The sequence below is a fragment of the Dipteris shenzhenensis genome, chromosome 31 (assembly GCF_047967505.1).
Source record: "Dipteris shenzhenensis isolate YYH24624 ecotype China chromosome 31, Dip_SZ_1.0, whole genome shotgun sequence".
NCBI lineage: Eukaryota > Viridiplantae > Streptophyta > Polypodiopsida > Gleicheniales > Dipteridaceae > Dipteris > Dipteris shenzhenensis.
Genome location: NC_141626.1, coordinates 14,406,587 through 14,478,675, shown reverse-complemented (window position 1 = coordinate 14,478,675; position 72,089 = coordinate 14,406,587).

The window sequence follows — 72,089 nt, the reverse complement described above, 5'->3', positions numbered from 1 at the left end:
TACCAACTGTCTTGCACTCAGCCATGCCAAATGCCTTCAGTATCTCTCCAGCTTACTTCAGCTGTGAAATGAAGATCTGTTTCGGCTCCTGCCAAACTTCAATCCCCAAACAGAGATGCATCAATTCGAGGTCTATCATTTCAAACTCTCTTCCTAGCAGATGCTTTGTCTACGAGATCTTCTCTTCATGGTTCCCTGTTATGACAAGGTCGTCCACGTAAAGGACCACGATCATACACCTGCCTCCTTCTCTGAAGATATACAAATTTGCATCAGATGGGATCCTGAACCTGTTTTGCAGAAAGTAGGCATCAATTCGCTGGTACCACGCTCATGGGGCCTGTTTCAGCCTGTAAAGTGCCTTCTTCAGTTTGCAGACTTTACCTTCTGAACCAAGGATCTCAAAACCTGGTGGTTGTTCCACGTATACCTCCTCCTTGAAATCTCCATTTAGAAAGGCGGATTTCACATCCATCTGAAACACGGGCCAACTTCCCTTGGTAGCTAAAGCCAAAACACTGCGAATTGTGGTTGGTCGAGCTGTGGGAGTAAAAGTATCTTGATAATCAAAACCATATACCTGTGCAAATTCTTTTGCCATGAGTCGAGCCTTGTACTTATCCAACGTGCCGTCAGACTTGTACTTGGTCTTGTACACCGACTTGGTTCCGATTACCTTGCATTTTGGTGGTCGATCCACAAGGTCCCAAGTGTTGTTCTTCATTATGGAGCCATACTCCGACTGCATAGCCTCCATCTACCTATCATCGCCCTGTGTCTCTTCAAGACACTTGGGTTCATCAGCATGGATCACTTCTGTCATCAAAGCATAGTTGACCAAGTGTTCCTGCACCCTTCTTTGCTTCTCTAATCTCTTGGACCGGCAGTGTTCGGATGGTTCCTCCTCAATGGCTGTAGGTTCTCTGTTGTCCAAAAGCTGCTTTACCCACTTTGGGAATGGCCGTTGCCGTTGTGGTTCTGCAGGCTCTTCTTTATCTTCATTGTCTTGAATCCTCCCAAGCACCGTTGGGGGAGTTCGGTGTGCTATTGGTGGCGGTACTGGACGGATATCCTAGTCCTAGTTGTCTAGGAAGGAAGCATCCTCCTCCAATCGATGCGGCTGTTCTGAGAAGACCACATCGTGACTTACAATTACCTTCTTGGTAACAGGGTTATAGAGACGGTAACCCTTCACCTCTTCACTGTAGCCCAAGAAAATACACTTCCGGCTCTTCGGTTCCCATTTGGTTCTGGTAGCATCAGGGACATGCACAAAACAATCACATCCAAAAACTCTGAAATGTGCAGCTGAAGTTTTCTTAGCAAAAAAGGCTTGCAGTGGAGTCATCCCGTTCACAGCCTTCACGTAGCTATGATTCAGGATGTAAACTACAGTGTTACATGCTTCAGCCCAGAAAGTCTTTGGCAAATCTTTCCCTTTCATCATACTCCGGCCATTTCGCAGATGACACACATCTTGTGTTCTGCTACTCCATTTTGCTATGATGTATGTGGCGGGGGTTTCTGCCTCTTGATTCCGTGAATTTTGCAGTAACTTTCGAATTCAATTGATGTGAACTCTCCACCTCTGTCTGATCTCAACTTCTTCACCTTCCTCCCCATTTCTTTCTCGACCATTACATGCCATTCCTTGAACCTACTAAAAGCCTCGTCTTTAGTCTTTAGGAAGTATATCCATATCCTTCTACTGTAGTCGTCGATCAGTGTCATGAAGCAGTAGGAACCACCCAAAGCTTCCGTCTCCATCTTTCTGCAGAGGTCCATGTGAATGAGCTCTAGAGGAGCCTTTGCCCTGCTGGCCTCTTTAGGAAAGGGATGCCGATGCTGCTTGCCCATCATGCAAGCTTCACATACATCGGGTAGATCTGAAATTTCTGGTAGGTCTGCAATCATTCCACTTTTATGCATCTCCTTCAAAGAACTAAGGTTTAGATGAACAAACCTCTCATGCCACAGCTTAGTGTTCTTCACATCCGCTCGAGCACTGAAAGATGAGAGTTCGTAAATGTTGTTGCGCCATGTACCTTTACCAATGACCTTCCCTTGAAGATCCAAAATCTGTGCACCATTCTTATCGCATTGAACTTTGAGGTCCTGATCCGTGATCGTGGAAACGGACAAGTTCCTCTTGATATCTGGCACATAAAGAACATCGGACAACTGTTTTACAACTCCATCTGACTTGAGAGCAATCATAGCTTTTCCTTTTGCTGGACATTTTGCATCATTGCGAACTGCTACCAGGATGTCATTCCCTACCGGCTGTAGAGAGGTAGACCAATCCTTCCGACTGGTCATGTGGCACGATGCACCACTGTCAATGATCCACGATTCATCGGCAGGTACATGAACTGCCTTCATGCAAATCTCCTCAATTGCGATGAACAGCTCTACTGGTACTGCCTGCGCGCTGTTGCTGGACTCTTTCTTTACTCTGTTCTTCTCATCTGCAATCTTCTGTCGGCACTCATTCTGCTTGTGCCCTGCCTTGTTGCAATAGAAGCAATTGATCTTCTTCTTTCTCTTTTTATCATCAGAAGATGGGTTACCAGAGTCCTTACCCTTACCTTTCTTTGATCCGGTCCAAAAAGCCAAATCTTCTCTAGTCCTCGTCTTTTGATGCATCTCCTCCTCCAGGAGCATCGCGTTGCAATCCTCAAAGTTGAGGGGCAGATTTTTGTTCTGTGTATTCAGCACCGTAATAAGACCGTCGTACTTTGGTGGGAGAATCCGTATGCACCTTCATGCTAGATTCTTGCTGGTGATGGTGATGCCAATCGTAGTCATCTGATCGTGCAGATTCTTCACCCTAGTGATGAACTTCTTTGTCGCTTCAGACTCAGACAACTTCTCGTTCGCGAGTTGAGTCTCCAGATTCTGAATCCGTGTCCTTTTCGTGGACTCGTACTGATTTTTCAAGACCGTCCATGTCTCCTCCACTATGGTGACATGTTGAATTAATGCCATGATGGAATCACTAACACTGCATACAATAGAACACAGCGCATCTGCATTTCTTCTTGTCCATGCGAGAATCTCATCCACAATTGGTACTATCTGTTGTCCTGCATTGGCTGGATCCGGTCTCGCAACCGGCCTCACGTCCACCCTAGTAGCACTGTCCTAAAGCTCGTATGCGCTTAGGATGGTCTTCATCTTGAACTTCTAGAGTGGATAATTAGAGCCGTCCAACTTTTTGCTTTCGCCGAACGGTGGGATTCGCAGTCTTGCGGGCTGGGCCATCTCTCAAAATCTGCTCACAAACGGAAACACACTACCAAATCTTCTTGCTAGAGTCAAAGTTCTAATACCATGTAAGAAAATAATACAACGTCTATGCTCAACAGATAATAGGATCTCGTACGCAAGAGCGAAAAAAAGATAGTATGGAGAATAAAAAATTTGATTACTATAGAACTGATACAATAGATGGTGCTGCTTCCCAACCGTGCGCTCCTGTGAAACAAGCTTCGATAGCATGCTAGAAATAGTAGAAGACGGAGGTTGGATGCTAAGGAATCAAGGTTGCTGTAGCCAGTGATGAAATGGGCTTCACGGGCTTGCTCTTATATAGCCACCAGTCGTAGTCGGTTAGGCTCAATTGGGTGACCGACCTAGTCCACCCAAAATGGCTGACTGGGGGTCGGCAAAATAGGCCACCGACCATATGATAGAACCGGTGCGCAAAACAGAGCAACTACAACCGTAGGTTTGCATTCGGCCTGGAGCCATCCGGGATCATCTGAGGCTCCAAACGGGCCCCGCAACCCGAGAGTGGGCTGCCCCGGGAAATGCTTCATCTACCCTCAGTGTGGTCAATCAAGGGTTGCCTTCCCGCACTTGCATGTAGCCTAGTTAGTGGTGTGCCAACTCTATCTGAAGCCATCCAACCATCAGGCGACACATGGCCCCCATCTGGTGTCCAAACCAGGACCTACCAGATAACCGAGCTACTCAAATGCCTTCTCCTCATATGGGGGGCTTACAAGTAGAGTTAGCTAGTTCCCACGTAGTTACACGAGAGTGGAGCATTGATATCTAACACCCTCGAGGCGAAGGTATCAAGAATATTCCTTGAATATTCCATGGACGACTAGTCGGCTCCACCGACTAGGTTGATTGGTCGGCTCCACCAACTATGTTGATCTGACTACCACCCTCATAGCTTTAAAGAGGTGACCTTCCCAGTCCACCATTGTATCAAATCAGACTAGATTAGATCTTCCAGCAGAGAGAATCTTCCAGCTAGTAGCTCTTCACCAGCTAGTATCTGTGTAGATCACCATCTAAGCTCCGCAGTGGGAGCACACGGATGGATGGAGCCATCATCTATACTACATCAGTATTGAAGGAAAATTTTGTTCCTCTCCAATTTGTTGTGTACTCTCTATTCTTTGTTTAGTTTTTGTTTTGCTGCGCCGTGTAATTTAACATGGTATCAGAGCCCAGCAGCTCTAAGGATCGAAGAGTAGGAGAGAGGCAAGGACTCCAACAACATACGGAGTGATTGCATCAGAAAGCAGCTCGAGTTCAACAGCTGCACCAACAATCCAGGCGTTGAGGATTCGCTCACCAGCCTTCACTTAAGGCAAGCTAGATGGTATGAACTACACTCTGTGGAAGTTTAAAATTACTGCTATTTTGGATTCGTATGAGCTTCTGGAGACAGTATTGGGGACTGGACCTAGAACCACAAGAAACCCCTGACCCAGCAAATCTGGGGAGTACAATAACTCCTAATGCCAACATTCTACGAGCTTGGAAATGCGGGAACGCAGATGATCTGTGTGCCCTAGTTACAAGTACTATTGATAGTGTTTTGACCTTGATTCAACATTCATCTAAGGCATCTATGGCCTGGAACATATTGAAGAGTCAGTATGAGATGCGAAATCAGACAAGGATCCAGATTCTGTAGAATGAGTTCGCAGCTCTGAGAAGTTTAATGAATGAGAGATAGCGGAGGTGTTCATCACTCGAATCGAGAATTTGCGTGACCAGATGGCTAGTGCTAGGATACAAAAGACTAGCGAAGAGCTAGCTCGGCGGTGTCTCTGGATATGTCCACCAAGGTTTGATGGATTGATAACAGCGCTTAACACTCAGGTGAGACCCCAACCATTAACATTTGAGGAGTCTTGTGCTTTACTTATGGAGGAGGAATTGAGGCTTAAAGCTCGAGATGGAGGTGGCAAAATGGTGATGCTACATTCCCTACCACTGCAAAAGGCAAAGGTGGTTCCTCCACCAAAGGTGAGTCCTCTACTAGTGGTGACAAAAAAGAAGAAGGGTGGTAAGAAGAAGTTTCAGTGAGAATCCTTCTACTGCAAGAAGAAGTGTCATGTGATTGCAGATTGCCGGGTCAAGAACGTAGATGAAAAGAATGGTACCCTGAAGAAGACAGATAAGGGGCAAGAGACAGCTAACATAGTGGAAGCAGAGTTGGATCTATTTTTGGCCATTGAGGAAGAGTGTTCCTCAGTTTAAGAAGCTTCAACCATTGATTCATGGGTGTTGGATAGTGGTGCCTCCTATCACATGACCTATAAGAAGGGTCTATATTGTTCCATGCAGCCTCTACATGAACCCATCATTGTGACAGTTCAAAATAACGGAAGATGCCCTGTTAAGGGTACAGGTATGGTTTCATTTATTTTTGTAAATGGAGATGTTAAGAAACTATCTAATGTGCTGTATGTTCCACAAATCAAGAGAAATATTCTATCAGTTACTTGCATAAATAACCTTGACCATGAGGTGAGGTTCAACAAGGCAGGAGCAAAAATTCTAGATAGTGTTGGCAATCTTGTTGGCAAAAGAGTAAGGAGGAATAGCCTGTATGAGCTAAGTGCTCTTACAGCCACCACTAAAGTGGGCACAAGCAGACCTTAGCACAAAAGATTTGGCCACATCGGATTTGCAGTGCTGAAGGAGATGCACAAGCAAGGTATGGTTGCTCACTTACCTACAGTAGAAGAAATCAAACAACCGTGTGAAGCTTGCATGATGGGCAAGCAACAGAGAAAGGCATTCCTACAAGAAAGCAAGAATAGAGCAAACACTCCTCTAGAGTTGGTGCATGTTGACTTGTACGGTAAGATTCCTACACAGGCCTTGGGGGATCTTCCTATTTTTTATTGATCATCGACCACTATAGTAGGAAGATGCGGGTGTACTTTCTTCGCGAAAAGACTCAAGCTTTTGGTAAATTGAAAGAATGGATATAGCTTGTTGAAAATGAAACAGGGAGAAAAGTGAAGAAAATCAGATTGGATGGTGATGGTGAGTTTGTTTCTATAGAGTTTGGAGATGTTTGCAAGAGCAAAGGGATCAAGCGACAAGAAAGAAAGCAGATGAAAAGAATGGTACCCTAAAGAAGACAGATAAGGGGAAAGAGATAGCTAACATAGCGGAAGCAGAGTTGGATCTATTTTTGGCCATTGAGGAAGAGTATTCCTCAGTTCAAAAAGCTTCAACCATTGATTCATGGGTGTTAGATAGTGGTGCCTCCCATCACATGACCTGCAAGAAGGGTGTATATTGTTCCATGCAGCCTCTATAGGAACCCATCATCGTGATGGTTGGAAATAATGCAAAATGCCCTGTTGAGGGTACAAGTACAGTTTCATTTGTTTCTGTAAATGGAAATGTTAAGAAACTATCTAATGTGTTGTATGTTCCACAAATCAAGATAAATATTCTATCAGTTGCTTCCATAACTGACCTTGGCCATGAGGTGAGGTTCAACAGACAGGAGCAAAAATTCTAGATAGTGTTGGCAATCTTGTTGGCACAGGAGTAAGGAGGAACAACCTGTATGAGCTAAGTGCTCTTATAGCCACCGATGAAGTGGGAACAAGCAGACTTTGGCACAAAAGATTCGGCCACATCGGATTTGCAGTGCTGAAGGAGATGCAGAAGCAAGGTATGGTAGCTCGCTTACCTACAGTAGCATAAATCAAAGAACCGTGTGAAGCTTGCATGATGGGCAAGCAACAGAGAAAGGCATTCCTACAAGAAAGCAAGAATAGAGCAAACACTCCTCTAGAGTTGGTGCATGTTGACTTGTTCAGTAAGATGCCTACACAGGCCTTAGGGGGATCTTCCTATTTTTTATTGATTGTCGACGAGTATAGCAGGAAGATGCGGGTGCACTTTCTTTGCAAAAAGGCTCAAGCTTTTGGTAACTTGAAAGAATGGCTATAGCTTGTTGAAAATGAAACATGGAGAAAAGTGAAGAAGATCAGATCGGATGGTGGTGGTGAGTTTGTTTCTACAAAGTTTGGAGATTTTTGCAAGAGCAAAGGGATCAAGTGACAACGACGACATCACATATGCCTAAGCCAAATTCTATTGTTGAATGCCAAATGCAGACCTTCGTGGAGATGGGGAGGTGTATGCTGAAAGGTGCTGGACTGCCAAACCACTTTTGCGCTAAGGTTATCAATACTGCAGTTTACATCCTTAATCAGAGCTATACAAAGGCACTCAAAGGTAAAGCACCACATGAGGCTTACAGCAGTAAGAAGCCATCTGTCACCCACTTCAAAACGTTTGGGTGTGAATGCTATGCGCATGTACCAGACAAAGAGAGAAAGAAGCTACAACAAATGTATCTTCTTAGGCTATTGTGATGAGAAGAAAGCATATAAGTTGTATGACCGAGAGGCAAAGAAGATCATAGCGAGCCGTGATGTGGTGTTCAGGGAGGAGCCACATGCAATGGAGGTAGAGAAGAGCTCTTCCACTTTATCATCAAGCAAAGAGGTAATTCACTATGGACCTATCCCAGGAGCTATAAAGGAGGTGGAAATATCAGATGATGAAGGTATAAGTCACCAACCTGTTGTTACACCACTGGAAAAGCCATTTCCGCAATGGGTAAGGTAACTCTACGACCATGATAACCAGATGCCTATGTCTATTGAGTAGCATGCAGATGGACCAAGGCGGTCTTAGAGAATCGAGGAGCAAAGGAGGGCTTCTGCTCACATAGTCAAAGTACAAGGCTGATGGGACTTTGGAAAAGTACAAAGCCAGATTGGTTGCACAAGGATTTTTGCAGGTTGAAGGGGTTGATTTTCAAGAATCTTTTGCTCCAACTACCAGAATGAACAAAATTCGCATAGTACTATCGGTGGCTGCTCATAAAAAATGGATAGTTTATCAAATGGATGTTAAATCAGCATTCTTGAATGGTGACCTCAAGGAGGAGGTGTACATGGCTCAGTCACCAGGGTTTGAGGCCCCCCATTTTGAGAACAAGGTATGCAACATTAGGGGAGAATTGGGGTCTCAAAAGGGCCTCATAAGGAATGGATTAGTCCTAATGAAAGGGCCAAGGTAGGTCCCAAAAAGTCCTAACCCCCCCTCACCTAGGTGGGTTAAGCCCACAAGTGACCCCACCTCTTACACAACTCTTACTCCTAGGTGGGAACCAAAATTTTCAAAATTCAAAAATTCAAATTTTGAATTCCCTCCCTCCTTCTCTCTCCTCCCTCCCTCCCTCCCCCTCCTCCCTCCCCCTCCTCACTCCCTCCTCCCCCTCCCTCCTCCCCCTCCCTCCCTCCTCCCCCTCCCCTCTCCTCCCCTCCCCCTCCTCACTCCCTCCTCCCCCTTCCTCCTCCTCCCCCTCCCTCCCTCCCTCCTCCACGCCTGCTCCTTTTGCCCTCCCCCTCCCTCCCTCCCCCATGCTTGCTCCTCCTGCCCTCCACCTCCCTCCTCCTCCACTGCTATTCCTCCTCCCCCCTCGCTCTTGCTCCTCCCTCCTCGCTCCTTCCTCCTCCATGCCTACTCCTCCTCACCCTCCACACCTGTTGGTTTGCCCCCCTTTCCTCCTCTTCAACTACTGGTCCTCCCTCCCCCATCCCTCCTCCTCCTCGCTCTCCCTCTTCTTCCATGCTACTCCTTCAAGCCTGCATCTCCACACCTTCTCCTTCTCTACACTCCTTTAGTCATGGCACCATTCGAGGACATCTCCAACAGGTACCAGGTTCACTTAGAGTTGGAGGCTAAATATGCAAGTACACATAGTCTAGGATTGAGGGGAGCTTCCAAAATCCATAGTCTTCGTTTGCAAGGAAAGAAGCATCTCAACCTTCGGGTAGAAGGATCCTTGTATCCTTTAGATCCTGCCAACCAAAAGAGCCCTCGTTTCCATACAATGCATGAGCTATTTTGGTTTGTTGGAAATGGACATGCGGGGTTGCTTGTTTATTGCAATCGGTTAAACAATGATCAGTCAATGGCTATAACCCTATGCAGGATCTTCAAAGGGAGAACCAGGATCTTTATGATAAAGCCAAAGCATTGGACTTGGAGCGAAATGCATTGGACTTGGAGCGACATAAATTAGAAGAGTCAATCTGTAAGCTAGCTGAGCCCAAAAAAGGCTTGGAAAGATCTATATACAATCAAGTACGATGAGCCAGAGAGAAGGAACAAGAGAAGGCAGAAGAACGAGTGCAAAAGATGAAAGAAACACCTTTGGGATTGAAGGAGAGGAAAAGAAGGTACTTACATAACATGGATGCATTAGCACCCAATGGTGGTGCTAGAAAGAGGAGAGTCTGGGCTACAAGGTTGGTTATCAAATGTTCCAATGAGATTACACTCTTTTGTGCTACACTGTTTGTGACTAAGTTTTTATTGTGTTCTTCTTTAGGAACTTCATGGAAGATGTGATGGGAAGAACAAACGGGGATGATATTGACTGTTCATATGCTTTAGCTAGTTTATTGAAGTCAAGCGTTGTCATTGGGATTCTAAGGGACCCAAGACACACGCGCCTATGTGTGCAAGTTGTTGAGGAGGTGATGAAGGACTTCAAGGATATTTTGGATGTAAAGGATGTAAGTCATGAAGCTTACACATCTATTTTCAAAATTTTCAAGTCTTCTATTATGGGAAAGTATAAGAAGTCTACAGTGCCCCTACCCACACCTTGGTCTGTGAGATGTGCACGGCAAGACACAAACCAATGTGTAAGAGAAATGCTTGGAGGGTACCATTGCATAAGGGGCACAATGACTTGGAAGAGTAAAAATAAATCTAGCTTGCAAACCTTTGAGATGAATGCTTTCAATAATGTCTACTTAGATGTTGAGAAACTGCAACAAGCAATGGTCAAATTCTATGGCATGAGAGAAGATGGTAAGAGGAAATCCATTATAGCATTGTACTTTACTTAGTTCATTTCCTATATCATGTTTATCCTAGCAATTTTTCTCTTTTGTTGTACAAATTGCAATGGAAAGCTCATATTTGTCATCAGAATGGATGAAGCTCAATTGGTGAAAGAACACAAGTTGGAGAGAGTCAGCATCTGCATTATGAATAAAGCCTTAGCCTTTGTTCAAGGGGATGAAGAAGTAGAGAAAGATTTCTCAGTGCAATCAGAGAAAGATATATGGTGGCTTGCAACATTTGAGACTCCAAAAGAGTGCCATGAGACATTGAAGTGGGTTCTAGATAGAACAGGAATCCCATCTACCATCCGAAGACAAGAGGAAGGGCAAACATTGACAGTCGATGGCCATGGAATCTTTCAAGTTGAATGGCATCTTGCTGGTGATTTGAAAACCCTCAACTGCTTGCATGGTTGTGATATAGGGAAAAATGCAATGAACACATGCCTTTATTACATGTGTTCGCAACGTAAGCAAAAGGCTGGCTTACAATGGGAGAATGGCATTCTATCTTGTAGCCAAAGGCAAGCTCTGAATCATGACAAGAAGGATCCAAAGTGGGATCCCATCTTGCCCATCCCACTTGAGAGAGTACACATATGTACTTTACATGCAAAATTACGCGTACTTGATTAGTTGTTGTATTTGCATCTTGTTTATGCTTGGAATTTAATTCCGCAAGAAGTATCTGCACAGTGCATTGCAAAAGCTGAGAAGAAGTTGTCAGAGATGGGATTCCATGGAGGACATGTCAAACTTAAGGAGGATAAGAAAATGTTTAGGGCAACATAGAATCTTCCTGCAAAAGTGTCCATGGGTGGAGGGAAGGCAAGGAGATTCCTATCAAACCACAATCTTGACAAAGACAAACATACATTGTCTCAAAGTAGTTTGGGTTGGGAATACTGGAAAGCATTGTGTGAATGCACGACCAATAAGGCTTTTCATCCTCATGTAGCAACTTTGAGAGCTAAAGTATGGACAAAGGTAGATGCATTGATAAAATTGCTTCACCAGGTTCAAATCGATGAGATGTATCATGAAAGATTTAGGATGGCTGTGAAAGAGTTTATGCAATTAATGGTGAAAGCATGGGGGGGTCGCACATTTATTGAGATATCGAGCTCCACTCGCGATATGCCAGGGTGACCGTTGTGCATTTATGTCACCAACTTGTTAGCTACAGATGCGGTTGGTACACCACCCACGAATTATAGCTGGATGATAGCTATCCTTATCTACACTAGTTCGTGGCTCAGTTAGTATGCCACCTTAGTTAGTTGAGTTTGGTTTGAGACCCACATATAGGGTTCTTCTATTTCTTTGTACTTGAGTTCTTTTGGCTTTCACAACTAAGAAGAGGAAAACTGTTTTTAGCCTCCACCTTTGTGTGTATTCCCCCATTGTGTATGTGAGAAAGCTGCAAGTGAGACTCCTTCCCTCTCTCCCACTATCTTCACATGGTATCAGAGCCTTGTTCGTGGTAAGGAGCTCAAGAAAGCAAACCAAGTTCGCAGTGTCCTGGTCAGAGGACCAGTGTTGCTTTCCTTTTTCGAGTTTGGGAGCAAATCTCTGCAGGTAGCACAACCGGAAGTGCAAGAGTGCACTGTGAGATGCCCTTCACGGTGTGGCGAGAGGGCATTATATGCTGCGGGGCCCGTTTTGGAGGCGGAAGTTCTCCGCAGGCACTCAGAAAAAGGCCCTGTTTTTGCTGTGCGACCACTGCTCGGCTAGTCGGTGAAAAGTTGCCACAGAAATTGCATCGTATGCCTGTGTGTAGAGATATTGGGAGTTGCAGATTCATGCTTGTTGCCTGTTGATGCAAAATCGTCACTAGGAAGTGACTGTGTGGTGAAATACCACTTTCGTCAGTTTTGCAGATCTACCCGTGTGAGGCAAAAGCTATGTTTTTGCAGTGACAGAATATTTTGCAGTGTTCTGTAATGGCATCTGATTCTCTTTCACAGATTGTCACTGAAAAGCTTGACAAGAACAACTTCCAAGCATGGAAGTTTAGAATGACGAATTTCTTGATGGGAAAAGGCTACTGGGAGTTCATTATAGGAAATGAAGAAGAACCAGTTCTTCCTAATGTGCCCAATCAACAGGAAATGCAGGCATTTAAAGGATGGCATGAGAGAGCCAGAAAAGTTATGTACTGGCTGTCTATCAGTATTTCAGATTCAATGATTGTGCATATTCAGGATACAAGTACGCCAAAGGTGGCATGGGATACTTTGGCTAAAATGTACAGCACAAATACGCAGGCCAGGAAAATGCAGCGCTCAAGCAGGAGCTGCACAATGTGCAGAGAGAAAATATGAGCATCAATGACTACCACATGAAGGTGAAGAAAATTGCGGATGCACTTGCCTCCATTGGGTCGCCAGTGGATGATGACGATTTAGTTTCTGTGACCTTGAATGGTCTAGGAAAGGATTATGCACAGTTCTGGACATCCATTGCCGTCCGTGAAAAATTTCCTGATTTTGAGGAGTTGATTGCTCTTCTAATTTCTGAAGAGCAGAGAAATGGTGGTGCATCTTCTTCAGGAGGAACCTCAAAAGAAACTGTCTTCTACTCAAATGCTGGAAGGGGTAGAGGCAGAGGTAGAGGAGGCCGATCTGGAGGCCATGGTAGAAATCAGAATATGCAGCAAACTCAAGAAAACCAGTCCTATGCAGGAGGACGTGGTAACTCTAGAGGCAGGGGGAGCCAAAGAGGTCGTGGTGGATGGCAGAGAGGCCAAAATGCAAACAGCAATGTTGAATGCTACTACTGTGGTAAAATGGGGCATATGGCTAAAGACTGCTACAAAAAGCAGAATGACAGTATGAATGGAAAATTGCAGCAAGGCAATTATGCATCCTCTAGTAGACAGGGTGATGACAAAAATGAACATTTGTTTATGGTACAGCATATGACAAATTCTGTGACAAGTGCAGAAGAAAGCAATGGTGTGTGGTATGTTGACTCAGGTGCATCAAACCACATGACATGTCATGCTGAATGGATGCAGGATGTAAGGAAAATGGAAAAACCAGGATTTGTGGAGACTGGTGATGATACTGCACATCCTATTGTGCAGATTGGCAAAATTCCTTTGTCTATGCAAGATGGGAAAAAGAAATACTTGTCTGATGTATTTCATGTCCCGAAAATCACCAAGAACCTGGTTTCTGTTGGTCAAATGGTTGAGCAGGGCTTGTAGGTCAGATTCAATCCTCATGGATGCTTTGTTGAGGATATGAAAAATAATGGTCGCTTGATAGCAAAAGGAAAGAAGAAAGGCAGGATGTTTACGCTGGATGAAGACATGCCTGAATTGAGTGCAACAATGTTTGCACATGGGACCGGTGTAGTTGCAGATATTGATATCTTGCATAAACGCATTGGTCATGTTAATGTACAGCGACTTAAATCAATGCAGACCCAAAATATTGTTGCAGGATTTCCTAAATTCAAGGTTGCAGAAATGCATAAGGTGTGTGAAGCCTGTCAATTTGGAAAATAGGCAAGGAAACCATTTCCTAAGCATGTCCAAGAGAGTAAAAAGCCATTGGAATTAATCCACTTTGATGTGTGGACTACTAAAGCTGCATCTATTGAAGGCTGTCACTATTTTGTCACATTTATTGATGACTTCAGCAGAAAACTTTGGGTGTATTTTATGAAAAAGAAAAGTGAAGTATTTGGGCACTTCAAAGCTTTTAAAGCTATGGTTGAAAAAGAAACAGGCCTGCAAATAAAATGCCTAAGGTCAGATGGAGGGGGAGAGTACCTCTCAAATGAGTTTGCAAGGTTCCTGCAGGAGCATGGCATAAAGCAACAATATTCATGCAGTCATACCCCACAGCAAAATGGAATTGCAGAAAGGAAAAACAGGCATATTGGAGAGGTATCTCGGGCCATGCTAAATGAAAAAGATCTACCAGATTATTATTGGGCTAAAGCAGTTGCTATAGCAGTTTATATAATGAACAGGACTCCCACTGCAGCAATACATGGCATGACGCCAAAGGAGATGTATACTGGTAGGAAACCAGACATTTCTCATTTGAAAATTTTTGGTTGCATTGCCTATGTTCATGTGCCAGATGAGTTGAGGTCCAAGTTGCATCCAAAGGCTGAGAAGTGCATCTTTATTGGTTATTCTCTGCAGCAGAAAGGGTATAGATGTTATAAACCTTCTACACGTAAGTTCATAGTGAGCAGAGATGTTGTTTTTGATGAGATGAGCAGCTGGTATAAACCAGTAAATGTGATGATTGATGTAGATGCACAAAATTCACAGCAGCAATCACAAAATATCAGTGGACCTGCAGTGTCCTCTAGCAGTGGTTCACATACTTTGCCATGGATAGGTAGATTGAGATCAGGAGAATCTCCTCAAAGCAATGCAGATAGTGGTATGCAGGTATCACGAAAAGGAAAAGAGAAGGTAGATCAGCCCATGTTTGATGTGAATGCAGGTCACTCTTATGTGGATGGTGAATCCAGTGGCTCAGAGCAGAGCATTGATGATGAGTTGGGTATTCCTTCTGTTGTTACACCTGGAGTAAGGAAGACCAGGGATGTTTTGAGAGCACCTAGAAGTGAGCCTATTTTGTGCAGGTCTACGAGAGCTAGGTATCCTGTGGATAGGCTAAAATATGATGGATTTACAGCTATTCACTATGCCTATATGGTCAAAGTGATATAGGAACCAGAACCCATTTCTTTTGAGCAAGACATGGGAAAAGAAAAATGGGAGAAAGCCATGGATGAAGAAATGGATGCCTTAAATGCAAATGCAACATGGGAATTGGTGCCTTTGCCTAAAGACAAGAATGCAATTAGCTGTAAATGGGTTTATAAGGTGAAGCACAATGCAGATGGTTCTGTGAACAGATACAAGGCAAGATTAGTTGTCAAGGGGTATGCACAGACATATGGCATTGATTATGAAGAAACATTCAGTCCAGTTGCAAGGATGGTGACTGTAAGAGCAGTCACTACTATGGCTGCATCAAAGGGATGGTCTTTACATCAGATGGATGTAAAGAATGCCTTCTTGCATGGTGATTTGCAAGAAGAGGTCTATATGGAGCAGCCACCAGGTTATGTGCATGCTATTCATCCTGAGTTTGTTTGCAGGTTGAAGAAAGCCTTGTATGGCTTGAAGCAAGCACCTAGAGCATGGTCTGACAAGATAGGACAATATCTTGTCACTATTGGCTTTCAGATTTCCAAGGTAGATTTCTCACTCTATGTGAGAAAAACAGAGAAAGGGATTGTGCTGCTTGTCATTTATGTTGATGATTTGATCATCACAGGTGATAGTGATGAAGATATCCTTCATGTGAATATGCTATTGAGGCAGAAGTTTGAGATGAAGGATTTGGGAGAGCTGCGTTATTTCTTGGGCATTGAGGTGATTAGATCACCAAGTGGGATACAGCTCTTGCAGAGGCAGTATGGACTGGACATGCTGTCCAAATATGGGATGACAGGCTGTAAGCCTATTTTAATTCCTTTGGAGCAGAATGTGAAGCTGAGAGCAGATGCAGTGAGCTTCTGGAAGACCCTACTATGTACAGACGCATAGTAGGAAGTTTGATTTACATGACTATTACCAGGCCAGATTTGAGCTATGCTGTTGGGTTGGTAAGTCAGTTTATGCAGGCTCCAAGGAAACTGCATTTGGATGCGGCTAGATGCATACTCAGGTATGTGAAGTCCACATTGTAGTATGGACTATTCTATGAGGCTGGGGTTCAGATACAATTGCATGGATATACTGATGCTGATTGGGCTGGTAGTATTTCTGATAGACGATCTACCAGTGGATATGTGTTCTCTTTTGGGAGTGTTGCAGTCACTTGGAGCAGTAAGAAACAGCCTACAAATGCCTTGTCGAGCACAAAGGCTGAGTACAGGGGTGCAGTTATGGCTGCATGTGAGGTAGCTTGGTTGCATAAGCTACTCTATGATATGCATCAGTCTACAGATGGGCCAGTTGTCATTTATTATGACAACATGAGCAGTATACACTTGGCAAATAACCCAGTCTATCATGCTAGAACAAAGCACATTGAGGTGCATTATCACTATGTGCGGGAGAAGGTTTTACTAGGTCTTATTGATCTAGTTTATGTCAGCACAGAGGATCAGGTAGCTGACATATTCAGGAAGGCATTGGGCGCAGAGAAGCTGCGCAATTTCAGAGACCTGCTTGGTGTGCAAGAATTGGGATTGAGCTCGAGGGGGAGTGTTGAGATATCGAGCTCCACTTGCGATATGCCAGGGTGACCGTTGTGCATTTATGTCACCAACTTGTTAGCTACAGATGCGGTTGGTACACCGCCCACGAATAATAGCTGGATGACAGCTATCCTTATCTACACTAGTTCGTGGCTCAGTTAGTATGCCACCTTAGTTAGTTGAGTTTGGTTTGAGACCCACATATAGGGTTCTTCTATTTCTTTGTACTTGAGTTCTTTTGGCTTTCACAACTAAGAAGAGGAAAACTGTTTTCAGCCTCCACCTTTGTGTGTATTCCCCCATTGTGTATGTGAGAAAGCCACAAGTGAGACTCCTTCCCTCTCTCCCACTATCTTCACAACATTATGATCACATGGTAATCTTGGCACCATCGTAATATTTAGCACTTGCTTTATAAACAGTTTTTGTTACTGATTTGATTCTCATCCTTGATTCTCATCCTATTTGTAGCATATTCTCTATGCACACATACCATGGTTTGTACAAAATTGGGGTCCTTTGTCAATTTGGAATACACAAGGCATGGAGAAGTCGCCCTATAGAGCCAAGGCAACCTACTTCAAGAACTCAAGGCATGGTGGTGGTGTCACTGATCGTAGTAATGCATTGCATGAGATGATCAACTGGTTTTTTAGATGTTTACTAGGAAGGACTTTGAAGTCTGAAAAGGAAAAGGCATCAGAACTTGCAAAAGCAGTTCAAATTGTATCAAAGAATAGAAGGCATAGTGCTTGGAAAGCATCCATAGGGAGTCAAGGAGTTGCACGTTGGTTGCAAGCTAGAATGAGAGAAGGGAGCAAATGGGTCCAACCACCAATAGAAGCTATGGTGTAGTTGTATACAAATATGAAATAAATATATTGCTTATTTTGACCACAATTTGTGTACTCACTCTTTAATATCTTGCTTATTTTGACCACAATTTGTGTACTCACATGATGTTGGGGAAAGTGGGGACATGGTGAAGGAGGGGGGAGAGAAGGGACGGGCGTGGGGCGGGGCAAGGGGAGGGGTGGAGTGGTAGCAAGGGTGGGGGGAGGGGGGGATGGGGGTATGGGGGAGGGCGATGGGTGTGGGCAGGGCAAGTAGGGGGAGGGCAAGGGGGCGAGGGCAACAAGGGTGGGGGGGGTTGGAGGGGTTAGGGCGGGGACATGGGGCATGATGAAACCCTAAATGTAATTAAAAGGGATGTCAAAACATGATGGGCCCTTATAAAAAGTTAAAAAAAACACTAACTCTCATTATTCAATGGCAAGAGTGAAGAACACTGCTAGACCCACCGGACGCCGCCTCCACCCTTCCTCCTCTAGCTCCATCACCTCCATGGCATCCGTGCACATGAACCTATCTAGGTCCGGCGGTGCCTCCCTCGACTCTCGTGAGCCCTCCCCCAACTCCCCCAAGTCCCGTGAGCCCACTCCCCAGTCTCGTGAGCCTTCTTCGCCTCCCAAGTCTTGTGAGCCCACTCCCCAACCCCAAGAAGAAGTGACCACCACTCTTGAAGTAGGCTCAATGCTTGAGCTGCTTCCATCTCCTCTGTTGGATCATCAAGACTCTCTTCCATGCAGATGTCCGAGTCTTAGTCTAGGGACAACCAGATCAGCAGCTCTAATAGAGGGGGTGCTAGACGATGAGGCTTCTTCCTCTAAATTTCCTTCATGGAGAAGGAAGATGAATGTCATCTCCCATGAAAGGAATTTGGTGCCTGTGTTTCCTGTGATCCCTGCATCTAGGATGTCTTGAACTTCGACTGTCCTAAACCCTTCATCTGTAAGGTTGTCACAAAAATGGGCCAAGCACTTTACAAACTTGGGTTCCTCTACGAACAGATACTTTATGTAATCTATGGGAACCCATCTCTTTGAAGTGTGGTCAAGTGTATAGGCAAAATTTGAGAAATTATCTTGCATGTAAAGGATGAGATCTGAGAAGTCATCCTTGGCTCACATATATGTGCCTAGGACATCTAAAGTCCTATCAAACACTAAAAATAGCTCTTCCTCATGATCTACAAATGCAGTTCGTGAGATGAAGTCATGGAATGCAGTTCTAGCTGAATCCATGGCAAATAGCAGTTGATGTAGGGAGCAACTTCTGAGGACGGGAGTTTCTATGGCTCTCTAAATGTGAAAGTGAGAATGTGATGTAAAAAGGGCTCTTACCCCTTAATATATATCAAAACCCTAAAAATTAAAATTAATCATAAAATCCCCAAATTTTTTGAAAAACATTTACCACCATGAACTGAAAGGAGAAAACATTAAAAGAAATAACATTTTAATTTAATTGTCCATCATTTGATAGACAAAAAATTAAATGCTACACTAGTCAAGCACATTGTTAGCAATCTTCAAAGTTGCAAAAGGAATGAAATGGGTACTATGCATGCACTTCTCCACACAGCGGCTGATCTTACCACCATTTAAGGTAAAGTAGAAGGACTCTGACATGCCATCCTCCATGACCAATAGGTGTTCTCACACATCCCTTAGAGTCCATTGCGATGTGAGATTCACATTCTTGACATCTCCCTCTTCAACATCAATAGACAAACTTTGTCTTCATCATTGGAGTCTAGGGGAAGCCACCGGCCATTTGTTTTCTTCCAGCGCCTGTACTAAAAAGCTAAATACAACATTTGGTGTGACAAATGGTATCTAATAACCACATTGTCTTTACATGCATGACATTGAAACACATCACCCTTTTGGTCACCTGACCTGGTTCCCCAATTCATCTTAAGTAAATCTTCAAGAGCATTTTCATCTACACGCTTGCAGGACCACATAGTTTTTGTTCTATGCATATGTATATTCTGAAATAAAGAAGCAAAAATGTGCAGAGGTATAAATCAAGATAACCTTGCCCATTTGGATCCAAATGTAAACTTCATGGCCATGCCCACATCCTTTGCAATCTTATCCTTGTATGATTGCAATGTCCTCGAGTCCACATTGCTGCAATCCATGTCTTGAAGTTGTGGTGGTGCAATGGTTTGCAGACGGCCATAGCTTGATGATGTCGTTGGAGTGATGTATGTTGCATTATACCAATACACATTCTTTATTCGCAAGGAGGCCAACTTCTCCCCAGCATGCATTTGCTTACCTAAATCCTCATGAATCGCAGTGAACTTGCCTATGAATGATTCAACTGGTTCCCACTCCTTGAGGTCCGAAGGGAAGACATCTGCCACTATGAATAAGAGCTCTTAGAAACCAAACACAAAATTTCCAAATGGACTCATTACACTTACAGGTGAAAAAGGTACATAGATAGAAAGGCTCATAGTGTGATGGTATCCTAGATTGATTGAATGATGGAGGAAGCTGCATATCTTTTCCCGTGTAAACATGTTGCACTTTTGCAAGCCATCCTTTCTTCCCAAACTTGAACTTCAAGATGCGCCCCGATGTCACCTCTCTTGCTCTTGGGAATCTTATGTGGACCTTTGGCTGATCCTTTCATCACTATCCAATAATTTAAGCTGTAGCTACAAGGGATCCACTCATCCAATGCATTTTTGGTGTTGTGGAAGACACAAGAGGTCACAGCATTGCGTGATCTTGTATCCTTTCTCCTCACCATGCTTGCAGAGGTTGCAACAGCAAGAATGGGACTCCTACACAAGGCAATGCAGCTCCAACAGAGGCACAAAAGAGGGAGAAGGAGAGGGACAGAGCAGTAGCAACATAGGCATAGGAGAGGGAGAAGGAGAGGGACAGAGCAGCAGCAACAGAGGCACAGGAGAGGGACAGAGCAACAGCAACAGAGGCACAAGAGAGGGAGAAGAAGAGGGACAGAGCAGCTCCAACAGAGGCATAGGAGAGGGAGAGGGGAGAGAGAGAGAGAGAGAGAGAGAGAGAGAGAGAGAGAGAGAGAGGAGCTACCAGCAAGCAGGCCAGAGTAGGAGGGAGCAAAGAAAGAGGGGGGAGAGGGAAAATGCATGGGATTTGGTTCAAATCTGAGTGATTTGGTAGGCTGGACCAGAACAGTGGGGGGCAGAGATCCTAGAAAGAGGGAGGGGAGAAGAAAAATTCGCCACAAGGGCCCTACCATCCCATTGAAGGCAGTTTTGGGCTCATGTGGGGGAGTTGCACCTGGTAGGAGGGTCAAACATGGGTTAAGGAGGGGCGGGGATGGTTTGGGTGGTCCCTAGTGTAAGGGGAGCAACCAATAGGGGCTCTCTATAGGCCTGCCCACCCTCCACCTCAACATACCATCGCCCCACACCTTCTAGCACTCTCATTGGTATACCTCAAATCACTCTCTAATCCCTTGGAATTAGGAAACACTAATTGGAGGCCCTTTTGAGACCCCAATTCTCCCCTAATGTAAAGGTCGGTATATACGGACTCTATAAGCAAATAATACTTGGTTTATACCAACCTTTAACAGAACACACAAAAAATTTGTGGGGAAAAACAGGGCTTGCTATAGCCCCATTTCAACCCCACTAATGTTTTTTTTTAACATTACAAAAGAATGTTTACAACCAAACATGCGAGATAAAACTCTCAAACCTTGTTTGTTACAAAATTAAAAAGGGTGATACAAAATTGCTCAAATGAGTTGACAGACAAAATCATATACATGCCGAAGTATATATAAACTACTACTACTATTGCTCATCTGACTCATCGTCGTCTTCATCATCATTGTCCTTGCCCTCCCTATATACAAGTGTGTCTAATCCCTAGCCCTTGTGACCTTTTCTTGATCCCTGTCCCTCATCGACATCTATGCCAAATCCCCTGAGAACTGCCTCCTCGTCACCGCTCGCCTCCACTGATGGGATGTTCGATATTACACACTAAGAATGAAACCATTTTAATTTGAAATTAGATTGGAACTTAAAGAATAAAACAATTTAAAAAGTGAGATTACAAGCTAGAGTAGAGTTATACCCCACAAGCAGCAACCACAGCCCAATTGACTGCCACTCCCTACACGTCCATCTCAGAGAACCAAGCCCTCGCTCCTATGTGGAATGCGTGTTTGTTCTCTTCGTCTGTGGAAAGGTGACCAATCACAGATTCTTGTGGAGCCAAATTATGAGAGTTACATAAAGTGCATGCAATATGTAATAAAACAAATAGAACAATAAATTAAATGAGAAGTAGACTTACCACCCATGCCTCGAGCCCTGGCCCGTCCATTGATGGGCTTTTTTTGTGTGACTGGTATCTTTTTGTATCAAATAAAATATGCTATGTAAATCACATATAAGAGCACTCATGTGTAGGAGGCAGTAGTACGGATAGGCGCACATGTAGATAGTAGGGATAGGATAGAAGAGAGTAGCTAGAGAATATGATGACATTGGCCCCCTCTATTTTTTTGGGTGATTTTTGTATTGAACATATATTTTGAAAATAACTATGCACTTGTATGAAGAACCCTGATTACAGGAAATGATGATAAGAACTTTGCAACCAAATTGTTGATTGGATGACCCATGGAGTTTGAATGTGGACCTTGGATTTTGCACTAGCACTTGCAATGGATGATGGAGGGAGTGGTCACTAAGGCATTGAAGAAGGATTAATGCTTTCCTAAAAGACTACAAGTAAGGAGCGCTTTCCACGACCACAGACCGAAAGAGTGGGCCACAAGGAAAGAGAATTAAAGGGATGGCTCCCATTGGTGGTAGAAAAAGATCCAATCAATGAACAAAGATTTGCATGGAAAAGGAGGGGACATGAGCTAGGAAGCATGAAAAGAAACTGCCAGTTTGTGCATCATTAAGAAGGGTGGTGGGACTAATTCATAGTCATCTTCTTGCTCGTCTCATGAGGTAGAGGGTAGTTGATCATGCTTTCATGAGCTTTTGGCTCATCTCAGCTACAGTGGGAGGTGGCCATCTAGTTTCATGAGTATTGTGTTGCCTTACAGATCATTGATGTAGACCAGAGAAAGTTGCTGATCTAGTTTGTAGCCTTGTTCTTGTTCCAGTGATTGTGAGGATACCGTGAAGCTCCTAGTTGTGCCATCAGTTTTGTGGGTGGCCAATATTATTGAGAAAACTTTGTTTTTGGTTTATAGTTGTGTGCGCACCAACCTGCCAGGTTGATGGTTGAGAGGTTTATTGCTGTGGTTCGTGAAAGTTTGGCTTTGAATTAGTTGATTGTGGATCAGGGCAGAGAAGTCTTGAAGTGTTCGAGGCTTCCCGATTGACGACCAGTAGAAGCAGCATTATGCAAATTCAGAGGTCATGGAGGTGACTGATTTACACTTGCAGTTTTTGCTTTCTAGAGGATTCGTGGATGTTGAGGGAGCTTGTGGAAGCTCATGACGGCCTATTAGCATCGCAGTTGATTGAGGGAGCCTTGCTCTAGTCTTGTCTTTAGCACGAGTAGATTGGCCAGCTTTGGCGCAAAATACATCACGTAGTAGGTTGCAGCCATTGCGCAGCTGGTAAAGGTAATTCTCGAATGTCATAGGATAATCCTTGGAGGACGATTCACTATTGATTTGCACAGGTAGAAGGTTCACTCGACAGCAAAGGAAGTGTTGCACTATTATTCAGTGAAAGTGGCTTGTCATCAGTTGCAGTTTTTGTTCGTTCTAAAGTCCTTGGTCATTTGAGAGGAGGCTATTGCTATTGTAGTTGATAGAGGGAGCTCCGTTGGGTGCCCTACGTGTTTTAAAGACCATAGATCTTTGGCATGTCAAGAGGCAGTAGATCATCAGTTGTTGTTTTTACTGGTTCCAATAGTTCTTGGTCGGTTGGAGGAGTTCGTAGATGTTTGAAGGGCTCGTGGATGCTCACAACGGGCTAGCGGGTGCTGTAGTCAATCATGGAAGTTTTTCTCTTCAGTGTTATCTAAAGTTCGAGGAGACTAGTAGAGCTCTAAACGGGGTCCGTTGACAGATAGTAGTTGCTTCAAGGAGTCAGCATAGTGGAGACTCATGTAGTGCACTCTTGTTTTTCTACCTTTTTGTGTCTATGTCACAAGAGATCACGTGTTTGAGGTTATTGCCCCCTCTGGGAAATACAAGGTGGCAAAGTCAATAGAGAAGGTTCCATTTGAAAGCAATAGCTGATCGTGTGGGATTTGTGCTTGAGAAGCCATGGGAAGCCACCGGCATAAACCTTGTGAAGATGAACAGTACATGAAATTCCACAATGATAACTAGAACTCGACAGATCAAAAAGGAGGTAGCATAGGTAAAGGTTCGACGGTGCTGCTGCAACCTGTGAGAAGCACTTGTAGGGGTTGTCGGATGATTTACCAAGGGAGCGGATAGTTTTGTTCAAGATTACAAGGAGTGCAAAGTTGCTGTAGAAGCAGAGCATCAACAACTGGCTCAGAGTATTTAATGAGGCAAGCTGGTCGAAGTTCCTGCGAGGTCACAAAAAGAGCATGAAGTTCAAAGGTCACTGATCATGTCACAACCACTCACTTTCACGATTGACAATTAGGCTGGTGAGGTGTCCGGGTGGTAATTAAGAGAATTGGAAGGGCGTTGAGGTTTAGTGCATTTGTGGGTGGGAGTTGTGACACTGAATACAAAAGTCCAAGGTCCCATCCAAGTTCCAAGGCATCTATCCAATCGGTCATTTTGGCAAGCAAAGTCTATCTGATCTTACAGGGGGTTCTATCTACTAGTTCATGGTTGCTTGGAGGTTGTGATCCCTACACATTTCATCTTTGTATTTTCTACAATTATTGGTGGCTATCAGTATAAGGTATTTCTTAGTGTTTTCTAGTTCATGGTGTTTTGAGTTCATCTTGGGATTGTATTTCCGCTCGATGTGTTTGCAAACATGACTGTTCATCCAGCTATAAACGCATTTCATTGTAGCTCTGCTAGTCTCATCACGTTTTTGGTGCCTCCACAGAGGATCAGCAGTCTCCGGCCGGACCTTCAGTTTACAAGACTGGGATCATTGGTGGTTGATCATCAGAAATCATGGCTCAGGACTTCATGTTGTTTCATGGGATGCTAGGTGAGGATGCCGAGAAATTCATGGAACAGTTGGAAATTACTTGTTTCATCAAGAATCGGCAAGATGCAGCCTTCATGTTATGGATCTTTACTTATTGTGTGCAAGATGAAGCAAGGAGATGGTTTCATGCTTATGAGGCCACTCAGGCAGCAAATAATCCACTGATAGAGGTAACTTTTGAATTGGCAAGGGAGGCTTTTTTACAACATTATAGGAGGGTAGAGGATCCGAATAAGTTTTGGCATGAAATACAAAATTTTTTGCAAAAGGGTCCCCTTGGCATGTATATTCAAAATTTCAGCCGCTTGTGGGATGTTGGTGCGTGTCACTGGGAAATGAGCAGCCATCTGCCATGTTGAAAAAGGAGAAATTCATTTCAAGACTTAGAGGCCCTTTGAGGATGAAGCTGGAACTGAAACCTGTAGCCAATTTCCAGGAAGCTGTGGATCTAGAAAAAGCAAAAGAGTGGAAGATGATCAGAATGGAGCAGTTGACCATGGGAGTACATCAAATTCCAAGGAGGGAGGAACAACCTTCTTTGGACGCTTTGCTTGCACCAGGAGAAACAAAGAATACCGAGAATGATAGTTTGCATAAAGAAATGCATGAGGTGGTTGACATGTACAAAAATCTCAGTCTCAAATCTCTTGGGAGGTGCAGGAAGAGGACAAGGAAGAGGGCCCAGGCCACCGTATCAAAATCCAAGGAACAAACAGGATCTAGGCATAGGTAGAGGAGCTAATTAGAGAAGGTTTGAACCCTATAATTGTTACAATTGTGGGGATTGGGGCCATACAAGTCCAAATTGTGATAAGCCTCCACATAGAGGAGGAGATATGTTCCCTTTGTCGAGCAACTTGAATAATCGTGCAAATGATTATGGAATAGAGATAAAGGGAATGCCTGGAACAAGTGGGTTGACACCAGAGGAAAAAGGGAAAGGACAGACAGATGAAAGGTAGCCTGATGTGTCACCGATACACTTAGAGGATCCTGAAGTGATGCCGGTTAAAAGAGCAAGAGAAAAAGAGCCTGAAAATGGACATGGTAATGCAAAGAAGGGAAAACAAAAGGAAGGGGAGTCTGCTTCAAGCAAGAAGAAATAAAGATCACGAAGGCATTTTCAAATAGGGGATTTACCACTTGGGGGAACTCAAGAAAATTACTCTCTTTATAAGGATTTGATAGGTAAGGTGGATATTCTGTATGGTCAGTTGATGGAGCTTTGCCCTCGGCTAAGAAGAGAATGGAAGCGGCTAGTCAACCTACCTAAGCCGGAGAAGAAGAAGATGGTAAGGGTTCAATCCTTGGAAGAATTGCCTGATATATGTCATGTGATCGATGCTTGGCATAAGGGAAAATCTATAGGAGAAGCGTATATTGATGGTGGAGCTCAAGTATGCATAATTACACAGTCTTGTGTTGAAAGGCTAGGCCTTAAACTAAATGGAGTATCAAGGTACAAGATCAGACTGGCAAATCATTCCAAGGTGAATTGCTTAGGGATCTTGAATGCCATGGACGTGAGGGTCTTTGGGATTGATATAAAATTCGATTGTCATGTTATGTCAGCCGGCAGGATGGGAGCCTTTCCACTAATCTTGGGTAGGCTATGGTTGAGAGACTAGTAAAAGTTGTACATGATTGGGGGACGGGCACGCTTACTCTCTTGGATAAAAAAGGGCTAAGAAAAAAATTCAGCATGGTGGACAAGAAGATCCTAGAGGAAGAGGAGGAAGAAAGAGAAGACAGTGAAGCCAGCTCAAGTGGGACTGAAGAAGAGAGTGAGAGTGAAAGTGAGATCACCGATTCAAGTGGAGATGAAGTAGGCATGTTGTTGCTAGATGTTGAAGTTGAAGCTGAGGATGGTGAGGATGAATTGGAGGGTAAATATGATTCATGGTTTGTTTTTATGAAGTTAGTGGAGGAAATAGAAGTGGAGCATATGCAAGATGTTCAAGAATGCAATAATCTCTCACAAGATGCCATTAAGGAAGACAATATAGCAGATAAAGAAAGATATCTTGATGTTGTTGAGACGGAAGATACAAGTGGTTACTCAGTGCAGGAACATATTGAAGATGAAATGAAGCATGGCAAAATATGGCATCACGAAGACGAGAACTAGAAGCATGAAGGTGTTAAGGTAACTGAACAGGTCTTTGATCCTGGAGGATCCATCTCTTCTATCAAGTTAAAGCAATGGTCAATTTCATCTTTTCCTTTTGATCTAGGATGACTTAGAAAGACAGGACATGTATTGCTAAGCATGTACATGCTCTAGCAGTTGGGGGGAGGGCAAAATGTGATGGGATTTTTTTGTGCGACTGGTATCTTTTTGTATCAGATAAAATATGCTATAAATCACATATAAGAGCACTCATGTGTAGGAGGTAGTAGTACTGATAGGCGCACATACAGATAGTAGGGATAGGATAGAAGATAGTAGCTAGAGAATATCATGACATTGGCCCCGTCTATTTTTTTGGGATGATTTCTGTATTGAACATATATTTTGAAAATAACTATGCGCTTGTATGAAGAACCCTGATTGCAAGAAATGATGACAAGAACTTTGCGACCAAATTGTTGATTGGATGACCCATGGAGTTTGGATGTGGACCTTGGATTTTGCACTGGCACTTGGAATGGATGATGGAGGGAGTGGTCACTAAGGCACTGAAGAAGGACTAATGCTTAGAAAGAGCCTCCACATGCATGTAAGGAGTGCTAGCTCTACTGACCTAGCATGTGTGAAATACCAACTTTTACGTTTAGAGCATGATGTCATGAAAGATCATAGTGCAGATAGATGCTTACTCGAGAAAGAGCAAGATGTGGGAAAAGGCAATTTGCCATCTAGAGTCCCTAGGTAGATTACCACGTTTATAACAATCCAATTATGTGGGAAGGGGGCAAGACGATTGGATGGTTTCTCCGTCTCGAGATCTAGCGCACTTGCTAATCATTGTCAGTGAAGTCTACATGCACATCCAGCATGAACTTTGCATATAACATCTTTGCAAAGTAAAGTGGAATTGCCCCACTATGAGGCTTATCAGATTTGATCATGCAATGAATGTAGTATGCATTCTCCCTCATAATGAGGTGGCAATAATTCTTGATGGGCCACCATCCATGTGTGGCTTCGGTGCAATCCCATACTACTGCAATGTCATCATTGGAGACCACTATGTTGCTGTGTTCGTACTTCCAACCATTCGGATCATGGAAGACACTTGCATTGGCAATTGTGCACACCTCATCTCGTTGTTTCGGTAGGAGGGTAGTATCAACCACGTCCATTATGTGCTTTATGTCTTGCTTTCCCATCATGTTTGGATCCTGGGATGCGTATGCAACTTGCGTTGATCATTGTGACGTGGATGCCATGGTGGGTGAGAGAGCAAGAGAAGATCTCACAACCATGTGAAATTGAGTGAACGATGTGTTATTGAAACATTTAATTATAACATGCTCATGCAAATCACACCATCTAAGAATTTATCCAACTAGAAAGATTGTGGATTGACCACGATCGATTAAATTGTAAAATAAAAAGGGCAAACTCTAACAAGTTGTTACATTTGTTTCAAAGATACATGTGGTCCTATTTTTTAAGCCCACATTTACATTTTTCAAAGACATTACAACTTTGGCAATCATAGTACGATCATATGGGTCAAGCTCAAAAAAGATGTAGCTTATATTCAACAACATGTCTTCATTTCCTCAATGGGTCGCATTGCCACATCCTCGTTTACATTGAAATTATGCATTTTTTTTAAAATTGCCTCCATGGAAGGTCTCTCCTTTGGATCAATCTTGCATATTGTGTTCCCACTATCAACCAAGATCTTGATTGCAATGTCTCCCTTCACAGAGTTGTCTCGCTAAGAGCGTCTGTAGCATCTATGAGAAAGTTGGCAATTTCCCTAAATAGCCAACCAACAAAAAGCAATCTGGCTCTGGTGCTCATGCACCCTTGGGATTTTCTAGTGTAGTTGTACTGGCATATAATTCCAATGCTAACCATGGAAATTTCCTAGGAGGAGCATATAAGCATGGAAATTTCCTAGGAGGAGCATAAGCCGGGTCTTACAGATATCGACTTTCGGTCTAGTGGAGGCTTCTTCCCCAATCAATAATCCTAACTCGGACAGACATGTCATCCCTCATGAAGTCCAGCATGTAGTTGGTTGCTTGAAGATCGATGTGCGCATATCTTCGTTCATGAACTACTTTCAAACCACTGGCAATAGCAGTAGCAATGGACAGTCCACGATGACAAAACAACCTTTCTCGCAACCTGGTGAGTGGAGAGTTCTAGTCAAAGTAAGGCTCTTCTTTGGGATGTGTGGCCTTAACCCACCTCACATATGTCCTGCAATGCTGTGGGAGACACATCAGAATATCATGCACACTTCCACCATTGAAAAATTTAGTGACGACCCAGAGCTCTTGGGTGTGTGAGTACCCCAATACTCGACAGACAGCTCTATTCTTTAATGCCAGATGAGCATGATGTTGGCCTAATACATGGGACACCCACAACCTATATCGTGAATACCTTCCCTTCTCCTCCCTTGCCCACTGGTTCATGCAAGGTTAATGCTTGCAATGGAAAGCGTACTGTGTGGGAGCACATGTAGGCAAATGCAGTACATTATAGTTCTATCTATGCTCTCCCTTCAGCTTGGGTTGTATTGGAATTTTCTTTTGGACCACTAGCCATCTTGGTCATATGGACCAGGGAACTAGCTATTACCTTTCCTACGGATGCTTTCTCCTTCTGGTTTTTTCTATGATTAGAAATCTGTGATGCCTTCCATTCAATTGGTCTAGAGTGCAAGCTTGTCCTCTCCATTGATAGGCAAGGCTACATTGCTCACCTTTGCATATAATTCCCATTTTCCTACTAGATCTCCAAACACTCGAGGGATAAATTGATCAAGTATCACTTTAACATCCTATAATGCCACTCAACCGTGATCGGGCTAGCTCATGTAATTAAGGTCAAGTATTCAGGATACCATTTGATCGCGTACTAGAAATTTTGAGCTTGCATGGGCACATATTTCTTTGTCACTCAATCCTATCAAGTGTTCAATCGTTGTCTTATGGGCAAGCATTTGAATCTCAATCTTTAACTGCTCTTGTGTTGCCATCAAATATGGGTGTGTAGATAGTAAAGTGATCTAGTGCATGCAACGATTGTTTTGTAAGTGCTCAAACTTCAAAATAAAGAACATCCAAAATACACATGCAAAATTGCAATGCTGTTGTAAACTAAACCACTCAACAGCTCCTCAAAAGCAACGTGCAACATGTAACATCATTAACTTTTCTAAATAACTTTCGATCCTTATAATAAACTACTAACTTTTCAAGGTAGCGGTATATTACATCAAGTAATTTGTGATCTCATGACATAATCCACTACTATAGCAATCACTAGGTGATCTTCTACTATTATAGAGCAAATTTTGTAAAGTCACTATCAAGTGTCAATCTATCAACTAGTGTAGGCAAGAATAAGAAACATATAACAACATCACATAACCAAGATGATCTAGATCAGCTTTGCCAATCACACATGGTTGGGAATAGTTTTATCGAGAGGAACCGACCGCCAAAAGTGGGCCATCATCCAAATAAAACTTGGCTCTACTGACATCTATGTACTTCATAGATAGATATGATATATAATAAGATGGAATAGGAGGGAACCAATTGGCAGGTGTGAGCCATCACCCGGATTTGATCTTTACTATTACACACATCAATCGAGGCGAGGCGAATCCGATCGACTGAAGCAGATCATCTCTTGGACTGACTGAGACATAAAAAGGTATCTCTCCCTCTCTCTCTTTTACTCTCCCTCTCTCTATTTTCCTCTCTCTCTCTTTTATTCTCCCTCTCTTTCCTCTCTCTCTTTTACTCTCCCTCCCTCTCTTCTCTCTCTCTCTCTCTCTCTCTCTCTCTCTCTCTCTCTCTCTCACTCACTCACTCACTCACTCACTCACACTCCCTCTCACTCCCTCTCTCTCTCTCTCTCTCTCTCTCTCTCTCTCTCTCTCTCTCTCTCTCTCTCAGTCCCTCTCTTTCCCTCTCTCAAATAGCATATTGATGGTGAGCCAAGCAAGGTGAATCTGACCGACCGAGGGGTCATCACCTGGCCCAACTAACAGACACTAATGACTATAGAATCTCACCAAGAGACTTTGGAGACACACTGTGGAAGAAAGCAATGGAAAACGATAGGTTTTGGCAGGGTGGTAGTGGCGGGAGTGGGGTCCTTTTATAAGATTTGGCCACTACACTGCGTGGTACTATCCTGCACCATGCAGTATGCCAATGTTCAAGATTGCCTATCCTTCCAAATCGGACGATCTTGGGTGTGACACATGCCGATATGACATCTACAACACGGTATAGGTAGGTTACCGGTGGTGTCACATGGCACCCTATAAAAAATCACATGGTGTAGATGTGAGACTGTGCGGGGTGAATGATACCACTTGGTATGGATACACACTGCGTGGTAGTTAGGTCATGATACTATGCGGTAAGAGTATAAACCATGCGGTATGCTCTCAGTCAAGAGTTTGTGTAAAGAACCACATTTTTTTGTGTTTGGGGCATTAGGCCGTGATCTTTAATAGAAAAGTATGTATTTTTATTTTGCAAAACATACATTTTAAAACCTTGCTTCCCAAGGATTTGCAGGGGAATTAAAACGAGCGTTTTAATTCATTGAATTAAAATGTTTAAACGTTTTCTTTTTTTTGGGTAGAAAAGTTTTTGTTATATTAGAATATCATCATCATCGTTTAAACATTTTTTGACCCCTCTAGGAGCGTTTTAAACCGCCCCCGCCATGATTTTCAATCAGGACCCTATTATCACATGGTAAAACCACCTACCGTGCAATATCATGGCTGGTATACTACCCGGTGCTCACCTATACCACATGGGGGATGTATACACCGCACGGTCCCAAGCATACACCGTGCGGGTTTGTGATATATATCGAGCGATATTATAAACATACTACGCGGTGCAATTTCTTATATATACTTTGTGTCGACCTCATACTATTCACATTCCTGAGAATCTAGCTCTACTTGGAGTCTCAAAAAAACAAAGAAGGACAAGGAAAAAGGGATAAAGAAAGCTTTCAAAATAATTTGTGAGTTTTTATATCCTTTGAAAAAGTGTCCAGTGTCAGTGGTGGGCTCGCTTAGGCCAACTGATATCTACCCACACTAGGATGCAAAATGGATAAATGTGTAGCTCTAAGTTGATAGATTATTGTTTGTGATTTGAAAGATTATTTTTTAAAGAATGTTTTCATGTAAATATATTTTCACAAAAAGAAAAGGAGAAAAGTTTTTTTTTGTAGACATTAGCTTTTAAAATTTAGTGAAATCTCACATTTTTAATAGTTTACTAGCTATATGGCCTATAGATTACAAAAAACTAGTAAAAAATATATATGAGATGAATTGTAAGTATTGTTGTGTGTCAGTGGGGAGTCCTTGTAACTACTCGCAGATGGATACAAAATACCTTTAATGAACCATGTGCTAGTGGGTGATCCGCATATGCTGATCGGTAACTACTCGCACATGGATGTGACATTGAAAATGATATATTATAGTTTATATGTACTTATTAGGAAGATGAAAATACTTGTGTTTTGCCTGTTGTGGCTCGCATTTGCTAGCTGATAACAACTTGTTGAAAGTCTAGCCAGTTGTGTAGCTCATAATTGCCAGCTTGTATCAACCTGCACATTATACGTTAGAGATCGTTACAGACTATATTAATTTGCTTGTAAGAGGAATTTTGTGGCATTGTATATTGTACATTTATGTGCAAAGAAAAGTACTATATTATCTCAGAACAATTAGTTGATCTTATATAGGTATGAAATGTATGTCTAAACTCACATTAGATATTTTCCAACCTAGGTAGCATCCTTCACTTTGTAGATTCAAACAAAGGATTTTCATAAGTGCAAATGTAGGTATTGCTGGCTACTGCACTAGTGTGTGTGAAATAGTGACATTCGCATACAAAGCATGATGATGTGAATGATCATAGTGTAGATAGATGCTTTACTTGAGAAAGAGTGGGACATGGGAAAAGGCAACTTGCCATCCCATGCCTATTTCTATAGGCAGATGACCACGTCTATAACCATCCATTTATGTTGAGAGGGGGCATGACAATTGGATGGTTGCTCTCTCCTAAGGTCTAGCAAACATACATTTTTTTTAAATGACATGTTAGTGACATTGTCTTAAGTTGCTGAAAACATATTAATAATTGAGATGGTTTTTCTCTTTTACATGTACAGCAACCATGGCGGACAGAGAAGTTAGGGTAGGCCAATGTCAACCACCAAACGAGACTCAAGGAGAAGGCCAAAGTGTTTCAAAACTGTAGGATTTTGTTACAATGTTAGGGCATCAAATGTGGAAGTGCAACTTTTGCAACCAAGTCTTTATAGGATCGGCCATGAGGATAAGAAAATATTTGATTGGCGATGAAGATAAATTAATAAAGAGATGTGAGGGACCAAATGTCAAATCCGTTGTTGGCATCCTACAAGGCATTAACAATGTAGAAAGTTGAATCACTTGTGTACAAGTTGAATATGTAAATGAGTGAACATTTACTATGTGGAACTCTTGTAATGAAATTTGACACAATGATTTAGACCATGGATGTTCTTAATCGGTCAATTGTTGGTTCCTTACATATTTATTTTAGTCTTGATGTTTTATATTGCTTGTAGCATGAACGAATGCATTTAGATCCTTTGAATAATTGTGTTGAAGAATTAAGATTGAAAAGTATAAGGCGAGAGAGAGAGAGATCCGAAAGTTGCCACATGCATGTAAGAAATGCTAGCTACTGCACTAGCATGTGTGAAATACTGATTTTTGCATATAGAGCATGATGTTATGAAAGATCGTAGTGCATATAGATGCCTACTCGAGAAAGAGAGAGATGTGGGAAAAGTCAATTTGCCATCCCACGCCTAGGTCCCTAGGTAGATTACCATGTCTATAACCATACAATTATATTAGGAGGGGGCAAGATGATTGGATGGTTGCTCCACTGTCTTGAGGTCTGGCACACTTATTGAGCATTGGCAGAATAAGAATGAGGAAAATGATTTCTCCATGCAACACATATTCGGGAAATAAAAGTTTAAGATTAGAGAAATGTTTTTATACATGGCAATTGAAAATTTTGCACATTATTGATCTATTGAAATGTGCATAGAGAGTCCGTGAGCATGGCTCCAAAGAAACGAGGCGAAAACCTTGCAAAAGCCTGAGACTATGTTATGCTCGTAACTACCACAAAGTGGAGATGTAACATCTATCATGAAGAGTACACAGGTTCAGGAATTCATATGTGCAAACATTTCCTAGGCGACCCTCAAAGACAAATTTGGAAAGTGTAAAGGGTCTGGGAGTGGAAAGTGTGATTGCCATCTTGGGTGGTCAAACAGTTGGTAGTGTAGACACGATTGTGGATGAAATAGTTGCACATCACCATTCACAACTTATAATTAAGAAAGAACCATGGGTCTTGAAACCCCGAGCGAGCAATCGGGGACTATGGAAAGTTGCTCGAATGTGCATATGGAAACTGCACATAGTAAGGTGCTGGATCCCTTGCACAGTCGGCAAGTTGCTTGAATGTGCACATGGAAAGAGGACAATGCAATAAATGTGCCTCGTTCAAATGCCCATGCACGCATGTAACAACAATCCCTTGAAGCTTCCTTAAAAGCACAACATATCGAGAAGGCGCAACAAGATGTGTTTGAAGCTATTTGTCGCACGGGATATCCATTGAGCATGGTGCAAATCCCACATTGGAAAAAAGCCATGGCCTCTCTTGCTAAAGCTGGCTCGGGTTTTACAATGCCTAGTTACGATGTTGTCCATAACAGCATGTTGGATGCTTACTATAGTAGGATGAAAGAGCAGATGCATAAAGTGGTTTATGATAGAATTGAGAAAACTCATTGCACCATTGTATTAGATGGATGGAAGAATGTTAGCAAGCAGCCCTTGATTAACGTCATGGTTGTGACGCTCAAAGTAGGGGAAAAATGAGGGGTGAATTTTAGCCCAAGGGCTAATTTAGAGGCTTTCCCAAGTTGGTTGGGCTAGTATTTAGAGCTTTAAATTTTGATAAATTAGCCCAAAATAAAGGTGGGCTAATTTTTAAAGCCTCAAATTTGATAAATTAGCCCTAAAAGTGGTAGAAGGGCTAATATTAATAGCTCTATATGGGGGAATATTTTCCCATTGACCTACACTATCATTATCTTGTTCCCTCCTTATTTTTTACCCTCGTTCAAAGGGGAGACTTTTCGACAATCAATTGGTACAACCGATGAGGCTAAGATGGGAGAAGTCATTGCAGAGCAGCAAGTTAAGTAGATGTATTAAAGATATTGGTCCTGACAATATTATTCAGCTGATTACTGATAATGCCAAGAATTATCGAAAGGCTGGGAAAATTAAAAATTGCAGATATCAACGTATTTGGGCATTGCCATGCTCGTGCCATTGTCTGGATTTGGTCTTGGAGGATTGGTACAAAACACTTAAGAGAAACTTCTTCAAAGTTCACTACTACACATGGGCCTTATTTCGATGGTTAAGCACCAACATTTAGCGCACGCGGGGCACTAATCGTCGGTATGCAAAGTAGGCTTAAAAAGTGTTGCTATATAGTGACACTTTTATAAACGTCCCTATATAGCGACACTTGCCAGACTTGTATAAAGTCGTTATGTGGCGACGTTTTACAGAGTGTTTTTTTTCCCATACCGACTTTTAAAGATAGTTTTACCCAATGACAAAAAAAATTTCTTTTCATACATGTTTGATCCTTTGAAAGAATAAAAGTACAAGAGCACGTACATCAAATTTGAAGCTCATATATTCATGTCCATGTTTGACACTTGGCTTCATTCATCCTGAGCCAAGTCTAGTGCGCCAAACAATTCTATCTCCAATTCTATACTGAGTTGATCTCCTATATCATCATCATACTTTGGCATCATATGTTCACCATAGACTTGATCATCTTCTTCAATAAAGTCGGGTGATTCTTGATGATCGTGATCTTCTTCCTCAATATCATGATCTCCATCTTCCTCCCGTATGATGTCATTATGCACATCTTCCTCTTGGCTCATATTGTAATCTTCATCTTCTTCTCTAAATCCATCTGGATCAATTGGATCTGGCATTGGTAGTGGCATCTCCATATCCACATCTCTATCTTCAAAAATTTGCTTACTTCGTGGTGCAACTTGGATCATGTACCACCATCTTGGATCAGAACGATCCAGATGAAAAACTACCTATATTGAAGATGGGTGCCAAATGCCATCAATTATATGAAACTATACTTAAGTACATGTACCAATTGATATTTAAAAACAAAAGATTCAATTAATTAAATCATTAGTATGCACCTGCTCACAATAATCAGGAAGAACAAAGACCATCATAAATAGTTCTAAACCATTTTACATCAAGAATAAAAATACTAAATCGTCTGAAATCAATTTCATAGATTTTGTATATGGTCCCACAATAATCGAACTGCGAGGAGAGAAGATTGGTATTCGAAGCACTTGCTCGGCTATCTTGTGTGAAGTTAGCCATGACTCCACAATCATACATGACGCTCTGTCAATCAATGTGTTCCACACAAAAATGTCATTGGTATGTCTATGTGCTCTAGAAATATCAAACCCACACTCCTGTCCATAAGATCTGTAACTTCTCTATCAAAGGTACCATGTACACGGCCTCAGACTCGAACATCACGTTCATTGCCCCTAAAAATAGAATCCATCATGTCCACCATACTCTCCTCATCATTTGGCACATTTGGGAGACTATACTCCTTCTCAAAGTGTGAAGGTATACGCACACCACCCTCGCCACCCTCCTCATCTTGTCTCAAGGTTTTGTGTAAATATAAGATCTTGTCTCAAGATTTCATGTCGTGTACGTACGCAAGCAATATTAATCACAAACTCAAATAGCATTGACTTTTCAATGATCCATCACCATGTGCACCACCAACGGTGGGTACTGGTTTGGGCTCCTCCCCATACATCCTCAAGTGGTGCATGACAATACGGTGTTGATGTCATACTTCTCACTAGCAATGAGTGCAATGACAATACAACCTCTCCGTAAGCCATACTCCTTCTCAAAGTGTGAAGGTATATGCACACAACCCTCGCCACCCTCCTCATCCTTTCTCAAGATTTTGTGTAAATATAAGATCTTGTCTCAAGATTTCGTGTCATGTACGCAGGCAATATTAATCACACACTCAAATAGCATTGACTTTTCGATGATCCATCACCACATGCACCACCAACGGTGGGTACTGGTTTGGGATCCTCCCCATACATACTCAAATGGCCATGACAATATGGCATTGATGTCGTACTTCTCGCTTGCAATGAGTGCAATGACAATACAACCTCTCCGTAAGCTACTCTACGCACCCGAGCATTGGCACATCATCTGACAAGCTTCCACTCGTCCCTTCCATCTGCACACCTCCAAAATCACGACACAAAATGCAAGGAAATCCATTAAGATCCAAAAAATAGCCACCCATGAGCTCCTTCCCTCTCTTCTTAGATCAAGTGCCCTGTTTCATCGCTATATAGCGACGCTTTTAGGGTATAAGTATATAGCGACACTTTTAGGGTACAAGTGTCTCTATATCGTGACCTTTAGGGTATAAGTATTGCTATATAGTGACCTTTAGGGTATAAGAGTTGCTATATAGCGACACTTATACCCTAAAGGTCGCTATATAGCGACACTTCCTCTCTTTTCCTCCCTCTTTCCCCCCTCTTTCCCTCCCTCTCTTATTTTCTCTTCTTCCTCTCTTTTCTTCTTTTCCCCTCTCTTTTTTCATTCTCTTTTCCTCTCTTCCTTCCTCTTCCTCCTCTTCTTTTTCCCTCTCTTATTTCCTCTCTTTCATCCTCTTTTGTCTTCTTTTCATAAGCATATGCATTTGCCTATGCTTATGCTCATATGCTTATGCTTATGCATGAGCATATGCTCATATGCTTTTCCCCTCTCTTTTTTTCTTCTCTTTTTCTCTCTTCCTTATCTTCTTTTCCCCTCTCTTATTTCCTCTCTTTCATCATCTTTTCTCCTCTTTTCATAAGCATATGCATTTGCCTATGCTTATGCATGAGCATATGCTCATATGCTCATGCATAAGCATATGCATATGCTTTCTCTTTTTTCCTCTCTTTTCTTCTTTTTTCATTCTTTTTCCCCCTCTTTCTTCCTCTTCCTTCTCTTCTTTTCCCTTCTCTTATTTCCTCTCTTTCATCCTCTTTTCTCTTCTTTTCATAAGCATATGGCTATGCTTATGACAAAGTGAGGGATCAAGGAGGATCATAACACCATGAGAGAGACATAAGGTAGACAACAATCAATCTATTGCAAACTATATGTATGTTCTCAACAATACATGATAGGCTTCTTATATAGAGAGAGCCTTTAGAATAGTCAAACCATGTGGGATCCTCTCATCCACATCTCTCCTTGTGGATATCCTCAATCCACATCTCACATCATGTAGTCCACATCCTAGGGTGGCTACTTTAATACATTCCTTATCACACACCTTTGCCCTTTAATCTATGTGCTCATGGCACCATATCTCAACACCTCCCCTTGGTGCCATGATCCATTCGCTACTGCAAGGTGGTCAAATGTGAGTTACATTCCATCACCTCCCCTTAGTGCATACCTTGCTACATAAGGTGGTCAAGTGTGGCTTTTACATGTCAATACCTCCCCTGGGTGCTTTCATAGCTACTCTCAGGTGGTCAAGTTTGATTTACAAACATATGGGCAAGGTTGGCAAGGGTTTTTGTTTCTTAATACATTCCATTGATGTCACCATTTGGCTCATGGCTTGATGACGATTCCACGTAGTTGACCTATTGGATTTTCAATCTGCAATCTTCTTCCTTGTGTCCCAGCTTTTTGCAATGGTGACACTTTGGTTTGTTCTCCAATCTGCAGTCACTTTGATAGTGACCCATTCTTCCGCAATGGTAGCACTTCGTTGATGTTTTATTGAATAGAGCTTGTTCTTCATTATAGCTATTGCGTGTAGATGTCGATGTCGATGTCGATGTCGATGCCTTCAACTCTCTTTCTTTTTCAAGAAGAGAGGATACACATTCCTCAAACTTTGGATCTGGCAAATTCTTCAAAGTGGTTGTCAGTGCACTGTACTCTGTAGGCATGCTTTTAAGGAGAATTGCAAGTGCATCTTTCTCTCCTACTTTTGCATTTATGCCCTCTAGTTGGGTCATAATGCTTTTGATTTTGTTGACAAATTGTGCCATGGATTCATTGAAGCCCATTTGCATACCATAGAATTCAATCTTAAGATGGATTTCTTGGTTTTTGGCTTTTGCACCAAACACTGTGTTCAACTCATCCCATGCATCCTTGGCATGATCCTTGGAGTCTATATGATGAATTATGTTTGGACCCAAGTGCAAACTAATGAGTGATAGTGCCGCTTCATCTTTTTCCTTCCAGGCATGATTTTGTGCAGTGGATATTTCTTCTTTTACAGTATTCCAAAGCTTTTGATGCATCAGGAGATACCTCATTTGTGCAGACCACGTGTGGAATCTTCCCCAGTGAACTTCTCAATAGTTGGGGTGCATATTGCTATTGCAAAGGCCTTACCAATTGATTTCTTTCAATATTGGCAGTGTCTAATTGCTAACAATGATCTAATCTGATAAGCGCGTAGAGCTCGAAAAGAGGATCACTTTTCCTTTTTGGAGCATGTGCAAATTCTTCCTGGATTGGAAGTTACGGCTTGTTGAAGATTCTATGAAGAAGAGGGGGCCTTGAAGATGTGGCATAGGAAGTCACATGCTGCTTCCAAACTATGCTTGGCAAGGGGTTAGTGTGTTTAGGTGGCACTACGCCATGTGGCGACCTTCTAACCCAAGTTAGTTAACCCAAGGTTACATAGACTTAACGATGATTCAACTAAACCTTATCATAAACTTAACCAAGGTTAGTTGACCATTGCCAAAGTTTATCGTTATCTGCCACGTGTCTTTTCTACTTGCTACCATGCGTCTATACCTTAGAAAGAAAGAGAGAAGAGAAGAAGCTTTGAAGCTTCTGTGCGCAGAGCCATGCGGGAAGGCTCGAGTCGCTACCACCATGAAGAACAGAGGCAAGAATCTCGTCTCGCGAGAGGTCTTTCATGCTCCCTTCGTCGGTCGTGAGCATTGCATGCAGCCGGGAGCTATGGCATAGTTGGGCTGGAAGCAGTCAATGAAGAGAGTCGTTGGACGCGCTACTTACAGACAGTGGTTGGAGGGCTTCCTAATGGAGTCTTGTCAGCCGTCTAGTGGCCAGGAGCTTTCATTTGGAGTGGGTGTTGGTTGGGAGCCTGGAGCTTCATGAGAGCCTTTGGGAGCCCGTCTGCACTGTTGGTTGTGGGATTGTAGAAGGAGGTCTGTCGTAGCGGCTTGCAGTTGCCCTTAGGTGCAGCGATTGCTGGTAGGCACTGCTGTGGAGCAGAGACCAGCGGGATCCATAGGAGTTGAGGCTATCGAGACGCCCATCTATAGGAGCCGCTCAGTGGTCCATCGTTGTGAGCAAGGCTAACTGCTGCAGTGCTAGTGTCGCGGGAGAGTCTTTGACACAGATGAGTAGCCATGGCTTGTATTTCTTGTGTTCGTTGCTATAGGAGCTGCTATTGCCAAGCAGTACCTTTGGTCGTAGCTGAAGCTCCTTGATTTATGCTGTATTCTTGAGATGAATTGGCCGTGTCTATCTTTGACTGTTGTGAATTTCTCTCTATCTAATCAATGGAGACTTCCCTTTTCCTCACAACAAATTTGTGGATACTAAACTTTCTAATTTCTCCCAAGAGAAAATGAACAAAAATTAGTAGAGGGAGATTTCTCAATGGAGGTGAATGGAGATCGCTCACAATCTCTCAAAACAATATAAAAGTAATCTAGAAGATCTAGACCTAAGCTCTGATACCATGACAAAGTGAGGGATCAAGGAGGACCATAACACCATGAGAGAGACATAAGGTAGACAACAATCAATCTATTGCAAACTATATGTATGTTCTCAACAATACATGATAGGCTTCTTATATAGAGAGAGCCTTAGAATAGTCAAACCATGTGGGATCCTCTCATCCACATCTCTCCTTGTCAATATCCTCAATCCACATCTCACATCATGTAGTCCACATCCTAGGGTGGCTACTTTAATACATTCCTTATCACATACCTTTGCCCTTTAATCTATGTGCTCATGGCACCATATCTCAACAGCTTATGCTCATATGCTTATGCTTATGCATGAGCATATGCTCATATGCTCATATGCTTTTCCCCTCTCTTTTTTCCTTCTCTTTTCTCATCTTCCTTTCTCTTCCTTCTCTTCTTTTCCCCTCTCTTATTTCCTCTCTTTCATCCTCTCTTCTATTCTTTTCATAAGCATATGCATTTGCCTATGCTTATGCTCATATGCTCATATGCTTTTCCCCTCTCTTTTTTCCTTCTCTTTTCCCCTCTTCCTTTCTCTTCTTTCTCTTTCTTTTCCCTCTCTTATGTCCTCTCTTTCATTTTCTTTTCTCTTCTTTTCATAAGCATATGCTTTCTCTCTTTTTCTCTTTTTCCCCTCTTTTCTTCTTTTCTCCTCTCTTTCGAAAGGGTAATTTTGTAACAAACAATGTTGTATATCTTTGACATGTATATGCTTTTGTCGCTCGGCTCGTTTGAGCGATTTCTTATCACCCTTTTCACAAAGGAAATTTTGTAACAAACAACATTCTTTTGATTTACTTAAAAAGAAATATTAGTGGGGCAAAAAACAGGGCTTGCTGTGGCCCTATTTAGCCCCACTAATGTTTTTTTAAAGCTTCTGTTAATCGTCGCTATATAGCGACATTTACCAGTGTCGCTATATAGCGACGTTTACTAGTGTTGCTATATAGCGACATTTATTAGTGTCGCTATATAGCGGCGCTTATATAGCGACCTTTCTTTTTCGATGCTAATAGTGACATTTTTGTGCTCGTAAAAAAAAAACTTCTTAGTATAAAAAAGGTCGGTATTTCCGTCGAAAAAGGGCTTGTGCCTTGGTTGCTGTGGATGAGGCATGAAAGGTCATGTTGTACTTTCTTAACCATGAGCGATTACTAGGCATATTGAGGAATCATTAGCCCATGCACGCGTGCAATAACAATCCCTCAAAGCTTCCTTGAAAGCATAACATATCGAGAAGGTGCAACAAGATGTGTTTGAAGCTATATGTCGCACGGGATATCCATTGAGAATGGTGCAAATCCCACATTAGAAAAAAGCCATGGCCTCTGTCGCTAAAGCTAGCCCGGGTTTTACAATTCCTAGTTACGATGTTGTCCGTAATAGCATGTTGGATGCTTACTCCAGTAGGATGAAAGAGGAGATGCAACAAGTGGTTTATGATAGCATTGAGAAAACTCATTGCACCATCCTATCAAATGGATGGAAGACTATTAGCAAGTGGCCCTTGATTAACATCATGGTCGTGACGCTCAAAGCAGGGAAAAAATCAAGGGTGAATTTTAGCCCAAGGGCTGATTTAGAGGCTTTCCCAAGTTGGTTGGGCTAGTATTTAGAGCTTTAAATTTTGATAAATTAGCCCAAAATAAAGGTGGGCTAATTTTTAAAGCCTCAAATTTGATAAATTAGCCCTAAAAGTGGTAGAAGGGCTAATATTAATAGCTCTATATGGGGGAATATTTGCCCATTGACCTACACTGTCATTATCTTGTTCCCTCCTTATTTTTTACCCTAGCTCAAAGGGGAGGCTTTCTTACAATCAATTGATACAAGCGGTGAGGCTAAGACGGGAGAAGTCATTGTAGAGCAGCAAGTTAAGTAGATGTATTGAAGATATTGGTCCTGACAATATTGTTCAGCTGATTACTGATAATGCCAAGAATTGTCGAAAGGCTGGGAAAATTAAAAGTCACAGATATCAATGTATTTGGGCATTTCCATGCTCGTGCCATTGTTTGGATTTAGTCTTGGAGGATTGGTACAAAACACCTAAGACAAACTTCTTCAAAGTTGTTGTGGATGAGGCATGAAAGGTCATGTTGTACTTTCTTAACCATGAGCGATTACTAGGCATATTGAGGAATCATTACCTATGAGTCACCCGCTAGAGCTTCCAAAGCTAGGTCAAACACACTTTGGAACAAACTATATAATGATGGAGTGGTTGTTAAAGCAGTAGGCCCTTGTAATGGAGATGCTATTCAGTGCAGAAGCAGCAGAGTGGATAGTCAAGGCATGCTCAACCAACTCTCGTAATGAATTTGGAGACCTCAAGGCATTGGTTAATAACACGACATTTTGAAAGAGTGTATCTGATGCAATGGAAGCTATGAAGCCAATTTGGTTTGCAAATTGTAGGTTGAATGTGAAAGGGCCAAGCATGGGAAGTTCTTATATGGCATGGTGGACTGCTGAGAGGAATGTTTTGAAGGAAGATGCGAGGCTAGGCGAAGGTGGGTATAGCATGACTAAACGAACTGCATTGCAAAAGATGGTGCAAAAATGATGGAATCAAGCTCACAACTCGTTGCACTATGCTACCCATATATTAGATCCGCAAGGGTGGGAATATTGCACAGAGACTAGTGTTCAAATAATGCAGTCGTGGCATGATCTTATTGGATGTTTCTTTGAGGATAGGATAGAGTATGCCTCTGTTGTTAGGGAACTGTCAACTTTTTTAAATAGAGAAGGGCTATTTGCCTATCCAAGAATAAAGAATTAGCAAAAGATATGCTAGCATGGAGATGGTGGGAAGAGTGTGGAGCATCCACGCCTCATTTGCAAGCCTTGGCCATGAAGGTGTTGTCGCAACCTTGTAGCAACTCCTCTAGCAAACGCAACTAGAGTAACTACAAGTTCGTGCATTCCATCACAAGAAACTGCTTGACATTAGAAATATCAAAAAACTTTAAAAACTTTAAGCTAGTTTACCTCTATGCGAACGGTAGAGTTTTGGATGATGTAAAAGGGGTATGCAGCATGACGATGATATGCCAAAGTGGATACATACTAATCTTCTAGGTCCCTTGCACGATGCCCCTATATTGACTCACCCTGAGCCAAATTCTAGTGACTTAGAAGAAGAGATGTTGGTTTGATGGTTGGTTATATATGGTAAATGCTGCAATTGCAATTCTTTTAACAAACAATCCTTCTAAAATGCAATTTAAAATGCTGCTTAAAATGAAATTCTTTCACGTTGCAAACCTTTTAAAATGCAACTCACTCGTCCAGAGTGCAAGCTTCACCTCTCCATTGTCGGGCAAGGCTACATTTCTCACCTTCTCGTATAGTCCCCATTGTCCTACTGGATCTCCAAACACTCGAGGGATAAATTGATCAAGTATCACTTTAACCTCCAACCGTGTCATTCGACTGGGCCAGCTCGCGTAAAGAAGGCCAAGTATTTAGGATATCATTTGATCGCATAGAAATTTTGAGCTTGCATGGGCTTGGATTTCTTCGTCACTCAATCCTATCGAGTGCTCGATCTTTGTCTTACGGGAAAGCATCTGAATCTCAGTCTTTAACTGCTCTTGCGTTGCCATCAGAGATGGGTGTGTAGACAATGTAGTGATCTAGTGCATGCAACAATTGTTTTGTAAGCACTCAAACTTCAAAATAAAAAACATCCAAAATACACATGCAAAATTGCAATGCAGGTGTAAACTAAATTTCACTCAAAAGAAACGTGCAACATGCAACATCATGAACGTTTTTGAAATACTTTCGATCCTTAGAAATAAATCACTAACTTTTCGAGGTAATGGTATATTACATCAAGTAATTCGTGATCTTGCAGCATAATCTACTACTATAGAAATCACTATGCGATCTTCTACTATTATAGAGCGAAGTCTATAAAGGCACTATCGAGTGTCAATCTATCAGCTACTAGTGGAGGTAAGAATAGAAAACATATAACATCATCACATAACCAAGATGATCTAGATCAGCTTTGCCAATCACACATTCTGTTGGGAAGAGTTTTATCAGGAGGAACCGGTCGACAAAAGTGGGCCATCATCTGGATAAAACTTAGCTTTACTTACACCTATGTACATAAATAGATATGATATATAAGAAGATCGAAGCAGGGGAATCGATTGGGAGATGTGAGCCATCACTTGACTTCGATCTTTACTATTATACACATCAGTCACAAGGCAAGGCAAATCCAATCGGCTAAAGCAGATCATCTCTTGGACTAAGATATAAACAAACATCTCTCCCTCTCTCTCTTACTCCCTCTCTCTATTTTCCTCCCTCCCTTTTACTCTCCCTCTCTTTTCTCTCTCTCTTTTACTCTCCCTCCCTCTCTTTCCTCTCGCTCTCTCTCTCTTTCAATCCCTCTCTTTCCCTCTCTCAAACAGCCTATTGACAGTCATCCAGGCGAGGTGAATCCGATCGGCCGAGGCGGGTCATCACCTGGCCTGACTGACCGACTCTAAAAGCTCTAGAATCTCACCAAAAGGTAGAAAGTGGGAGTTGTGGTAGAAAAGCAACAGGTTTGGCAGGGCTGTAATGGTGGGAGCGAGGTCCTTTTATAGAATTTGTCATAGACACTGCCAGTAACCTCCTTGTACCATGCGGTATGTCAACATACATGAGTTCTTATCCTTCCCAATTGGATGATCCATGGTGTCACACATGTCGATTGGACACGTACCACGTGGTACAGGCGGGTTACCGATGGTCTCTATTGGTGCCCTAAAAAACACCGCGTGGTAGAGATGAGGGACCGTGTGGGGCAAATGATATTGCTTGGTATGGCTAGCTACCATGCAGTGTTCTCGTAATGGTACCTTGCGGTAAGGGCCACCATGCAGTGGTCTTCCAGTCAATAGCTGGTGTAAAGAACTAAATTTTTTTGTGTTTAGGGCATTAAGACGCAATCTTTAATCAAAAAGTACGTATGTTTATTTAAAAAAATATACTTTTTAAATCCTTGCTGTTGCTTCCCTGACATTTTTTCCGACTTTTTGTTGAACATCAACACTAAATCACCCTTCTTGAACAACTTGAACTTTATGTTTCTATTAATCCATGCTGCCCTCTTTTTTTGAATAATATTACCAGTATGTGAGCTTGTGAGCCTATCCTCATCCAATTGTAGAAGTTGTTCTTATCTGGCATTGATGGAATCTTCTGGGGATAGTCTATTATCTATTGCCACTCTCAAGCTACCTGCAAGAACTTCCATAGCCAGTACTGCCTCACAGCCATACACTCACAGCCATACACTAATCTGAAAGGTGTTAATCCAGTTGCAACCTTGTGTATTGTTCTAAGTGCCATAGCACTGAATCCAAGTGTTGATCCCAATCCTGTGGGTGATCAGCTACTATTGTTCTTCTATACACTTTTTTCATCAGTTTGTTGGAGCTCTCAATCTACCCATTGTCTTGTGGGTAATAGGCTGTAGACTTTTTAAGCAACATCATGTGCATTTTTGTCATCTTCCTAATTGTTGTTTTGATGAAGTGGGCCCCTTTGTCGGACACTATTTCAATAGGAACACCAAATCTAGTGACAATATTGTGATAAAGGAAATGTACCATAGTCCTAGCCTTGCATGTTTTGAGTGCTGTAGCTTCCACCCATTTTGTACAATAGTCAGTTGCACCAAAAATATATTGATTACCTAAAAACTTTGCTCAAGGTTAAATGGGTCCGATAAAATCTAGTCCCCATTTCTGAAATGGTCCCAAGGGGAGAATTGGTTGATGGGGCATCCTATCACTATCAAGTGGCCTATCATCTCTTTGACATGGCAAACATGCTTTGGCCCACTTATGAGCATATTTTAAAACTGTAGGCCACCACAAACCTTCTTGCAAAATCTTTCTATAGTGGGGCAAGAATAAACATCCTAACAAAGGGACATACTTGGGGACATATGAGGAATGTTAACTACCACCATGACGAATTCCATATTTAGCATACGTATAGCTTACCACAATAACATGAAGCCACTAAGATTTGTTCAAATAAAAAGAGGGTTTTATATTAGTTCCAACATATATTGTTGATAATGTTCCACCAAAATATTTTGGACTCAAGTTCATCATATAGTTCACCGTATTAGATCTTCATAAAGGATTGACATCATACCAAATATTTTTGGCAAGACCATGACTTAGAGAAGCTTTGGGTCTCCATGATTGGGGCATAAATAGAGATACTACTATCCAAATAGAGCTATCCAAAAGACTACCTTGTATGTCATGTGTACTGAATGTTATGACCATTTAGGAATTATAAATACAAATACCATCATTTCTCTGCAAAAGAAAAAAGGACTGCTCAGAAGCTATTGCAACTACACAATCATGGGGAGCTTGTTTTCGTTTGGCTATTTTTTTTGTTGCAAAAATGCATACCAAGATGAACCTATGCACTGTGTATCATTCTAGTGGCTCACTAGAATGTGGGACATGCAAACGGGCTCTTATCAAGTAGTATGAGGAGGCAAAGAGAAAGCATGAATACTGACTTAAGGTGAAGCCTCTATGGACTTGAATGTTGCAAAGGGTTGGAAGATTTCTCTTGATGTTGTGAGGTACTTCAAGCGTTGTACACAAGGTCTACATGAGGAGGCAAAGGTTGAAATTTCCACGAGTGTTATTGAGCACCTAGTATTTTGAGAACTACAGGGTTCATGTTCACAGGTGGTTGCAGATCATGAAAAAGGTTTATTGAGATAAGTGGCCTTCAAAACACCCTCAAGTACATGAAAAATCCCAAAAGCTCTAAAGAATTGTTTCTGAAGAGGGCGAGCATGATGATGGTCATGAATACCAAAGCCCAAGCCAAGAACCAAATATTGTGGCTACGTCAAGAATTCTAGGTGTGCATCATTGGAACTCCTATGCTGCTAGATCTTGAATGTGTCAGGAGATGATACCACTGCATTTGTGTGAATGACAACCACGCATAAAGGGTGCAATTATAGAAGAGGTGAAGGAGTTAGTGCTATCATTCTGGACGAGTAATACACGTGTATCACCCAATAAGAAGGATGTCTATCAAAAGCGTATAGGGAGAAAGACTTGCGAGAAACACCCAGTGCATTTTTTGGAGCAGCCTCAGGTTGGTGATATTCCTTCAACTTGTATCCCTTCAAGAATCATAAGCTCATTCCTTACTTCTCTATGGTATGTTGTTAACAAGTTGATGGTGGCTTTTAGGTTCTCTTTTCTTTAGCTACAGATTAGCTACCATTGGCTACATGGTAGCTACAATTATGACTTGCTCTGTTCAATAAGTACCTGTTCATTACTGTTGTGTTGTTAGACGATCACTGCTCTACCTTTTGGTAGCTACATGGTGGCTACCATGGCCTGAATTGCTATGACTTGCTATGACTACTTACCGAATGATGCGATTAGCTACCAAGTGCTTCTAGTAGCACTCAAGTTGGAGTGAGCAGAGTGGTGGTTACATAATAACTAAGTACTAGCTACCATATCTATTAACTATGAGTGTTGTGAATGTTGTACCAAATCATAGCCACCACTAAATGAATTGGTATCTACCATTAGATCATTTGGACTTAGATGGGATCAAACCCTTGGGCGTCGATTGTCCATTGAGCGGTCTGACAAAATAGTAGTAGCTACCACGTCTATTAAGTATGAGTGCTCTTGTTCCTATAGCAAGTGGTAGCCACAACCAATTGGCATGATAGTTGTCATTAGGCACCCATTGTTGCCATTGCCATGGGTGGTGGCCAATTGCTTGAGTGGAAGATACCATTTGCTACCACAAACAAAGAGCAGGCAATTATTTGAGCGTAAGCTACCACTTGTTGCCACTAAGCAGGAGCAACAAAAAATGCAGCACTTGCTACCACTTCCTGCCACTAAGCTAGAGCAATAGAAATGCAGCCGTTGGTAACACTTGCTACCAATCGCCACTAGTAGTTATCAGTTGCTACCACTAGCAACAATGCCAAGAGAGCTACTAGTCCATTGAATCCATATGTGGTAGCTACCGCATGATTGTGCGATAGCTACCATATGTAGTAGGCAATTCTTTTAGTGGAAGCTACCACTTTCTGCCAGTAAGCGAGGCAATTTTTTTCAGTGGAAGCCACCACTTGTTGCTACAGAGCGAGAGCAACCTTAACTAAAGAATACAATTTAGTTGGCAACCTTTAAAGTGTGGTGACCAAAGGGTTTATCTATATATCTCTAAAGGTGACCATATTAATCATCATTGGAGGGAACATGCTACGCTCAAGAATGAAAGCCTATTAAAAAATGTAAATTTGTATATGCTTTCATCAAGTACATTGATTATTTGAGTGGAAGCTACCACTTGCTGCCATTAAGAGAGGCAATTATTTAGTTGAAGCTACCACTTGCTACCACTAAGCAAGGCAATTATTCGAGTGGAAGCTACTACTTGCTGCCACTGAGTGACAACATGCATAACTCAAAAAGACAATTTAATTGGTAATGAAGAACAAATTTAGCTTTGAAGTATGGTGACCAAAGGGTTTATCCTATAAATATCCAAAGGTGACCAGATTAAACATCATTCGATGGACCACGGTGCACTCAAGATTCAATGCTTTTATTAAAAAATAACTTATGAGATGCTTTCATCAGCTACATTGATTGAGTACATGTTTTCACTCAATACGTGGCATTTAATTCAGGTTATAGATATTCAATTTGCATGATCGAACAGTAGCTACTCATGTGCTTGTTGGAGGCATTAGCATAGTGGTACATCCCAACTACAACTACTTGTTGCCACTAAAGGGTTTATCTGCACATCTCCAAAGGTGACCAAATTAAACATCATTGGATGGACCACGGTGTACTCAAGATTCAATGCTTATTTAAAAAAATAACTTACGATATGCTTTCATCAGCCACATTGATTGAGTACCTGTTTTCACTCAATACGTGGCACTTAGTTCAGGTTACAGATATTCAATTTGCATGAAAGAATAGTAGCTACTTGTGTGCTTGTTGGAGGCACTAGCATAGTGGTACTTCCCAACTGCAACTGCTTGCCACTAGCAAAACAATGGTAGGTATTGTTTTGCCAGTACATACAAGAACAAGAGAAGTATCCCTTTCATCCTTTTGCTTTGTCATAGGCAAACTTGAAAATCCCCTCGGGGGGGTCACTCATCATATGTAACCCTATCACGTGAGTTCAACAGAAGGATATTTTTTATTTCTAAAATTTACAGAAATAAATATACATAAGGGACTATTTAAAATAGTTTTGGGAAAAATTTACAGATTTGTATAAAAAAGGGATACATTTTATTAACAAAATCTTTTACAGATAAGGGATTTTAAATATAGGCCTTGAACGCACGTGATATAGAGGGTTTATACATAGTGACCCCCCCGAGAAAATCCCTATCTATTAATGTTTTGCAATAATTTTAATGAGTACTAACAAACTAATATGTTTAACTAGTACTAACAAACTAATATGTTTAATGTAGGTGGAGTTCTTTCTTGCCTTCAAGTAGAGCCACTAGGAGGTATAGATTCACCAAAGCGCCTTTGAGAAGTTAAAGCCTTACCTTGTGCACAAGCTTAAGGATCGGTACACTTGTTGCTGCATCACACATGTGCCAATGTCTTTTTTGAAGGATGTTGTAAACCACTTACGACAGGTCTCTTTTGGTGTGCATGGAGCATAGTGCAATTGTAGATGTGAAATTTGTGGTTCAGGTGATAATTGCAACGCACGTGTGAAAACTTTTGCTTGATGGGACAATGCTCTTCATGTGAAGTAAGAAAAATGGCATGTTGCCCAAGGGAGGAATCATTTACTGCATGTACAATGTCCGTAAAGATATTTGAGGATGTCCAAGTTAGAACCGCAGTTGATGGAAAAAAGAAAAAAAGGAAAGTTCTTTCATTCAAAGAGATGCACTGCAGGGAGCTTTTGGTAATGTTTAAGGACCACTTGAACAAGTTTATAAAGCATAACTTTGTCTACTAGTGCCAGGTAGAGCAATTCAAGGAATGTCTTGTTCGCTTCCCCGAAGAAGTGGTGGTATCTTTCGTGGATTTTGTAGAAAACTACACTTTTAAAGAACAAAACATAACAATCCATGCATTGGCACTCCAACCAAGTTACAATCTTTGTCCAAAGTACGTATGTGCATATTGTAGGCCTCATCCACAAATACTATCACTTTTATATATCCGATGATAGGATGCATGACACTCTATTTTTTCAGCATTGCTTTATGCTCCGTTATAAATGGCTAACAGATCAAGGCATTCAGGTCAATGAACATTGGGTGTGATCAAATGGAGCGGCCTCACAGTTCAAAGCGAAGAGGCCTTTTTACTTCGTTGCTCGATATGGCACAGTGACAGGAATGAAAATGACACATAGTTTTTTTGGTTCAGGACAGCTCCAATGTGCAAAGCAAGTGGTGTTATTTCTAAGAGAGACATTGTCCGAAGGGGCTGATGCCACATACCCCTCAAAGGCTCGACCCATTACCTGAGTGTTTTGGGAAATCAAGGAAGGCGATGTGAACGGAAGTAGGAATTGGGATTGTAAAGGTGTGCCTAATTCGCGTGAGTTGCATTGTGTGTCTGGCTATTCTTTAACAAATGGAACAGCTTTTAGGTGCAGGAATTTTTGTGTTTTTGTAGTGCCTGCATGTAGGGAAAATGGAGGAGGTCTTCCAATACATCACACGTCGTGCCCTTTTGGGATTATGTTACCCTACAACCCTCAGAGAATATCATTGAAGATGAGGACGAAACTGATGATCCATCATTTGAAGGACATCATGATGCCTTGAGTGATGCACTTTGTGTTGGTGATAATTTTTATATTATAGCTCCTCCTGAAAATGATTTGGTCGAGGCTCATTTGTGGTCAGAGGATTTTGGTACAAGCAAAGTCAATTAATCCATACGAGTATGGTCTTTTGAGGTTGGAGCCTGAAGTCTTCATCGAGTCCAACCTTGACAAAGCTATCAAGTTTCCAATGGAGCAGGAAGGACGTGTGAGAACATATGTGTTGTCCTCTGAAGTGTATGAAGTTCTTTATAACAACATTCCATTTGATATGTAGAACAAGCATCATGTAATACAATGCTATCACATAATCCGAGAAGTTAGCGGAGATCAAAAATAGAAACAAGTGTAGGCTACCACTTACTTTCTTGATAACTTCCATTAAATGAAATACATTCTGTTCTCTATTTTGGTTGGTTCTTTTCATGACTTTGATCTCATTTGCAATATATGAAAATGGGGCACATAATGCAAAATAGGTTTACACATTTTTGATGAATAGGCATCCACATTTAGGTGCATGGAGTCAAGGTTCCTCATGCTACCCTAGTGTCAAAGAAGAGGGTTAATATTGTGAGCAATGTCATTGTATGTGGTTGCTATCAATTTCCCCCAGAGTAGGTGATATCTCTCATGGTGCTAGCTACCAGCTATTTTATGTCTTGACCACTTGGGTAAAATTATGTGTGGTGGTAGCTACCACCTGTTATGTTGGTAGTTACCACCTGGTAAACATTGTTCTCTCTGTTGTGGTGGTAGCTACCACTCGACAAAACTTATGCTCACCTAATCAACATATTGACTAACTCAAACCCCTCCAAAAAAAGCATGTGCACAAACAATCCTAAGACTCTAATCTTTCACTTAGTTGTGCATAACCATGCAACACAAACTTTCTTCAAGAGAATATTAAATAGCACATGTTGATGATAGAATACTAAAAAAGCACCATTTATTCATGTACAAGTGAAATACATTGCCTTGGATCACATAGTCCCCAGATTGTATCAAAATTATGTGTGGTGGTATCTACCACTTGTTGTGTTGGTAGTTACCACCTGGTAAACATTGTGCTCTCTGTTGTGGTAGTAGCTACCACTTGTTATGTTGGTAGTTACCACCTAGTAAACATTGTGCTCTCTGTTGTGGTGGTAGCTACCTACAACTAGACCACTAGCAACCACCTAGCATAAATTCATCTCTCTGTTATGATGGTATCCACTAGCATTCTAAAATTCTCAATCTTTCAATCAGTTGTGCATAACCATTCAACACACACTGTCTTAAGTTTAAAGAATACTAAAATAGCACCATTTATTCATGTATAAGTCAAAAATTGCCTTGGATCACATAGTCCCAAGAAGGGTGTATCAAAAAGCAATTACAAAAAGTATCAATAGATTGCAAGCTTTTTCGTTACATTGCGACATGACTCTAAGTCATGCCAATGCTTCATTACATACATGGAATCCATATCCTTTTCATTACATAGCATATTATGTTGCACATATGCTCTTGGATTTTCAAATTCTTTCCATTTATGTAGCCATGGCAATAGAGCATTGGTGAGGAAGAAAGGGTCCTACTCATCATTCATTGGGTCAGACGATGTCAGACAAATCATTGACCAAGACAAATTAAGCATGTTCTTGTACTTGGTGTCATCAACTAGCAACACCTCGTAGGTTCTCCACTCATGATGCCTTGCAATCAAGTCCTTCACATGTTTCATGAAGACTAGCTTGTTGTGGTCCTTTTAATCCAAGCCCGGCACTTGCGTGAGTGTGAAAGATGCCTCCATGCAATTCTCCTGTGACAGGATATCGGTCCAAATACTCCGATGCAAGTTCTTAAAGCAATCTTCCAATGTGTGATGAATATTATTTTTCATGCAAGATGACCATAAGCATAGAATAAACTCGCTAGAGCAAGAAAGAACTAACTACTCCACATTAGGTCGGACGATGTAATTGAAGGCATGGCTTGTGCATAATTTCTTTTTTAGATAGTGAGCCTTGTATTTAAGTGCAGCTACCTTAAAATCAACATTCTCCTTCATGCCCCGAATTTTTATGTACCTTAGCAAAAGTAAACCATTCATATCCAGAAGTAGCACTATAGGGTCTGCAATGTGAATAGACTTTTTGAGCGAAGCACGTGTTGCCACACGTTGCTCCTGAATTTCATCGACATTTGCAATATGAGCAAGTCTACTTGATAGGGAGTACAAGGAACATATGTCAAAGTGCTACATTACAATGCACAAGACAACTTTGTTAGATAATGGGCTGGAAGAAAAGACATTGAAGAACACAAAATTCCATTGAAAATGATTGTCGATGGGATATTACAAAGCCAAAAGTAGCCATAGTCTTTTGATAGAGATATTTTGTTATAGCACTAGCTTCCAATAGAAACAACTAGGAAGGCAAGCATTTTTTGGCCTTGGAAGTAGCAGCACCTTCCCTTGCATCTTCACTAGTGTCATTCTTCATGGTAGGTTCAATTGTCATGGAAATTCACCTTTTCTAAACTTCCGTTTTGTTGTTTTTCACAACAGCATCAAGGTCTTTGCAAGTGTAGGGCTCCCCTCACTTACATTTCCCCATTTTGAACCAATAGGTGTCTTCTAAAAAATTTGTGGGACCTCGTCACTTATATCTCCCAAATTTGAACCACCAAGTGTCTTTGTCACATTCTCTCCCAACACCCCCACCCTGTCGGTAGAAGAATTTGGATTTGGTGCATCCGCTTCTACTCGCTTCATTTCACTAGGAGTAGGAATGGCATCTGCCTTGTCCAAATAATCCGGCTCAATTAAAGGGATGTCATTTCTCAAGTTTTTGAGAAAATCATGCAAATCTCCATCAACAGTAGCAGTATTGACCGATTCACCCACTGCCACACAGCCAAAAAAAAAGATGTAAGGACTACTTCAAGTAACATCTGTATACATTCAATCATGTTGTTAAAAAGGAAGAAGGAATAACCAGTCTTGTCTTATACCATTTTGAGGACCCTCATCAACAACATCTATTTTTGGCTCACAGCTTTCTTTTTTAGGTGTCTGCAGTTTTGCAATCATGAAGATAGTTGTGAGATATGGAACGGCAAAGTATCACACAAGGTACCAGTCAGGCACAAATCTACTTTCCAACCAAATCAAAAGTATGAATGTAACAATGTCATTATAGGCAACTACAACTATATATAGAATCCAACACCATGAAGAGGTACCTACAAAAGGAATTTTAGCTACCACTATGTTGTAGCCATCTATCCACCATGTGGTGGACAGTAGGTAGCTACCTATTCCATGGAGTAGCTACCACTGTGACATAGCTATCTATCCACCATGTAGTACCTACCACCATGTGGTGGATAGTAGGTAGCTACCTATTCCATGGAGTAGCTACCACTGTGACATACCTGTCTATCCACCATGAGGTAGCTACCATGGTGACCGATACTCCTTAAATTGTAGCTATCTATGCACCATGTGGAAGGTACCAGACATCAAGTCATAGCTATGTATCCACCATGAGGTAGCTACCACTGTGTTGTAGCCATCTATCCACCATGTGGTGGATAGCAGGTAGCTCCCTATTCCATGGAGTAGCTACCACTGTGACATAGCTATCTATCCACCATGTAGTACCTACCACTATGTGGTGGACAGTAGTAGGTAGCTACCTATTCCATCGAGTAGCTACCACTGTGACATAGCTATCTATCCACCATGAGGTAGCTACCATGGTGACCACTAGTCCTTAAGTTGTAGCTATCTATGCACCATGTGGAAGGTACTAGACGTCAAGTCATAGCTATGTATCCACCATGAGCTAGCTACCACTGTGTTGTAGCCATCTATTAATCATATGGTGGATAGCAGGTAGCTCCCTATTCCATGGAGTAGCTACAACTGTGACATAGCTATCTATCCACCATGTTGTACCTACTGTGGTGTTGTAGCCACCATGACGTAGCTACCATGGTGACCACTACTCCTTAAGTCGTACCTATCTATGAACCATGTGGAAGGTACTAGACATCATGTCATAGCTATGTATCCACCATGAGGTAGCTGCCACTGTGTTGTAGCCATGTATCCACCATGTGGTGGACAGCAAGTAGCTACCTATTCCATGGAGTAGCTATCCACTATCATAGCTATGTATCCACCATTTAGTACCTACCATGGTGTTGTACACACCATGACGTATCTACCATGGTGACCACTACTATTAAGTCGTAGCTATCTATGCACCATGTGGAAGTTACTAGACATCAAGTCACACCTATGTATCGAGCATGAGGTAGCTACCATGGTGTTGTAGCCATTTGGTGTGTGTTAGCTAGCACTTGTGGGAGGGTCTGGTAGGTAGTATTTGGTGGGAAGGTAGCCAACCCCCATATCTTCGCTACTACCATGCACTGTGTTGTAGCTGTCTATGGACCATGTGCTAATGGTAGCCACGTTGTAGCTACCAATTCATGTTTGGCAACAACTGCCAGCAGTAGATCACTAAGTACCTGCCACCTAGTATGTGGAATTAAACATTTGTGGTATGGCCTGGTAAGGATGATTTGGTGGGAAGGTAGAGACCCTCCAGTGCTTGGCAACTACTATGAAAATGGAAATGCCTATTAGGTAGCACTTGTCGGATAATTAGATAGCTACAACCTCACAGGCATGCACCTTGCAACTTATAGGTAGATAGGTACAAAAGATAGAATTAGAGAATGCAAGATACAAAAAACAAATTCAAGTTGGATGATTTGTGAACATACCTTGATGAAAGCTTTCGTACGATGCATCACAACTATCAAAGAGCACCAACGACCTTATCTTTGGTTTAATTATCTGGCTGCATTGTTTGTCCATACACTGTCTAAGCTGGCAGCAAGGTGTGCAAAATAGTACATGTGGTATGCATGCTTGCATGGAAGCAAGAACATGCCTAATGCTTCGAATCATACATCAACAACCCACAAGCTGTATAAATATAACATGAATCAGATGTGTAAGCATTAGCAGATGGCACCTTAGGTGGTGGGACACTCAACCAAATAGGACCTTTGATCCCCCGCATATTTTTTACAAACTCCATCTAGGCTTCTGCACACATTACTGTCATGTCTTTCAAGTTAAACTCTACTTGAGCCCTGGCCACAACATCAATAGATTTTGTGTCTACCAAAGAACCCTCAAGTGTCTTAATGGTCAATGTCAACCACCCAATTTTTTACTTCAATTGGTCCATCTTGATTACATCAGCTGTCGTAGCACTCTCCTCCACTTGCAAGGCAACCTTAGCAGTCTCCAGTTGTGCCATAAAAGTATCTACCAGTGCTCTCGCACTCTCATCAAGCTGCATATCCGTCTTGTGTGCCGCAAGTGCCTTTGTTGCCTCTTTTCATTCTAATAGTGTTGAGGAATGCATTTTGGAAACTTGGACTAGCACACTATCCAAGTCTGCAAGAGGCAGGGTAGTAAAAATTTTCTTCTTCGACCTTTGGAAATCGGACGAGGTGGGTGTATCCCCTACCTCAACTAGCATACCCTTCATTCGATGAGAGTTAGGAGGTGCCTCCACAGAGTGGAAATGTGCCCACCTCTGTCACTTCAACGTCAGCTTTTTAGGTTCTATATTTGCAAGTACGCTCTCAGAGAAAGATGCCCAATCAATCGGCCCCTTTAGATGTTCAAATAGAAACCCCCTTGCAAATGATTTCGTGACCTCCAAACCATAATTCCCAAGAGATTCTTGGTGCACAAATGTAAATAAAGTATAGAAATTTGCCCAAAACTCTAGCCTCACAATCTTGCACTTAACCTTGGCACCTCTCTTGGGCACGACGTCGAAATAGACTAACCAATCTTGTGTAGTGAAATCATCCTCGCCAAGGAGTTGTGCATCTTGGCCGTTGTCGCAGAGGTTGTATACCTCATGCGCTGGGGTTTTAGTCATGCATAAAACTTTTTTCCTCTCAAATGCCACGTACAGAGGATGCCACCGATTCATCTGCTCAAACACACAGTGGGAGAAGAAGGCATATTGTGAGAAAGTGAGGAGAAAGTGCATGCATTTTCTCTGAAAGAAAGATGCTATCATGCATGAAGAAAATCGACGAGCTTGCAACCCATATTTGAAACCTCATCAGATTCCCTAGACTATCAACCTCAAGCACTCTCGATGGTGTTCCTTTCTTTTTGTTGTGTGGAGTAGAAGCTAACGCTGGACTATCAACCTTGGGCAACCTCGATGGTTTTCCTTTTTGTTTTTTCTGCGGACGAGAAGGTGACAATCAAAAGATGAAGATGAAGAGGGAGATGTTGCCTTCCGTTTTCCTCTCCCTGCTTTCTGTGGAGAGGCAGAGTGGATGGGGGAGGAAACCTCCTTCCCGCGCATCTTTATTCTACCTCGACTATGTGCAGCTTCTGCCAGCCCCCACAATAGGATGTTCAGTAGGGAATAAGACTAAAACTAGCAACCAGTATTGAATCCTAGAGTAGTTTTCAAATTAGAGTATCATGTTCTCATCATGTTCAAATTAAAACAAACTACTAGTCACTAAGTGTGGTAGCAAGCCATCCTTGCAACCCCCACAAAAAGTGGTAGCTAGTGTACCATGTAATCATGCATACACCCATGAAGGAATATTAGGAGGTCAGTTTATTGGTGAAGCAATAACATGTAAAATCCTCTTGGTAGGATAATGGTGGCCAAATCTTTGCGTGGATGCCTAAAACTATCCAAAAATATGTGATGTGTTCCATAGAATAATTAAACCCAAGCACAAAGACTTCAATCACCTAACAATCTTTGTTGCACAAAAACCATTTGAAAAATGGGGATGTGGGACCTCTACATCTAGTTGCAAAAGGAACACAGGCACGCTACATCATTGTGGCCATAGAGTACTTCACCAAATGGGATGAATAAAATGCAATAAGGAAAGCTAACCTATACACCTAAATGCAAAAGGAACACAAGCAAGCTACATCATTGTGGCCATATAGAGTACTTCACCAAATGGGATGAAGCAAATACAGCAAGGAAAGTAGATGCCACAAGCAAAGCAAAGTTTTGATATAAAAATGTGATTACATGGTATGGACACCCCATTGAAATTGTGTCAGATAAAGGCAAGTATTTCATCAATGAGGTAATCAAGGAAAGTTTTATTGGATTTCTTGGTATCCATAGAAAAAGCACATAGTATTATCTCAAAGGCAATGGACAGGTAGAGTCCACCAACAAAATACTCTCCAATGTGCTCACCAAGATAGTGGAACCAAAGCATTATGGTCATGCAAAAAAACTAAATGGAGCCTTATGGCCATATTGAGCCTCAATCAAGGTTAGTGCAAGATTTACACCTTTTCAATTGGGTACATTCTGGAAGAACTAGTCCCACTAGAATTTGTCATGCCAAGCCTATGCATGGGAGTAAAAGAATGCATGGGAGATCATGCCAAGCCTATGCATGGGAGTACAAGAATACATGGGAGATCATGAGTCCCTCTAAGAAAGGCTTTATCAATTGGAAAAGAATATAGAGATGAGGTTAATAGCCTACCATTCCATGACAACAAAAAAACAAAGAAAGAAGGCATGGTTTGGTAGAAACCTCATAGATAAAGGAATCAAGGTGATCTACTTCTACTCTACAATGCCAAAGCCCACAAGGGAAAACTCAAATATCTAAGTTAATTGGCCTTACAAAGTCAAAAAGATGAATTTTATTGGAGCAGACACTCGACAGAGTCTTGTTAGCCTCAATAACGAAATAAGACATACCAAAGCACTACCACATCAGCATGCTAGCCATCCTTGACAAAAATGAAGATTTGGGAGTCCAAATATTGCCTAGCTAGCATATATTTTATCATGAGCACTCACTTGCATACATATGTAGAAACTATAAGGAGCCCCAAGGAACCTAGGACCCTAGCTAGGTATGGTTCTTGGATGCACTATGAACTTTCAAGCAAAGTAAGCTATAGGAGGGATTTCCACCTCACTAATCATTCATCGAGAACTCACACATTTGAGCACCATGAATAACATTTCACAAATAAAATCCCAAAGAGAAACTTTATATAATCCCCACTCACACACTGTCATCAAAGAAAAAGTAAAATCTGTTAGCCACTTACAAAAGAAACATGCACTATTGGCACATGGAGCTGTCAAAAAGGGAGATAATCAATGTATTCAAATGCTAGATTAAAGGTCAAAACTTGATATGATAGGGATGAGAGCTATAGTGCCATAACAAAAGTGGCTACATGGTAGCGAGCCACATCCTCGCCACTAGCATCCATCCTCAAGTCAACCACCCAAAAAATAGGAAATTCAAGATTCATGTCAATAGTGTTCATCATAAATCAAAGACATAGAATGTTGGTGCTAGACATAGATTGTGATGAGGGAATGCATCAACTAGGCCAAGGAGTGTTATTACAGGTCTAGAAGGATCAAGAGCTAGGAGAAGTACAAGTAGAGTTGACAACCAGCGTCCAAAATGTAGATCAAAGTAACTCTAACATCCAAGGTAGGGAAGGAGCAATAGCAAAAGAAATGAGTCATTGCGATTTATATGGCCAAGAGCCTCCCTGTTCAAATGTTAGTAGATGCATGCAGATTATTACAATTCAAGGGACTAGGGTAATTTTTGAAGGGGTTACTTCAAATAAAACTTGATTTGATAAAATTCATTCATGTGCTTCTTTGCTATATCACAGCTTTCTTGTAGTAATTTGGAAATCATTATGTTTTTGTAGATGTCAACTATTATCCAAGCATTCTAAATTAGGAGTATTGTATATCTTACTTACTTTTCTTTCTTTATGAATCCCATCTACCAACAAGTTCTATCCTATCTTTCTAATCATTCTAAACATAATTCTTAATTCCAATATTTTTAATGTATTTAAACAGGCTTTTTTATAAAATGTTTGAGAGTAAATCATGATACTATAAACATTCCATTCTATTGTAACAATGCTTCTCCATGATTCTTGCAGTTTAATATGTAATCTAAATAATTTCATTCTTCTTTTATTGTCATGTAAATCCTCAAGAAAAGAAAAAAGATTCCCATGTATCATTACTTTAGCTAGTAACCTAGTAGGTCTTGCCAAAAACTGTATATATATGTGTCCCATTGAAAGGTTTCCATAGGATGGTTGATAATCCAACATTAAAAGCAATTTCCTCTAAGAATTGATCATTCTATATATTCTTTCGGTTGGCTTATAGAGTATAATCTAAGTGAAATCGCCATTATCATTATTATGGAATAAATCTTGAGGGGGTTCACCCCACAAAATGTTAGTCTGCCATGTGTGTTCCAAAGGAGGGTCTTTTTCAAGGAGTTTGATATATATAAATCCTTTGTATCATGTGTGTTCAAGGCCTAAATTTAAAAGTCCCTTATCTATGAATTTTTCATAAATAAAATGCCTACTTTTTTATCTGTGAATATTCCTTTTAAATGTAAAAAATGTGCCAATTTTTTATTTAAAAAACCCCTTCTTTTGAACCCACTTGCTATTGTCACTTTATATATGGTTGACCCCCTAGAGGGGTTTTAAATTTAGATTTAAAAAAATGTTTATTAGGATTCCCAATAACAAGAGGGTTTTTTAATTTAGCTTTATTTTTTAATCCATTAGTTCACAAGTAGAAAGGGATGGTTTTATTGGTGGAAAGTCCCTACTGAACCTCCGAATCATTTCCCGATTTGTGCTTATTTACCAAAGTGAAGTGTTGCCGGCGGGATGCAGGAATTTGAGTGGGATTTTCGGGAAGGCACCACCACTTTTTTATAGATAAGGGGCTTTTGAAATACCCCTTGAACTCATGGGACACATAAGTTTTCTTAGTAGTGCAAACCCCCAAGAATAAAAAATGCACTTAACACTAGACCCCAAAGAGGAGCTTCTTTCCATTGGGAGAAATAAATATATATTAGTCTCTACACAAAGTGTAAGGCTTGCTCTGTACACAATTTATAGAAGAAATCAAGTGACAAAACTGATTTTGTAGGAGACCTCTTGGGGTTCTCTACACTTTTTGTAAGGATCCTCAAGGGTGGGACCTTTTTTGTAGGATACCTCTCATGGTCTCTATACTTTTTGTAGGGAACCTTTAGAAGTATCTACACTTTCTGTAGGGGATCTTAGAAGGTGTAGGCTTTTAATATTTTTCCCTCTACTTTTAGTATTTCTCTCTCTAGGTTTTTATTTTGCAAATATGATATTAAGATATTTTCAAGAGAGGATTTTGGGTCTCCCCATCCTATTAGATTCATCAAGCCATCTTTCAAGATCAAGATATTACAAGGGAACTTTACTACTACTCCACACACACAATGAGCTCACCTTGGTTTCACTAGATTGTGCCTTTGGCCCTTGTTTCCATGAGGTTAAAAACTCCCACAAGCCACAAACCTATTTAATTACCAATCTTCGGTTTATGCTTGATAATGTAGATAGAGTTTGATCTTGTCCGCATTACCTGCATTAAAGCACTAGTGTGTTGATATTTTCCTTGAAGTTCTTGAGCTCCACAGTGTTTTTTCTCATTGACAATATCCAAAAAGCCCGTATCCACATTTCTTCAAGGAGATAGATGTATTTCCCTTCAAGTGATATGACACAATGGAAGAGGTGCGATTGGTAGCTTGAGCATCTATCTATTCATTTGGATTGAATTTGAGCATGGGATGATGTTGATAAATTGTGAGGGGTACTTCCAGCATTAATGCCAATGCTTTTCTATATTTGTCACTATCATTGAGGGTTTTATCATGGCTACATCACATTTGTAGTGCATGTCTGTCCAAGGCTTTTATGAGTTTTTCTTGGATTGTCCATTCCACCCTAGAGTATTTATGAATTATGGTCCAATCAAGAGATGCATCTTTTCATATTGTGGTTACTGGCATCTCACTTGGGGCTCACGTGTAGCAATGGGATATTGCAATAAATTTGGGATAAGTTTTGAAGAAAGATGACTATTTATGATACTCGATGAGGTATCTTACTTTAAGAAACTTTGATCACCTCCATGCTGGTTGAGTGATTTATTTTGTCATAGAAGGCTTAATAAGAGGGATGATAAAGACCATTTCAATAGTAGGATTATATACATGAACCATCAAGCATTAAGACAAAGATAGAGAGAATATGGTTATTATTGATTAATTAGGACCATCATACATACGATGGAATAGATTCCCAAGGCATTCTATTATGTTTAAAACATATGTTGCTACATTATAATTTCGACTTGAAGTTTCATGAAGCAGTACAATATATAACAAAATCACTAGCTATCTATCTATCTATCTATATATATATATATACATATGCATATGCATATGCATATGTACATATACATATACATATATATACATACATACATACATCCATACATACACGCACACACACACACACATACATACATACATATATATATAATTTTTGTTCAGATTCTTTGGCTAGGGAAGGGGATAACAATCATACCAATTGGAAGGTGTCTATCGCATGATATGAAAAAAATTTCCAGCTTTCATCTACACTGGTGAGCAAGTCTGCTTCCAATCTTGAAGTATAGATGAGTAATTTTGGGGATGTAGCTACAAAGATACTTTTTGAAACTTGCAAGTTGATTTTTACATTTATGTTTTTATTATGAGCTTTTAATGAAACATCGCTTGTATTTGGAAAGCATGAAATGTTTATACGAAAGCAATATTTTGCTAAAATTACAAATTATGAGACAATCAATTTTAGTATATATTGATCCTCTTCACAATAGAAACACTTTATAAAGAAAGAACAAGGATAACAAAATTATATGCATTCTCATAAGCACTTGAATATTTTCTATTAAATTTTTGCAATAGATACTTGAAATATGGATGTTGAAAGTTGACAATTAGTATACAGAAGTGGACTTATATACTCTTCCCTTTCAACGTAGGATTAGAAAAATATTGACAGCTAATCTTGTATACTCTTCCCTTTCAACTTAGGATTAGAAAAACATTGACAGCTATATCTTGTAAAGTGAAGCCATGGCTACATAAAGAGTAGACGTGTGAAAATCTTGCCACGTTAAACTTGGGTTTTATTTTAGCTTTGTATAGAATAGGAGGCACACGCGTGCATGTGCACACACATACATGCACGCACACACACGTGTGCATGCATGCTCGTGCACACACGCACACACATGCATGCACGTGCACCCCCCCCCACACACACACACATAGGCACACATGCTTGCATGCATGCCCGCGCGTACACACACACACACACGTGCACATTTATATGCCTACACACATAGGAATGCATGCACGCATGCATGTGCATGGGCACAAATGTACATGCACATGTGTGTGTGTATGTGTGTGCGCGCACGCGCGTGCACGCACATATAGACATTCACATGCACATGCATATACCAAATTTATAAGTTTTAATGTTTTACTCTTTTTATGTGAAATTGACATTAGCAGTATTTATAAGTTTTGTGTTTCACTCTTTTGGAGATAACATTGACATTGTTGTAAATCACTTATCTCTCTGTTTTGGTAATCTAACATGAATAAAGATGAATTGATCATGACATAATCTAATATGAATAAAGATGAGAGAAATTGATCATGACATAATCTAACATGAATAAAGATGCCATCCTCTTAATACTTGTCTGCATGTAAGCCTTAGAGAGAATTTTTCCTTTCAACATGTATATTTTGTGGATTACCTTGACTCATAGTAAACAATTGGTGCTAGTGCAATGATCCTAGCACTCAGATTATTCCACATTTGATGCTTGAATTTTCCAACCCAAAGATTACCCACTATAGCAAGTATAAAGCTTTAGTTTCTCGATTGTATGATCAAGGTCGCCAATTAACAAAAGGAAATCTTGTCAAACTAGTGATTGCATGTTGGGAAAATGGCTTTCAATCACCCATGTAAAGTTTTAGAATGCATACTCTAGAACTATGTAACAAACACTCCCATAAGCCATTATAAGAACAAATAGTTGAGTTAATAATAACCCTAATGTTTAATAAGTAACATGCCTTAAAGTTAATTGTAAATGTAACTATGCATCATGTAATGATGTGAATCCTCACATAAGCTTGACCTTGCTCACTCTTGATTTGAGCCTCTTGCAAGGCTAAAAGGGAAGACTAAAAAGGCAAAAATTCAAGTCCTCTATATAATTTCCTCATGGTGTTCATGGAAGGCTTCGTCATGGATGATCACCGCATGGCCAAAGGCTATGGAGAATGTGTGTGGATGCTACTAGAAGGCCCATGAGAATGTAAAGCGCACACTCATGGAACTATTGAGGATGCACTTTGGGTTGAGTATTTGAGTTTGAGGTATGAAGGGGTCATCTTCAAGGTAGAAGGTCGGTGATCAAAAGGGCTCATATCTGTTGATCCTTGAGAGAAGGAAAAGATTGTGCGACACCGTGTTCAACTTCTTGTGGACCATGAAAATTGATCACTGTGAGTGCACTTGAAATGGGTGTTCAGATGAGGGCCTCCAGATCGTCACGTCAATCGCATTTGATTGCAAACTCTTCTAGATGATGAGATTCCTCCCACTAGAAAGGTGACCCTCAGCATCCTGGCAACAGTGGCAAGGGCACCAAGCAAGCAGGCCTGAGGCTGCTATCTTCACCGCAATATTCTCCATGATTGATAACAGCAAAGCTGAAGGCCCTTACGTTTCAATTGTCGCCTTCATCCATCGTATGCAGTGATAAGCTTGTCCGGAGCTGATTCGTGCTTCAAAGCGGTGCATGATTGCAGAAAAGTTGCACTGCTGGTTTGTTGTCAGTTGGGACCAGTGAATTATTCGCTGGTGCGTCTTTTGCCATCAAGGGAGCTGAAGGGACAAGCTCAAGATGAGAGCCCAAGGTCCCAAAAAGTAAAGTTTACGGTTTAAGCTACCTATAAAGGCTAGCTATCATGCGATTCTCTAGGCGGCAATGAATGGGCGGTTACCGTTCTAGATACTTATCACCATGATTTGTTCCGGTGATGGATTCCTGCACATCTCAATGAAAGAATGGCCTTGGGATTCGGCAAGTGAGTAAGGATCCGCAACAAAGAGCGTTTGTATGATTCAGAAAACCGATCCTGATTACGATGTACACGTACATCTGTCTGTGTGAGTGTCTAGACACGAAGAGAAACAGCGCGACGATTCTTAAGAATTGATTAATAGGAATAACCCTCTAATCAAAGAGAGAGAGAGAGAGAGAGAAAGAGAGAGAGAGGATAAGTGTAGGAATCTGGTTCGTGAAGCAGAGAGAGAGAGGTAGAGTGAGAGCCAGAGAAAGGAAGAAGAGGAATCTAGTTCGTCTCCTCCAATCCGTCTCAGCCTCCCCCCCACCTTGAGAACCTTCTACAATAGGCCAAACTTGATCACACCCGAGCGAGGCTGAGACAGAGGGGGGGATCTTGCTGGAGAGGCAATGGCCAACAGGGTCAAGTTATTTGAATGTTCTATTGGCCAATGCCTAGTATGGCTATGGCAGCTCTTAGTATGGTGAGCTGACGGCCTAGGGGCCTAAGGCAAGTCCCACATGCCTAGCTCCGTTACGGTCCTGGTATCTTAGATTCAATTTTCTACAAGATGCTTACAAAGCCTTTGCACAATAGGGGAGGTTGAAGACAAAATGGAGGGGAGGATCTTCGGTTAGTTAGGATATGGTCATGGAATGTGAGGGGCTATTGTGATAAAGGTAAACAAAAAGGCTGTCTGGCGGTGCTCCGAACAGCTCGATCTGAGGTGATTCTGTTGCAAGAGGTAAAATGCAGTCTAGATGATGGATTTTGGCTTTCTACTCGTCACTTGGGGTACAATGTATTTGTCAACTTCCCTCTGAGAGGCAAAAGAGGGGTTGATGTTCTAATAAAGGATACACTTAACTCCGTTGAAGTTTGCTAGAATCCTGACGGGTCTTTCTTAGATATGGAGGCCAAGATAGCTGAGTTTGAGTTTCGGATTTTAAGTGTTTATGCTCCAAATTCCTCTACTGAGAGAACAGAGTGTTGGAGGAGTATTAATTTCAAAGTGTCAGGGAGAAAATGGATCTTTGGTGGAGACTAGAACATTACAAAATGTACCCAAGATAGAACCAATGATGGGAGAGGAATAGGAGGTGCTGAGCTTGATCTCTAGGAGGAGTTGAGTCTCGAGAAGGGGCTAGTTGATTGTTGGGATCTTGACTCTCACTGTCCAGGTGGTTTTTCTTGAAATAACAGAAGGAAACGAGAGGAATTGTTTAGGGCTGGGCGAATAGACATGTTTTATTTTCTAGGGGATGGATGGTGGATGTCTGCCCCTTTGTAGATGGAATACTTGTCAATCTCTTGATTGTCAGATCATGTTCATATCATTTGGCAGTTCACAATTTCTCTACCATCAGGCAGGTCGGGGGATATCCCCTTCAAATTCAACAAACGCTTTTCAAAGTTTGCAATCTTTTGCCCAGAAATTCGACAGGCTTGGTTAGATGCGAGGGCTCGAGGGGTTCACCTTGAAAACAATTAGTGTACCACGTGCATTCAAAAAGGAGGGGTATTTTAATCCCATTTTTGGGAAAATTTTAATAGAATTACAATATCAAGAGGGGTTTTTTAATTGAACTTTAAAAAATTTTCAATTAGTTCATAAGTAAAGAGGGATAGTTTTATTGGGGGGGGGAAATTAGTTGAGAGATTTTTTAAATACCCCTTGAACACATGTGATACTTAGGGTTTCTTGCACCCCCCAACTGCCAAGGCTGGTGTAATTGCCCCACCTGAGAGATGGGATCAGGCTATAAGAGGGGTGCTAAAGGTCAAAAAAAGGTGGCATAAGGTGTGGAAATGCGAGAACAAAAATACCAAAAGATCTCTTGTCCACACAAGACTACACTCAAAGAGGTAGTAGATGGTTCACCTGGGGATGCCATAGCTACTACTCTACTAGTGAAATGGAAGAGGCCTTGTTGCGATGGAAATTGGAGCAAGCTAAAGAATGGCAACTGAAGAGTTGGACTTTGGTTGTAGGCTAGAGATTGCCCCTCCAAACTTCTCTTCCACGCAATTAAATGTAAACATGAGGTTGAGGCAGTAGCAAATAGATTTTGCAAGTGTGATTGCCAGATTGTCATAAAGTATTGGCACATAACAGACGTGTTTTTAACAGAGGTGAGTAAGATAGGGGCAAACTTACCATTCAAGATTAGAATTGGTAGGACCACTACAACTAGTAATGTAAAAGGTGGACTGCAGAATTTCAGATGCTTAGAGGGCAAGATTAGCTCGACCATTTTTGGCGAAAGAGTTGTGGGATGCCTTGAAGTCGATGATGAAGAAAGAAAGATCTCCAAGACTGATGGTCTGACTTCATAGTTTTTTCTAAAATTCTATCCTTGTATTAAAATCTAGTACAGATGATCAAGTGTGCAATTGAAAGGGGATTGCTCTCCGAAGATGTTAACAGTGGAGTGGGAAAAATGTAAATTCGTAAGAGGAAGAGCATAATAAATGTGGGGGATTGGCAACCCATAATGATGCTCAACACATCGTATAAAGTGTTGGCCAAGGCAATGGTACTAAGAATCAATGAGATTTGCATGCTGATCGAACAAGGAGCAGAATAGATTCAGAAGGGGTAGGGATATTTTTGAAAATATCTTGAATATCACCTTAGGCTTGGATTATGCAGCTGCCTCAGCCCAAAAGAGTATTCTCTACAGGTTTGATTCTGAAAATGCCTATGACAGAATTAGATGGAACTTCATCCTTAGTGTTTTGGATTGATTGGGGTTTGGTCAGAGGTTCCTACGGATGGTGGAAACACTCTTTGGCAATGCCATAATAGTCTTATGCCTGAATGGGGGGGTTTTGGGAGATATTCACTATAGAGGTCGATCAGACAAGGGTGCCCTCTAGCCCCGCTACTTTTTGCACTTTGTACGGTTCCTCTGACCACATTGTTGAAGAAAATGATGGATGATGGTAGTACAAAGGGGCTCCATCAGGTAAACAATCATGTGCACAAATGTTTGTGAATGCTATGGTAGCATTCTCTCAAGAAGATCAAATAGTGTCAAAGAATTGTGTGATACCTTTAGTAGTTTTTGTGATGCCTCGGGGTCAGAATGTAGCTAGAGCAAATCTTTTGCACTAAGATTAGCATTTGAGGATCTACCATCGTGGGCTAGAGCTCTACCTAACTTTTAAATGGATAGGGAGAGGCACATTGATATGCTACCTAGGGGCATCCCTTGGTTTGGCACTACTACACACGGATCCTATTGCGACGTTTACGTACCGATGTTTAGTGCCCGCTTAGCATTAATCATCGATATGAAAAGCGGGTTTCCTAAAGCGTCGCTATATAGCGACTCTTGCTAAAAGTCGTTATATAGCGACTATTATAAAGGTTGCTATATAGCGACTTTTAAGTGTCGCTATATAGCGACACTGATATACAATTTTATCGCGACGTTTTTCCAAAGAGATTTTTTTTTTATATAGGCCTTAAAAGTTAGTTTTTTCCAATGACAAATTTTTTTAAATTTTCATACATGTTTGTGCTCATAGAGAATAAAAAAATGAGAGCATGTACATCAAGCCTTTGAAGCTCATATATTCATGTCCAAGTTTGAGATGAGAAAAATCAATTAAGAGCATTTACATCAACTGTTTCATCTTGAGCCAAGTCTAAGGTGCCAAACAAGTCTATCTCCAACTCTATACCGAGTTGATCTCCTATATCATCATGGTACCTAAAAGTATTTGATCATCTTCTTTAATAAAGTATGGTGATTCTTGATGATTGTTGTCTTCTTCCTCAATATCGTAATCTCCATCTTGCTCTCGTGCGATGTCATTATGCGCATCTTCCTCTTGGCTCATATGGTGATCTACATCTTCTTCGCTAGATTCATCAATTGGATCTGGCATTGGTAGTGGCATCTCCATATCCACATCTCGATCTTCAAAATTTTGCTTACTTCGTGGTGCAACTTGGATCACGTACCACCATCTTGGATCAGAATGATCCGGATGAAAAACCACCTATATTGAAGATGGGTGCCAAATGTCATCAATTATATATATGAAATTATGCTCAAGTACATGTATCAATGGACTTTAAAAACGAAAGCTTCGACTAATTAAATCATTAGTATGCACCTGCTCACAGTGCTCGGAAGGAACAAAAGTATCACTTTCATCGGTCCAATGTTTGGTGGAGTCTATTGCAAAGAGACCACTATTATCTTTTCTCACTGTCGCATGGGGACCGTTGTAAGTAGTTCTAAACCATTTTACATCAAGAATGAAAATAGTAAATCGTCTGAAATCAATTTCATAGATGTCGCGTATGGTTCCACAATAATCCAACTGTGAGGAGAGAAGATTGGTATCCGAAGCACTTGCTCGGCTATCTTGTGTGAAGTTAGCCATGACTCCACAATCATACGTGACTCTCTTTGAATCGATGCATTCAACGTGAAAATATCGTCCATATGACCATAATGCACTGTACTTTTTGTACTGTAAAAGAGCATCATTAAAACAATGAAGATGCATCTATTTTAGAGCATATATTGCCACAAATAATTACTTAATTACGTCAAGAGGTAAGAAACTTACATGCACCATACATCCAGATGATAACTCTTGCTCGCGCATTGTCTCTCCATCACGTTCGGCTTTACATAGAGCCAGTTGTAGCCAATCAAGTGACATGTGAGTAGGGAGAAGAGCCAGATCCCGTGGATATGGTTGTGATCACCTGTACATTACTCTGAATCTCGTCCTTGCATTTATTCTTTCTGCTTTGGCCACTTCATATCTCTCAATCCACTTCTACATCTCAGGGCTATTGAGGATACAAAACTTATTGAATTTCTCCATTTGCTCTTCGCTCATCTTTCTTTCAATCCGTTTTCCTTGGGGAACCTCGCCAACGATGCGATCATCATCCTTGTTGTGCCAAGCTTGTGGCATATCGGGATCCGTGGATGTAAGAAACTCTGTGATATATACTAATGACTCCTGCACAAGCCATCCCTCTACCATGCTTACTTCTGGTCTTTCTCTTTGTCTTTGAAATCCCTTTAAAGTTTTCATAAACCACTCGAGAAAAAACATCCATCGACTATGAACGGTACCTGCTATAGCCACCTCATCAACTATGTGCACAAGCAAGTGGACTTGAGTTGTCATAATGCTCGAGGGAAAGTGCTTCTCAAGCAAGCATATGGCTTCGATGGATTCCACCCTAGCCTTCTCGACGCTCAATATAGAGATCTCTTTTTGATATATCCACCTATTTCACATGTCCATGTAAGATATTTTCATAATCAGTCTACAGATTAATCAGCTTAAATTGAAGAAAATACATAATGCGATTTGATAGTAAGCATACCTCACAATACCACAGATCTTGAATATAGCATTTCTAACATCTTCTTGTAAGCACCCTTTTATTGTAATTGGAGGATGAACTATCAAAGCAACAATGAAGTCATGTCAACAATATAACATAATAATAATTACGCTAATGCATCACGATTATCGGTACACTAATTCTACTTAGAATACCTGTAAGACCTTGTGCCAATCATGGGACTTGAACCCACTAAGTTTATTGTTCTTTGAAAATGCTCCTTTCAAGCAACGCATGTACTCTATCGGTGTTTGAAAAGAGGCAATGTCTGCCTTGACCGTTGCCTCCTCCCTCGTAGAGAGGATCCACGTTGCTTTCGGGAGGACAACTTTTCTCGAAGCATGCACTTGGGGCCACAAACGAGACATCCTATTCATAGCATGCAAGTCTTCTCGCACTCCTCTCAAGTCCTTGGAACCAACCAAGTGTGCCCAAATAGTAGCCCCCACATTCTTGAAGATATGCATGGAATCCAAGAGATGATTGATTTGTAACTGATCCCAATAAGGAAGCTCATGAAAGATCGATAGCCTCTTCATACCAGGAGGAGGTTCTTCTCCATTCGCCCTCTAAGCTTGAATCTAGTCACTTGCCTTCAAATATGATGGTGGTGGATCAAGCTGACCTCCATGTGCGAGATGGTCGAGCGGAAGGTATCGAGCATGACCTTCATAAACATTTTTCCTCATATGTTTGGAGTAGCGTGCAAGCGATTTTAGAGCCGGTCCACAAATAGGACAAGCATAGTACCCACTTGTAACAAGTCCTACACGTGTGCATGAATGTGTTAGTACAAGACATGCATGTGAAAGAGAGTCAAAAAAGCATAATCCCTCATTGTACATGTAAAGACACAACCACGTACCTGTGCACTCTCCATATCCTGGGTAGTCATGCATGGTCCACATCAAGATACCCCTGACCAAAATATCATTGGTATGTCTAGGAGCTCTGGAAATATCAAAGACCTGCACTCCTCTCCATAATATCTGTAACTCCTCTATCAAAGGTGCCATGTACATGCCCATGTTTTTTGCCTTGTACTTTCCTGGCACAAGTAGTGCAAGCATGAGGTGTCTCTTTTTTATTGTTAGCCATGGTGGGATATTGTAATTCACCATGACTATGGGCCATGTCGACCAAGATGTCGAG